The sequence below is a fragment of the Clupea harengus genome, chromosome 6, assembly GCF_900700415.2.
Source record: "Clupea harengus chromosome 6, Ch_v2.0.2, whole genome shotgun sequence".
Taxonomy (NCBI): Eukaryota; Metazoa; Chordata; class Actinopteri; order Clupeiformes; family Clupeidae; genus Clupea; species Clupea harengus.
This window is the reverse complement of record NC_045157.1, coordinates 24,801,228-24,873,316: the sequence shown is the minus strand read 5'-3', so window position 1 is coordinate 24,873,316 and position 72,089 is coordinate 24,801,228. Positions and strand designations below refer to the sequence as shown.

Sequence of the window (72,089 nt, the reverse complement as noted above, 5' to 3'; positions counted from 1 at the left end):
AGTTTTGTTCAGTTATCTGGCGCTGAAAAAAACCACGAATAAGTACTGTCAAATCAGAAAGCAAATCAGCTGTCACTCGGCTATTACCTGACCAATACCTATCAAACTCGGTGATACTATTCACAACTAATTTGTCCTTCATTCTATCAAATATGATGACATTTGGTATTGTGCCCGCGAGGCACGCGTGAGTTTAGTTTTGTTCAGTTATCTGGCGCTGAAAAAAACCACGAATAAGTACTGTCAAATCAGAAAGCAAATCAGCTGTCACTCGGCTATTACCTGACCAATACCTGTCAAACTCGGTGATACTATTCACAACTAATTTGTCCTTCATTCTATCAAATATGATGAAATTTGGTATTGTGCCCGCAAGGCACGCGTGAGTTTAGTTTTGTTCAGTTATCTGGCGCTGAAAAAAACCACGAATAAGTACTGTCAAATCAGAAGGCAAATCAGCTGTCACTCGGCTATTACCTGACCAATACCTGTCAAACTCGGTGATACTATTCACAACTAATTTGTCCTTCATTTTATCAAATATGATGAAATTTGGTACTGTGCCCGTGAGGCAAGCGTGAGTTGAGTTTTGTTCAGTTATCTGGCGCTGAATAAAACCACGAATAAGTACTGTCAAATCAGAAAGCAAATCAGCTGTCACTCGGCTATTACCTGACCAATTACCTGTCAAACTCGGTGATACTATTCACAACTAATTTGTCCTTCATTTTATCAAATATGATGAAATTTGGTACTGTGCCCGTGAGGCAAGCGTGAGTTGAGTTTTGTTCGGTTATTTGGCGCTGAATAAAACCACGAATAAGTACTGTCAAATCAGAAAGCAAATCAGCTGTCACTCGGCTATTACCTGACCAATACCTGTCAAACTCGGTGATACTATTCACAACTAATTTGTCCTTCATTTTATCAAATATGATGAAATTTGGTACTGTGCCCGTGAGGCAAGCGTGAGTTGAGTTTTGTTCAGTTATCTGGCGCTGAATAAAACCACGAATAAGTACTGTCAAATCAGAAAGCAAATCAGCTGTCACTCGGCTATTACCTGACCAATACCTGTCAAACTCGGTGATACTATTCACAACTAATTTGTCCTTCATTTTATCAAATATGATGAAATTTGGTACTGTGCCCGTGAGGCAAGCGTGAGTTGAGTTTTGTTCGGTTATTTGGCGCTGCCCTCTAAAGACAGAGACGTGACAGGTGGATCGAGATATTTTCCCGTAAATACCTTTACCTAAATACCTTTATAGACAACATCGATCATACACTCCCATTGCACTCAAACAACCACACTCAAACGAGGAGATATTGTATCAATTAGACTATTATGTATTGTATTAATTGCACAGAGTTCCAGTGGCGCATGCAGCCGTACGCACTGTGCGTACCTTCTGCTACGCGAGAAGAAAAAAAATATATCATGAACGCATATTTATTACAATGGGGAAACTATAAAATCGGAGTACAGACAACTAATGCCCAGCGTTGACGATGCAGATACAGAGCTGGAAACAGCTAAATGAGTTACGCAGTGAACTTTATCAAGCCCTGGAAAGTTCGGCAAATTTCTACCCAAACATTCATTGCGTCCTGAAGGTCTTGTATCTATCTACGAAAAGACTGACTGGACTTGCTCTCATGAATATTCACACAGATTTGGAAATCGACAGCGAAGAAGTACTAAAACAATTTGATGCAACTGGCAGAAGGGCAATGCGTTTAGGCTGTAACCCATTATTTGCGCGCGTGTGTGAATGTGCGTGCGTTTCTCTCGCCTTTTATCTTTCACCTTTGAATAATGTAACTTATAAACACATCGGCCCGGCAGAAACAAACAAACAAACAAACAAACATACCAAGAGGCAACACGCATTTCTGGACCGATGAACAGACGCGATTCATGCTCAATCAACTGTTGTTGTTATTGGTAGTGGTGAAGAGGTCAAGCGGAAAGGGCTGTATCACCACTAGTTGTAATGAAAACAGCGCCACCTATCGTATCGGATATGACATGCTTTCGGCCAATGATTCGATTTATTCACTGCCATGTATATTGGGATAATAGCACTTGCCCCAAAAGATAGCATAGTCCGACTAAGCAAAGATTCGAATTATACCATCATGTAAACACACTGAGTGGTCGATATGTTATCTAGATTAGATAGTGAGGTAATAATAACACATGAGTATACTGATATTGTTTTTTATTTCCATGTGACTATAATGCACTTGGGCCGGCAGAGTTAGTTTAGGTTCTGTTACTTAACTTATTGTTTTGTTATGCACCTTTAACACCCCTACAAACACACACAATCACACACCCAGAATGCAACACTACTGATAATACCACTGATGTTCACACCCCATCGTATGTTCTATTCTGTTCATTTCTACAATATAGTTCATACTAATTCTACCCTCTGATTCCAGTTTCTTTTGTGTGGACATTCATTCCTTAAGGTTCTGTAGTTATACGTATAACCATCTGATACTAGCCCAGAGTTCTCAAATTGGTGGATTCAAATGTTATAAAAAAAGCATACGGTATATGATGTAATTTCTTTGTAATCATCCAAAATAATGTTAAGTGTATGGGTATTTTTCCAAGTAGGACACTGACTGGTCGATACGTGCGTTGCATTGATTGGGCAGTGCCCCTTGTATTGAGTGGGCCGGTCTGACAGTAACTCCCGGGCCACTTTTTCCCATAGACATATATACATGTAGAATACCCGTTCAGAATCCATTGCTAAGAACTTTAGTTCTGTTAGGAGCATGTTGGAGACCCACCCACATTGCATGAATTCCTTTAACATAATGCCATGTGTGTTCAGTAATGTTTGTGGTAAACCATTGTGAAGTTCTTTCAATAAAAATGTTTTTACACCATGCAGGCTTTCTCAAAATGCTCATTTTTTCTCTCTTAATCTAGTATGATTCAATGTCATCATATAAATATAAGATAAAATGCATTATGTAATGTAATGCATTATGTAATTGAATGAGCCGAGAGACATAGCATAGTTAATCAAGCGTAGCACCCAAACCAAAACAAGAAAAAGACAGCCAAGGCATTTATTAAGGCAGTGAGCATTGAGTGGACAAGGGAGAACTGTGATGGAGTCAGTCTAATGGATGATGCTAGAGATGGCCAGAGTGAGCTCTTTCTTCAGGGCAGCAGCTAGCTGGGCACCAACGTGGGCAGCACAGAGTTCCAGCCTGGGAATGGACTGCTGCCTGACTGGGGCTACATTGTCCAAATATTTCCGGACCTAACTGCATCTCCTCAGTCTACCTCTTGGGTGGTTGCACAGCAGTTAACTGCCTTCCACAGTCTCTTAAAAAAGCCTCTGATGCCCTTTTTGGAGGTCTTGAGTTTCTCTGGAGATTGGAAAAGTCACAGAGATGGGTGGATCAGTTTGTATCCCTACAGATGTAAAATATTTAAGGGATACATACAAAATGAGTTCTCAGCTTACCTGGCGGGGTGCTCTCTTCCTCACATTCCTCAATGCTCAAGGTTATGTATGCAACACACTGAAACAAGGGCAGAGAGAGAAGACTTAGGCCTCCAAACGTAATTTAGAATTGAATAGAAATTATCAGGCAGGCCATCACGTTTACTATGTCACCAATTTGTCTGGACAATAATAGAAGATCCAAAAACTACTTTGCACATAAAAGGGAAATGAGTGATTACAAAAAAGTATAATTTTTTTTTTTAAGTTCTCACAACTAAATAAAAGAAAACACTAATATCATAATGCCTGATACATAATACATGTAACAGCAGTAATGGTGAAAGGAAGAGTGGGATGTCATTTTTCATTGGTGAAACTGGAACACAAATCTGTATTTCATTCAGTAATGATTAATATCTTAAGTACTCACTCCATTTTTTTTTTGGATGTGTTCATCCTTTTGTTTATCTTTGCTGGGAGTAGCTTCAGAATCTTTTATATTGTCTTGTTCTTTGTCACAGGGAATCAGAGGGGCTTTGAAATAATTAAAAAAGCTTGTTATAATGATGCCAGATGTTTGCATACAGTGCTCCTCATCTTTCAGAAATGAATCGACTGCCCAGTCATCTCTCGAAGGGAAGGGCTGCAAGTAGTCACTGTAACATTCAACCGCAATCTCTTGGATGACACTAGCACTTGATTCTTGCAGTTCCTCCAGTCCAGACCGGAAGGTTATATCTTTCTCTACTTCTACATCTCGCTGAACCAGAGCACACAGCTGCTCAGCCAGCTGAAGGTATTTAAGGAGTCTATCTTAGTCCGCGAAAGAGACAGAGAAAAGTTGGCAGACAAATCTGGTCACGAGGTCTCTGAACACATTTTTCAGATTGTGGCAAGGCAACTCCTTCCCTATTGCACTAACTACATCTACAAATGTAAAATATTTAAGGGATACATACAAAATGAGAAATGTTTTGTAATGAGTTGGGTTCTCAGCTTACCTGGTGGGGTGCTCTCTTCCTCACATTCCTCAATGCTCAAGGTTATGTATGCAACACACTGAAACAAGGGCAGAGAGAAAAGACTTAGGCCTCCAAACGTAATTTAGAATTGAATAGAAATGATCAGGCAGGCCAGTACTTTTACTATGTCACCAATATGTCTGGACAATAATAAAAGATCCAAAAACTACTTTACACATAAAAGGGAAATGAGTGATTACAAAAAAAGTAACTGAGTATATAAAAAAAAACAATTAAAGTTCTCACAACTAAATAAAAGAAAACACTAATATCATAATGCCTGATACATTACACATGTAACAGCAGTAATGGTGAAGGGGAGAGTGGGATGTAATTTTTCATTGGTGAAACTGGAACACAAATCTGTATTTCACTCAGTAATGATTAATATCTTCAGTACTCACTCCATTCTTTCTTTGGCTGTGTTCATCCTTTTGTTTCTCTTTGCTGGGTGTAGCTTCAGAATCTTTTATATTGTCTTGTTCTTTGTCACAGGGAATCAGAGGGGCTTTGAAATAATTAAAAAGGCTTGTTATAATGATGCCATATGTTTGCATACAGTTCTCTTCATCTTTCAGAAATGAATCGACTGCCCAGTCATCTCTGAAAGGGAAGGCTTGCAAGTAGCCACTGTAACATTCAACCGCAATCTCTTGGATGACACTTGATTCTTGCAGTTCCTCCAGTCCAGACGGGAAGGTTGCATCTTTCTCTTCTTCTACATCTCGCTGAACCAGAGCACACAGCTGCTCAGCCAGCTGAAGACATTTAAGGAGGCCATCTTCCGCGAAAGAGACCGGGAAAAGTTGGCAGACAAATCTGGCCACGAGGTCTCTGAACACATTTTTCAGATTGTGGCAAGGCAACTCCTTCCCTATTGCACTAACTACATTGTCAGGTCTTTCCTGGTGTGCCTTCAATATTGCCTCAGCCACAAAGCAAGCAAAATCTTTAGAAGCCATCCTAGCCCTGGCCGACATAGCATACTGTAAAATCAGCTTTGTTCCAGAACCATCAAGTAGCTGGGCATAAATGGAGTGAACCATTTCAATTATCTCCCTTAGCTCGATATGGAAGTTGTCTTTGTGCTGTGTTTTGGTCACTCTTGCACCAGACATGGCAAGTCTGTCCACCACTTCATCTGCAATTGGCCAGGTATGCAACGATTCAACATCATTGTTCTCCTCTGAAAATATCAAGTGCAGCACAAGAACTATGACACACGTCACAGTGTCAGAATGAATGACCAACTTCATGGAGTCTGCATGATGTCTGTTCTCAGAAGCCCTCAAAAGGACGATGATGATGTTCACACGCTCCAATTGGAAACAGCGTGGACGGAAAAGCTTCTCAATTTTAGCTATGATAATTGAAATGAATTTAGTTAATAATCTATCATTGTTGCTGCCTGGGTCCAAACTTGGAATCTCTGTGGACTTTAACAGTTTGCGCTGAACTGACTCGACTATTCTCTGAGCAGTCAGATGAGTGTAGTAGGCAATGTTCTGATCTTTTGGAAGTTTTTTCAGCACTTGTAGTGCAATAACACTGGCTTTGCCTCTCAGAAAGTCAGACAGGGCACGGTGGGCAGCATCTGCTGGGTTGGTCTCCATGAGATGGACCAGCCTGGAGACGACATCCACCACTACCTCTGACAGATAGTGCTCTGGGGCAAATGGCCGGTAGATGAAGCGGTAGCCCATCACCTTCACGGCCATCTGAACCGCTTTCAATGAGCTGTTGTCTGTTGATGGCTCGCTACTGAAAAGTAAAATGTTATTTTATAAGCACATAGAGAGTTTATTAACAACAATCAGAAATCTTAGAAATTAAGAGAAACAACCTCAAACTATAATTTTCAATGACAGAATGGCACATTAAACCATACTTCTCACTTTTGAAGGTGACTTACGGATCAAATAGGGCTGTGGGCAAAGACTCTTTAGCCTCCATCAGGTCTTGCTCAATTTCCCGTAGGATATCCAGTAGCTTAATAAGTGCCTTCACTTCCATCATCTAAATCAAGAAAACATTATAATATTACTTGATTTGAAGGTCATACTAATATTCTTTAATGTTCAAATTCTTAACAATTCATTGAAACAGTGTCAGCTGTTACAGATAGAAAGTATTATAATTATATTATTATAATTATCACTTTTACTTACCAGACAGGAACTGCCATCGACAGTGCCGTTCATTTGACAGGACCTAAGTGTAAAAGAGGTATACAAAATGATCTTCCTGGTCAATCTTTCTGGTACACCCTCATTCTAGCAGACTTTGACATTTTAAAGGATGTGGTTTTTCTATCTGACCTCTCCATGTAGGCTTCTCTCTCCTGACAGATCATATACTCGATCATGTCATGCACAGAGAAATGGGGCTTTATGGCTCCCTGCTGTAGAAGCTTCATGAAGATCATCAGCATTTCCTTCTGCAAGAGATTTGTCAGTCAGAGCCCATAGGTTAAACACAGAATATTCTCACTAATTGACACACAGTGAATGAATGAGCTTGATTTAAATCATGTTGTTTTTTGTAAACTCCTCGTGGGAACATCCTTTCCCAGATAAAATACACTATGGTGTAGATCACAGCAGGAAAGGAAAGTCTTTGAAAACATTCAGTGTACAGAAATAGTAATAAGAATTGAGTAATACTTAAAAAAACAGCCAAGATTAAAAGTAGCCTAAACAATATGGAATTTCGTTCAATTAGTTTAAGAGATTAGTTGACAACAAAAATGCAGAAAAAAATATTTCTGTAATCTCTGGCCTAAATTGCTTTCTATAAATTACCTCAGTGTGGCCTTCCATGTTTTAAATCAACTGAATATCTTTTGAAAGTCTCGGTAGGATTAAATGTTTGCGCTCTCTGAAAGGGATTTCGATAAGGTTTGATCAAGATTTCGTTTTCTTAAGTGTTCTAGTTTAAACGTTCTGGAACGTGTCATTATAGCATCATCGTCGCCAAAGCAACACCAGGCCGTGTAGACGAAAATCGGTGTCGTCACCTCAAGTACACTGTCAACCAATGGCATAAAGTAGACCACTTTATGTATAGAGCCACAATATGTTTTAATAGGTTAATTTATATTATCTACATGACCTTAGACCTAATTAGAGAATTGATTCCGCAGTTAAGCCTTTTCGATCGAAGTTGAGTCATTGAAGTTTCAACTTTGCTAACTGCCACAACTCAATTGCACACCAATGTCCAACGATTATTTTTACTCTCTTATCATATACCATTGTGAATGCAGAGATGTAGGCATATCTATTCGTGAATAAAAACACCCTAACCCTAGATTAATTAGGCTGGCCTGTAGCAGAATCTGAAGTGATGTGATGTGAAGTAGCCTATGTAGACCAATCGCAGTAATGTTTGCGATTTCTCAACGGAGGCATAGTTTTGGATTGAGTTTTAGAAGTTTTTCCGAACCACAAGATGGCGCCATTACTCCACAACTGTCACGAGTCATTATTCATGTCATTATTTTGGAGCATAATTCTAACCACATATTCAAATATCCCCACTTGCTCAGCTGCAGTTACTCTTACAAATGGAATTTGGATTGTCCATAGTTTAATTACATTTTATTTTCAGGGAGTTCATTCATTTTCTTATGTCCAATTTGTATGGACCATAATAAAGGTTCCAACAACTACTTCTAACAAATACAACAACTAGTACAAATTCTCAAAATGAAGTTTAAAAAAATACTAATGACATAATGCCTGATACATTATAAATGTAACAGCAGTAATGGTGAAGGTGAGAGTGGGATGTCATTTTTCATTGGTGAAACTGGAACACACATCTGTATTTCACTCAGTAATGATTAATATCTTAAGTACTCACTCCATTCTTTCTTTGGCTGTGTTCATCCTTTTGTTTCTCTTTGTTGGGTGTAGCTTCAGAATCTTTGATACTGTCTTGTTCCTTATTTTTCCTGTCACAGGCAATCAGAGGGGCACTGGTAAAGGCCCCGTCACACCATGACGTTCTGGTCAACGTTCTATGATGTTAGAGGAAACGTTGGTAATCGTCCATGGTCGCTGGAATTGCGCCAGAAGAGCTTTGTGTGAAAGCTGGTGAACGCTGTAATCGTCGGTAATCGTCGGTGATCGGAGGAGAACGCTGGTCCAAAAAAAAAAGTTTTGAACATGCACAAAAGTTCTCATGAAGATCAGTGTTCTTCAACGTTTCATTTAAACGCTGGAGAACTTTCGTGGAACGTTTTAATAACTTTGCAGCGTTTGGCTATCATAGTCAGTCGTTGGGTAGGGTAGACTGAGTACAGTTGATGCACCCGAAATAACTTATGTGCGCAGCAATCCTGAGACGTGATTTTTAGTTTGGACATGCCTACTAACGTCCTCTTTGATCCAGGGAAATTTGAGCACCTAACCCATCTCTCGTAGGAAGATATTGGCGAAAGTTTTTTCACCAAGGGAAGATCTTGATTTTATCATGTCCCTTCTACAATTAATATGTTATTAACCATACGTGATCAACAAACGCAACTTACACCATTGCAAACGTTATTCTGTGCACTATACATCTACATATTCAATGCTATCATGTCATGCAATGTCATTGCATAATCTAGCGAAAAGCGGAGTGGAGGGTATATGCTTGCTTGAGCCAGCATGAAGTAGATGTAGCCTACTGAACTTGAACATAGCTGAGCACTGTTATAGCTGGTGCTGTTCCATGGCAGATGGATATGATATGAAGACTCTTGTGACATGGACAATGTGTGTGGATGTGTTGATGTTTTCTAATAATAAACATTGAGAAACACAAATTCAGTGTCAAATTTAAATCATTTATTTTAATAACATAAAACCCCAGGAATAACGCCTGTTATTTCGTAAATCATAGTAATAATAACAGTAAATCTTCGTCCGAAGACATTGCTAGTGAAAGAGGCTTTGTATTCTTCTTACTTTCAGCAGCATTTATCATCTTCTTACTTGCAGCAGCGCTAGTAGCAGAAGCCCCCCTCACACCTTTTCGTGGTCTTGGCGGCATGATGTTCACTGTTCAGATCAACTGAATCCACTATGATTTTCCAGCGTTTTATACCCGTTTGACCATAAAACCCACACGCCAGCAAAACGCTTTTCTGTCATTATTCACACGTAAATTACACTCTTAACACGCTCTTCTAAGGTTGACTTATCGTTTGTCGCGCTGGAGTGACACGTCAGCACACGTCACTTGGTCGGTGTTACACACTCCTCATGCGTCAGTCGCACGCTAGTCATGTGTCAGTCCTACGCAATTATTTCGTTAGTAACACGCCAGATGTGTCCACATCGCCCTAGAACGCTCGAAATTGAACGATTAGAAAGTTCAGAGAACGTTGACCAGAACGTCATGGTGTGACGGGGCCTTAAGGCATTTCAGGAGGCTATCTTGACTGGGAAAAGTTGGTTGACAAATCTGGCCACAAGGTCCTTGAACACATGTTTTGTGATTGAGGCAGGGCAACTACCTCTCCAATGTACTAACTGGAGTGTGTGATGGCAACTTCTTCCCTATTGCACTAACTGCATTGTCAGATCTTTTCTAGTGTGCCTTCAATATTGCCTCAGCCACAAAACAGGCTAAATCACTGGAAGCCATCTTCGCCCTGGCCAACATGGCATACTGCAAATTCAGCTTTGTGAAGCTTTTGACTATATGGAAATTGTCTTTGTGGTGTCTTTTGTCCACTCCTGCACCACACATGGCGAGTCTGTCCACCACTTCATCTACAACTGCAGCCCAAGAACTATGACACACGTTACAGTGATTAACTTCATGGAGTCAGCATGATGTTTGTTCTCAGAAGCCTTTAGAAGGAGAGTCATGATGTTCACTGGTTCTAATGGGAGAGACTATGGATGGAAAAGCTTCCAAATTTGAGCTACGATAACTGAGGTGATATTTAGGGTTTTAAGTTTGTATAGGTTTGAAAGACATCTGCACGTGACATTGACACTGACTTGGTGGGGTGACCACAGATAGCGATCTCTTTTCAATAATTTGAAGTACATGAAACAACCACTTAGTGAAAACAAAGCCATATGCTGCAAACAGTAGCTGGTGCATGTCAGTCATGGAGCTGACTTCTTTTACGAATAATAATGCGCAACTTCGGGTAGAAGAAATATCTGTTTACCTTGCTTTCCCGAATAATGTATTCGGATTCCGGTGCATCCCTACTAGTTAGTGAAAACAAAAGTCACATGTTGCAAAGATTTGTATTTCTTTGGATCATCACTCGAGCCACATATTCAAATATCCCCACTTGTTCAGCTGTAGTTAGTCTACTGGTAAGGGGCCATCGTGCTTGTTTACACATTAAGGTGATAGGACAGATAAGACCACATGTGTGCCATAACCTATGCTTTGGAGTAATCAATACAGCAGAAGGACTGTCGATTTAGAGGGAAAACGGTAGCCTATTTGCAAAACGCAGTGAATCTAAAACTGTTTTCTTATTGGAATAACTCAACAACTTAAAGGTGAGAGTCCCATCCAAATGATTTGGTTCTATGCCTATGACCAGTAGGCCTACTGCATAGCCTATTTATAATACAAATAGCCCTCTTTCACAACTCTTCTCACATTCTGTTTGTTTAGTCTTTTGCCTTTATTCAGACATTGCATGCTAAGGTATCTCGCTCACAGAAGTGTTTTTTCCTCTGTGAAGTTAATGGACTATTTTTAGAACGTGTGATTGGATATTAAACATACTTCTCTTCACCTGATACTTCACTATTGAATTACATGGTATAGTGTAAAATGGAGCCCCGGGTAGGACAGAGCCTACAGTTTTGGATAAGGGAAATGTGTTGGATGAGACTAGCCTACACCTATGTGCACCCCTTGGTCATGTCAATTTACTTAGTTTACTGAGGATGTAGCCTATTTAATAATTTTTCTGGGAGAAGGTTTTCCAGCCGTGAAACTAATGCCCTAATTGTAATAACAGCTACTCATATGCTTATCTTAGTTTAACTGGTAATTAAAAGTAGGCGACACTTTGTGAGCAGTAGAAACAGTACTGATAATTTGCATACACGTGAGTATTTCAAGGGTTCTCAGCCTTGTTTTTTGGCCCCCTGCTCTACATAGCATACCTAAAATGAATCTGTAACTCATGATTAGCTAAAGATGACAGGGCTACATTTGCATTGACTTAAATTGGATTGGGTGTGCCTGGAGCAGGGATGGGTGGGGCATTTTCAGTGCAGGAGGTCCAGGAGCAGTGCAAGGGATGAAGAGAACGTCACTGATCTACAAAACCTCAGTTTTCTCCACTTAAAACACTGTTCAGTATTGATACAACCGTACAGGCTACTTATGCTGCTTGTAGGTTACCTTTAAGCTAACCAGCACACAGATCAGCTTCATTTGCGATGTATGAACATGTGCAATTATGTGGAAGTCAGGAAGTCCTCAGCCTCACTTACCAGCAGAAGGTGCTAGAACCCTATAAATGGTAGAAGTAGACCTGTTTCTGGAGATGGTTCTCACATAGGGTGATGTCTTGTCAAGAATGTGATTCATTGTCTTAATACCTGTCGTTATAATTCATAATTGTAACCTGGAATGGTCGGTCTGGACTGTGCTTTTCTTGAATGGAGAAATAATAATTGGAAATGCATTGATAGTCAAGTAGAAATAGTTCTCACTTGCTTTGACTTAAAAAGCCTTGCATATTGCATTATTATCTTAAGTGTTACACTATAGCAACAAGTGGGCCTATTTAATTTTTTAGCTTTTTCATTTATATTCATTTTGATTATATATAAGAATCCATTTTGCCAAAGGATGTAAACAACACTTTGGGTTCTGAAGGTTTACCTTGACCATTGGTCATCACCACGGAAACTGCACATGCTGTGTTCCCTGGGTAAATGTCATGAACAGGACATGTTAGTTGGTCTAGGGGAAGCAGAGGCTCTTCATTCCCATGACAAACATAATCTAAAAAAAAAAAACAGCTGCTTGCTATGAGGACTCCTGGAAATGTCAGGCATTATAAGCCTATGTGACTCACTCCTTTATAAATGTAAACATATGACGAAATTGTCTTTTACTTGGACAAATACGTTTTTATTTGCTGCAGCCTCTAATTGATGGCAGAGTCTTCAGAGAGTTGAGATATTTGTGGGTGTATTATGCAAACCTCATATTCACATTTACCCAGTGTTCACTATTTGTAGAGGATATTATAGCCAAGGTTTTTGTCCCCTCTGAATGCAGTTTTTGTGAAAAACTAAAAGTTGCCGTTGGCCTCGAGAAGACTGAAGAAGCAGATTTTATATCAGAAGCAGTGTACAAGCCATTTCTACAGGCTATGTATCCTCAACTCAGCATGCTCTTGTTTTTATAGTTTGTGAATACTCACAATCTTGGGTTCTTTTGGGATCAGATAGTCAAATTTTTTTAGACTATCTGATGATTTTTTTTTTAACGGGCAGCACCCAAATGCAGTGGGTCCTTGTTTGGGATCCATGGACGACACAGGTTAGGTGCACCTTACTGGCCCTACCTCTTTCTGCGGAAACCTTGTTTCTTCCCCATCAGGTACTAGTTTACATAAAGTACAGCTCTGATCAAATCTGTAACAGATCAAGTGTCACACCATGTTTTTTGGCATCACACAACTGATGCTGATGTGCCTTTCATAACCAGCAATTAAAAAAACGTGCATACGCAGAATGTAGCCTGATTTCATAGCCTCTTGAGAGTAGCATCTCAAAACACAACAAAATTACCTCATGGCTGTTTGAAATCCTAACTGACGTGAAAGCAAAAGTGCTGTATAATTTCACAATGCTTCAGATGAAATGACAGCAGGCTTTATGTCAGGGTTCAGCATACAAACAAAGGAGGTTTGGTGATGTTTGGTTTACTAATACAGTCCATCTGAGTTGGATACAAAAAAAAACAGAAAAAAGTGACTGCAAAGAGCTTCCCTTATGGCAGTGGGAGGAGCCAGGTGTGAGGATCGGAGCAGCACTGAAATTCAACTCCCTCTGTCAATGAGCTGTACAATCTATTGCTTAAGGTCAATGAGAAATAAGAGTGTTTCCCTCATGACATAGGCTAACACCAGTGATACTGGTGTTCAGTTATACCTCTGATCACCTATCAGTGACTGGAAGAGCTGGAACTATGACGTCGCCTGTGAAGCTCTATGGAGCAGCATGCATGGACATAGGGTGACTGTGAAGGGCAGTGAATCCTGAGCTGTGAATTCAGGAAACCACACTGAAATCCAACTCTGTCTAACAGAGGTAGCTGACATAGATTTCTGTGTTTGTAAATTTAGCAGAGGGACCATTACCACCGGAAGACAGTCTGGAATCAATGAGGCATTGGGATTGTTGCCCAAAAAGCCCACATATAAATCAATTTGGCCGAGATAGCTTGGCACATGGGACCAAGGTATGGAAAGAGTTACATATGAGATTATATAAATATCTAGTCTGCCCTATTTTGCCATTGTTCTCCTCCTCACTATTTATGAATGAGATTTGCCATGTTGGACAAGTAGAAATGCTAAATTGGCACCTGTATGACCAGTAGGGCACAACATTTATTAAACGGGATGGCACAGCTCAAAACTACAGGTTCAAATAAGCATTCCTTTCAAATCAGTGTTATTATATCTTGTTGTTTGCTAGTCTTGATTTCTGAAACCCCATTTGGAGACCTACAAAACTATCCAGTGTAATAGTGCTTTTAATACACAAGTAGGTCATGTGTGACTGGCACTATTCAGGGAGGACACCCACGTACCTGACTGTCCATGATGTAGATCTCCACAGTACTCCTCTCAACCACTTTGGAGGGCCCCTTTAATCTGTGGCCTTTGTGCTCTTTTTCTGTGCTTTCTGGGGATGAGAGGTGATGCATAAATGGATGCGTAGTCAAAGCTGCCGATCGGCATGTGTGTGTCTGTGTGTGTGTGTGTGTGTGTGTGTGTGTGTGTGTGTGTGTCAAGACCTGTGTCACCTCAGTAACTGTGCCAGATGGCTGTGGTTAAGGGTTGCTGTTTGAGGGAGCTCAGGTGGTCTGCCTCGAGTACTGAGGCCTTCCACTTTTGTCAAATTCCCATGTTGGAGTGATGAGCTGCGATTGCTTTTTTAAGTTTAAGTGCAGTGGATTGAACAATAATAAGGGGATGATTTTTGTCCCCATTTGTTATAACAAAAAACCACTGGGTGTTTATGCTCAAACAGTGTCATAGCAAGTTGCTCATGTCCCAGTATATGTACCGTTGTTTAATCATGCAATCTCTGCCTACTATGAACATTTTGTGAAACTATTTCATTTTTATTTATTTCCACCGGTAAAACATAAGTACAGGTTTGAGCCATTATACAGTAGTGACTCAACTGTTATTTAGTGATTTTACATTCTAGTGATTCCTGTGCTTCTGTTCTGTTTTCACAGGGCTTTATTCTCAACCAGCTGCTGTCTCTGATTGTTTGAGGTGCTAGTGTCAGTGATGTGCTTGCAGGCACTTACATCAACTGACAGCTGATGTAAGTGAGGACCCAAGAGGTTTATACATGCTTCTATGCAATGTCCTGGTCCTGAGCCTTAAGCAGCTTCCACACTGCCCCGACAAACGCCAACATTCTCCAACTAACACCAACTGCCGGCCCACACTGACCCGACTGTTGGAGAATGTTGGCGTTAGTTGGAGAATGTTGGCGTTTGTCGGGGCAGTGTGGAAGCTGCTTAAGCCCTCTCATTCTGTATGCTTTGGCATCTCAACCCAGTGGAACCTCATTTTCCTGGTTGTGGAAATGACTGTGTTTCAACAGCAGGCCTTGGAATTATCTCTACGATGGTGACCTTCACAACCACTTTTGATGGGTTTTTACTAAGTTTCTACTAAGACATGAGCTGTAAAAACAAGTGTCCAATGAAAGGCAAGTGTCCAGTGAGGAACAGGCCTGGCTGTGTGCGTGATTCCAGGGAAGCCCGAGAAGAAGCAGAAAACTAAACAAACACATGGAAGGAGGCTGAGATGTGTCCCTTTCGTGAGCGGAAAACGTGTTGCAAAGGCGAATAAACACAGTTCACTAAAGCAAATGATTAAACACTTCACACAGGAGCCAACATTTGAGAATGAGGGGCGGCTTAAATGAATAACCGAGTCTGACTGGTTTGCATTAGTGCTGCCTCTAGGTTCTATCAGCAGTGGGCTTTTGCTTTGCATTGAAGAGCCACTTGACCCATGTGGTAGAGAGAACCCCTTGAATGAGCAAAGCCTGCTTGAAATCAACAGCACTGCCCAGTGGCTGTAACAAATACTTTTTTTCTGTTCAGTGGAGGACAACAGAGGAATTCATTTTTTATTTGTCTAGAACTAGTGAGCTAATTAGTTGACAGGCAATAACCTCAGCTTGCATTGGCCAAACACAGCACAACTGGCACTGATAAAAGCTAATTTGCTTCTTAATTGATGAATAACAGGAATACTATTTGCGCCATCCTGCTCTTATTATATTTTCACAAATTATATGACCATATACCAGTGATCAAAATTAATTTGAGGATGTTATAAAAGCTTGTTAACTATACAGACATACCTTACAAAAAAATAGCAAGTATAGATAGTAGTATAGGTAGTATAGTAGATAGGGTAGTATGGATGGAAGCACATATACATTCTGAGTTGGGTCTGATAATGTGGCCTACACATGTTTCATACTCTATCTTTTTACTTTGAAGAAGGCCAAAATTTACAAGCAACCTATGGATAGACATTTTTCTGAGCCTGTGGCTCCAGGTCATATACTGTATGTATTGTGTGTTACGTCATGCACTGTCCATCCACACATGTAAACGTAGGAGAAAGGGAGAATACATTTGTGTTATGTAAACCTGGTCATGATCCCTGAAATTCTCAGTGGGTGGACTGAAAAAGGCTAAGCAGAAACATGCCTGGCGTTCAGCATGTGTGTGTGGGTGTTTCCAACTAGGTGCTTGAAACCAGCCAGAATGTAGTTTTGAACAGTGATACTGCTGTAATCAAAGACAATTGTTGATTTTATTTGCTTCCTTTCCAAACGAGTCAGTTTGCCAGAGGAAGAGATGTGCACTTGCATTCTGACTTACTTGTTGGAATAATGTGCGATTTGCCATGTTTCCATTGATCTGCATGCTGTTGAGAGGAGAGTAGAAATATATTAGAGTAAGGCAGAAATGACTAATCTCCATCTCCATCTTGTTTTCACATGGATCAAACTTCAGACACACACAGACGTTTGCGCGCGCGCACACACACACACACAAACACACACACACACAAACACACACTCACAGATACACACACCCACATACATACCGTTACACACACACACACACACACACACACACACACACACACACACACACAGGAGAAAAGCCTTGTCTCATCCCCTTCTGTTCCTCGAACGCTCTGCAGCAGGATCCCCAGCTGTCTTGACTGACACATTAAGGATTTCACACCGGGAACCTGTTGAACTATCACGCAAGGACGACCTGTCCGATTCCATCTTGACATGCAGTCGTGATGAAATATCTTACTCTATTCTTTCCCTCACTGCCACACTCTCTCAGCTGTAACATAACTTCAATCGGGTTGTTTTCTTGAGGAGCTTCTGTTCAGATCTTACCAACTCCTCTGACCAGAGCTAATGACTTCTCTCAGTGACCCACTAGAGCCATGCTCTATCCAGTCAAAATAAGCACTATGTAAAGCAGTGGGCTATGATATTTTGCTGCTGAAAGAGCATGACTACCGATCATTTTAGATTATTCAGACTAAGCTATGTTCATTTATATCAGATATATACATCTTAATCTTTTGGGTTATGATATTCATTCAAGGTTTGGCTCTGTTGGTCTGGCCGTATGTGCTATATGTGTTATTATTACAGTGCAAACATGCATTTTTTTAATTTTTTTAAAGAGAACACCATTTGTAAGAGTATTTGGTGTATTAATTAAATGCAAAGTGTAGAAAAGGGAGGATAGCATGAAATGTGGACACGGAACTATTCTCAACACAAAGATTACCTTCAGACACAGGCACTCATTCTTCAAAACCAACTAAATCTCTCTTGTGTACATTCCCATTGCTGAGGTCCATCGAGATGATTCATACATAGAACAATGTTGATGTTTCCTGTGGTTAATCTGAAACGCTTCCAAACTGTGGACAAAATTTCATAGGGTTGAACCTAACCCTCTCAACACAGGATGACCTTTAGGTAACCCCTTGGTTTAGCACCAGTAAGTGTCGGAATAATCTGGCGCGGTCTCACAGTTTTATTGGTCATTTCAGACTGTTGCACATGGAATCCCTGGGTGAAAACGTTTCCACATATATTTTGAACATTTTGTCCTTTGTTCAGAGTAAGGCGTAGCAGATATGGCATTGTCAACGCAATCTCAACGTTGCCCTCCAGCGGAGCATGACGACACAGGCATCATCACCACCGTAGATGCATCTCACTCCCTCGCTCCGCTTTGGTCACACACCCCTTTCTCTTTTTCCCCTCCTCTGCTCCTGAGTTTCTGGGAAATCACTGTTGGCTGTCGGAAAGCTCTTCAACAAGTACAAGTGCTGGAGACGGCAGCAGGTAAGCACTGTTTGGAAACTTCCATGTGGAGATGTTTTAGTCTTTAAGAGAAATGAGCGTGGGTGCTTTAACAGCACTGAATAACAGTTAAAAAATAAATGTTGACTATTCAGCGAACGGTAGATTGTGGCATTTAGAAGATTAACAGTCATTATGTTTGAATTACAATGCCACATATACTTAAGGCAGTGTTTGCTACTGGTGGTTGTTAATGCTATAATACAGTAGCGTGCATTTGAGAAGCATATTGTAGACACTTTTATACAATTTCACTGTAAACCACTTGTGCAGGAAGACTTTGAATAGGGTACATGAAGAAATGGTCAGCACCTTCCTCGACTAAAACAATCAGGAACTTGATTATATAGAATGTGATAATCGAAGGTGTTTTGCTGTTAAGACACTGTGTTTTCAGGTTATTTTCAAAAGATGCCTAAATCAGTAAATCATTTAGTTGACTTATCTCTACAATCACCTACCGTTGCTCAGGAACGCGAAATAAATGTGGTCATTTTTAGCTTTCCTGCAGAAGTACCCTAAGTTTTCTTTTCCCCGCCTTATGATAAGTTTTAATCGAGTTTAACCGACGTTTAGGCTTGGCATGGTTCAGGTTCATGCATGTGGCTCTGGCTATTTGTATTGATGTAGGCTACATATCATACCAAGACATATCGGCTACATTTAGAATACAGAGTGGCATTTCAATTTGATTTGAACCAGAGGAGTCTAAATGCCATGGTGAGCCGAAAGGAAATCATATTACATTAACCCATGGGCAGTGCTCAGATAAAGACTTTTTGCACTGAGGCAATGATGGTAGCTGTCTTCCCTCAAGGTGCTGAAATAGCGATAACGCCCTCTCTAATTCGCCTATAGGGTTTGAACCGCTTTGGCTACTACTATTAATTATTATGGACTGGTCATGTGTAGCCTACTCAACAATTTCACTGAGGCAGAGGGTGATTACGTCTGCTTTTGATTGATTTTCAGTATTTTACACTGAATATTCCCGTATAACGCATAGATCACATAGCCTACGGATGTAAATAATATTCATTAAATGTGCGATCGTAAATGTCAGAAAAATAAAACAAATGAAACAAAAGATATGAATGGTTCCATGTTTCCTGTAGAAAACAGGAATTGAATGTAAGTAACTCCATTACTACTATGTTCTTCATAACCATCCTAAACACATTTTTATTTTTGTACTTGAATGAATGTTTAGGACCCATCTGTGGATTCAATCCAAGGAGAATACCTGTCATTACATGAAACCTTTTCCTTTTGTTACGCCAATAACGGATATCTGAGTTCCTGGAACCTGCAGAAGGTCTCTGCTAATCCTGAGATTCTTGTGGTTGTGGTCTTCATTGCTTTGTATGTGCTGAACTCAAGCCCACTCTTTACTTTAAATGATTGACTGGCTTTTAAATTAAGCCACAACAGACATGACACCTGTTTGCCATCCTGGTGAATGACTTCAATGAAGACTAATACCTCTTTGGAAGATTCAAATTAACTGCATCCTCCTTTGCTTCCATTAAGCAATTGATTTTTGTGGACTTGGTGGACCTCTCTGCATGTAAGTCAGTGACGTTTCCTCAGCCTATCACTGAACTGACCCCCTTCAGATCCCCGTAGCCCCTGAGCTCTCCGTTACACAACACAAAGCCTCCCATCCCTCGCTGGACTGCTCCTCCACTCTTGCTGATCCAGGATGAGTAACTCACCGGATGCCATCTCCCCTGCCGCCGCGCTCAGTGGCGTCCCCGTGTCCAAAGTGGAACTGCGGGTCTCCTGCAAATTTCTGCTGGACCGGGACACCCTGAACAAGTCCGACCCCTGTGTCATCCTAATGGTGCAGACCCAAGGGCAGTGGACAGAGGTGAGTGTCCCCTTCCCCCCCTCCTCCCATACCCCATAATATCTCCATAGATTTGAACCAGCATAAGATACATCTCAATCTCATCATCAGTCAACTATGCATTATATCAATCGTTGGGCTTGTGACAGTAGAAATGAGGTTACTATGTTTGCAGAACTGTGTGATTAGTGAGTAACATGGATATTAACATAATGTGCATAAGTGGGTGAGTGGTGACCGTCTCGTTCCCCTCAATGGGTGCCAGTTTGCCATTGTCACTCGGCTTAGGTGGCAGTCTAAAATGCGCTGCAAATGGGTTGCCCATATTTAGTTGTGCCACGTCAGAGCAGTCGCACTACGATCTCGAGAGCTGCCTGCACTCCGTGCCATGGATAATAGACAGCGCTGAGATTTAGAGAGCGAGCCGTCTGTGTGGCACGTCAGACTGAAGGATGAAATCTTAATCCTTGGCCCATTATCTCAACAGCTGCACCATGTTCCACAGCAGAGGGAACATGGTGGAACCACAGAGAAGTGGCAGCTACCTGGGCTAGAAGGAATCACCAACTATCTCCACAAATTCATACTTCCCAAATGTGATGCACCTGACTCAGTCAGCAAAGTAGTTCCACAGTTTGCCTAGTGTCTGCAAGGTTTACAAAGCCTGTTAAATCTCCGGTTTAATGCGCCTCGCCTGTCTTGAGTTTGAGCCCAGTATCAATTACTGTGTCTTTGTTTTTCTCCCTCTTTCCCTCGCTGTCTGTCTTTCTTTTTCTGTGGCCACTCCATCCTCTCTCTCCGAATGCCTATTCTTTTCCCTCGCTCAAAAGCACTGAAAAAGCTCATTTTACGCACATCTCTAAAGGTAGTCATTTGCAAATCAAAGGACCCTTCAGAATACATTGAGGCCCTGCTTGGGTATCCTTCATATTTATGCAGATATACTTTTCCATTGACATTTAAAGCATTGGCATTTCAAGTAAGGATATTGTGAAATCATGAGAGCTAGGCAATGGTCATCCTTTATGCTCTCCAAACTGACATCTTGGGCAAAAGATAATTTCATCTCCCTGATGTCTTGCTGAAAATACATCATGGCCGCATCTAACTGAGCAACAGAACCCAGCCACCCCCCACCCCTGTCCCCATCACTCAACAAACCCTCATCACTTCTCTATGTGATGCTGTCAGGGGTATGAATATTAAATAGTTCCTAACAAGAAGTGGCTAAACAATAGTCTTACTTGAGTAACATAAATAACAAACAGATTGGTTGTACCTATACGTCTCCTATTTATAACACCATATCTATACTACTACTACTATACTATCCTTTAGCTCTAAGTCAGCACAGCAAACACATTCCATAATTTGTTAGTGCGCATTATTATACATGCGCATTTGCATTATAGCATGCAATTATTTCCCCTTGGGAATACAATAGGCTCTCCTTCTTCCTCTGCTCACACTAGGAATATCTGGCCCCATTGACTAACTTTGTTCCTTCCCAGTCTATCTAGAACTCAAACAAGATGAATTGCAGTATGTGTCTCAATATGCAGTTAATTGGGCTATGTTTCAGGTGCAGCATGTATGTAAATCTGCATGGTTTGGAGGGATAGATAATGAGCCACAGCAATTAGTAGGCTCCCGACAGTTAGGTTTCAAAAAGCAATGTCTTCTGAGGACTGTAGCCTGGGGATTAGCTCTGGCCAATAGCTGGAGTTTGTGAGAGTCTTTTTTTTAAAAACCAGAACTTGTTTTAATGAATCTAAATGAGGAAGGGCTGTGAGGGAGAATTTTGAATGGGAGAGCCTCAGTGTGGGATGAGTAATGTCTTCTCTCTTTATTCACTTGATGATAACGGGACGCACTGCATAATGCGATGGTGGAAGTGAACATATATGCAAACAAAATAGAGGGTGCTTTATGTTCCTAAATTAGTTCGTATTAGCATGGTAATCACGCATTCTAACTGTATGCTGACAGAATGTTTGCACTCAGAAAAATGACAGTCTTTGACAATGTAGCAATTTGGTGAAGCGACACTCGTCAGCAGAACAACCTGATCAGATTTCAACAAGCAGTGGAACCACCTGGCCAATTTTAAAGAACCTCCTACCATTGCCAAATCTGTACTTACTTGTGTACAATGCTTACCTTTCTATATAAACAGAGTTTTTATTCAAAGGCGCATATGTCTTCTAGAACATAATTCTGAACGAAGAATCCCGGGGGATTAAAAGGTCAACCTGTAGGGTCACCCTGCCACCAGGTTTTTGAGTGTGTGAACTTGGTCGCTAACTGATGTGATATTTCATGGCAGAACTGAATGTCAGGCAGTGCGGGGCACATGAGGCTGGTGTGCCTGTGGGCTTTCCTCTCCACTGAGCAGTAACGTACTTCATTACAACCAATTAATCATGTGAAGCCTATGATCAGCTGACTAATTTACTGGAGTCAGGTGTGCGTCTGCTCGCCTGGAAGAACAACCTCCTGTCACATCCACTGTTTTGAATGTTACATTGCACACTGATGAGATAAGTAGCATGCCCCTTCTATGGAATAAGCACTGCAGTTAACTACGAAAAATCAGTCAGTAAAAATCAGTGGTAATTTGAAAGGACGATGTGTAGATAATGATGTACAAAAGCACGTGGTTGAAACGGGTGTGTGTGCTGTGCTGCTGTAACAGGTGCATATTTACGGCTGTGGCGTTAGAGGGGAGGTTAGTGTAAGTGTAATGGCGGGTGTGTGATTATCGTTAAAGGAAGTGCTGCCCTGTGGTTTGGAGGGCTCAAAATCGGACAGCGTGAGAGTGCCGAGATCATCTTTCTCTGGCAGACAGAGCTCGCTCGTTCTACAGCATTTACACTCGCTACACTCTCCTCAGCATTGGCACTCTCAGAGCCTAGTGCAAGGCCTCTCAAGGGATTACTGAAAAAAGGGTTTCGTATTCTATAGCTCTACTACTGTACACAGTGTTATCGTGAGTTTGTGATCAGAATCCTGCTATCAACAGGCCTTCATTGGGGTTTTTAATGAAATGACTGTAGATGCTGCGTTAAAGAGGGGAAAGAAGGCTCTCCCTGTTCATATGTAACACTGACAAGAGAGAATCGGAGATAAATTAATTTCTAAAAAAAAGTCTGTGAAGGAGTTATGCCTGGGGCCTTGGCAGATTTCCAGCAGAGGGGAAGCGACTTCAATCAAAGTTTTGAACTTAATTTGAATGGTAGTTGATGGTTGTTATTGTAGCTGAGAAACATTAATATCTCTGGCTTGTTGACTGTCTGATGAACCAGGCTGTGGGTTGGACAGAGGGAATACGAATCCTTACAGAATGGGGTTGAATCATCTGTTAATGTTTTGGAGAGGAAAAGAGGTTAGGGAGTGAGGGAGTAAGAGAAACGGAGCGTGTTGCTAACTGGTGCCATTTATTCAGATGGAGATACGCAGAGCAGGCTTACTCAGTCAGTGTAAATGCAACCGCCCGAAGCTTGTAGTGTTGAATTGCTGCGTGAGGATATGGAACAACACTAATGTGTAAACACTACGAAAGGGTCCATTTATATCTGTGCTAAAGCAGATGGATGTTTTAAATGTCTGATGTCCCAAGGTAACAAATAAGAAAGAACAGCATGCTGAGATAAATGTGTGTGTGTGTGTGTGTGTGTGTGTGTGTGTGTGTGTGTATGTGTGTGTGTGTGTAAATCTGTTGTATGTGTGTTTCTGTTTGTGAATCTGAATATTTGTGTGGGCACAATCATTTGTGTTGTGTGTCTTTGTGGTTCCATAGGGATGGCGCACTGATGCCATCATGAAAACAACACGAGCTCTACAGTAGTCTGCTCTGTTTCACTGTTGTACTGGGAGACTGTTGTTGTGATGTAAGTGACTGAATTAAGTTTTAAAACAGAGAGATTGATCCATTGGCAGTATCCGCTGATTGATCGTTTTTTGTCTTTGTTGTCACTTTCGGCGGCGTAGCTTTGGTCTTCTGATGTGATTCTGGTGACAGTCTCTCTTCCTCATTAAACTCTCTCAGCTGACACCACTCAGCTCTGTAAACCTCCGCCAGACTTTCCCCCTTTGGAGCGCGCCCAGTCCCTGCAACGCTCCTCCCTGTTAAAAGCGGCCAAATTAGATTCCTCTCGGCCATGCGCCCTCCTTTTAATGACTTATCCAGAAAGACACACAAAGACGAGATGCCCACATTTGAAGTCACCAGTGGGACGGTGAATGTGTGCCTATTCACACAGTGCCCTGAGGTTCCAGCCCACATCAGACAGCACCACATGGATGTGCATGTACAAACACCCTCCCTTCCCTGCTGGAGTCACTGCCTGCGGGCGCCAGGCTTGCTCATGCCAGCTTGGACATCACACAGACATGTCTGTGGAGTTACAATGCTTTTGGTAATTGGCAGAGAGAGAGAGATAGAGATAGAGAGAGAGAGAGAGAGACCATTCATGTTTTTCTGATGTCAACACACCTTTTACACTATTTCCCTTCTTCTCTTAGTCTTAGTTTCCATCCATCCTTGGACCTTCTGCTATTTTTTCTACATTTGCTGGTAAAAAAAAAACCCACTAATGGCTGTAAGATGGCTAATGGTTCCCACTGGTGACCATTGACAAAAAAAGTCCTCTTATAAAATTTGGAGGTGTTCAAGCAGATGTGTTCAAGAATAACAATTGTTGGAAAACATAACAGATGTGGGCGGAAAAATTTGGTCTCCGATGCCAGTTCTCTAATTAAAATGCAGAATCAAAGTGATTTTTTTAATCACCGCCTACTTCCACTGCAGCATATCCAGTGCAAACATGTCCTGTTTGATAACAGGGCAAAGCACCCTCAAGGCTGCATTAAAGAAGTGTCTGTGCACCAAACAGAAGCTGCTCCGGCAACCTTCTCTTGTTCTATTCAGATGAGTTCAGTTACAAATTGTGCACCCCCCCCCCCCCCCCCACACACACACACACACACACACACACACACACAACCCACTACCACTTTTGCATCCTCACACAGTATTATACTAGTGCAGATCCAATCATGGACTGAAAAAATACCATACAAAAGAGTAGAGCATCCATTTAAGGGAGCCGTGTATGGTGCTTATGGCATAACCCCCAGTGACTTCTGTGACCGCTGACATGCGTGATGGAGGAGACTCGTTCCTCTTGATGCCTGTTAAACAGAGGCGGTGGGGATTTGATGTGGTAGCAGTCATGCTGTTAGTGAGATGGATTGACCAGTCAGCCCACTGAGTGTTATATAGTAGACACACTATAGAGAGGATGGCAAAAGACCTGTTAAAAACAAATTTGACAGCCCAAATGCTGTATCAATGCCAGAACTTTCTCTCCTAATCATTTTTCAAAACAGATTTTGTGTTGTTTACAAAGAAAACTTGAGTTTTTCATGAAAAGAGCATTAGTTTCTCAGCCTTTGGAGCTCTTCAGAATGATTGTTTTAATGCTAATGTTTAAAAAGAAGTAATGTCATCGAGGGAGAGAGAAGTTTAAATGTGTGTGTAATGTGCAATATGCATTCGCTGCACCCACCATTGTCCTTGGTCACTAGAATTTTCAGATTCCAATTTTGCAATCAGGAATGAATAATTGTATTGAAGTTCAGTTTGTTGTCAGTCATTTGCATTAAATTCTCCAACTATTTTTTATTTTGCCATGCTATGGAAACATGGGATTTAGGGACACTTGGTGACAGTCCACAGAGACCCAATCACATTTGGCAGTGAAATTGTCTGATTACCCTCTGGCCTTGTTGTGCCAGCAGCCCTCTGGCCTCTCTCTCTCTCTCTCTGTCGCTCCCTCTCCTTCTGTCTCTGTCTCTTTCTTCTCTCTCCATCCTAGGCAGGCTGTCTGGTTGGCAATAATACACAAAGGCAGGTCAATGAGTGAAGCATGACTGCAAACAGGTTTATGGAGGCCATGATTGTCTCATCCCTGCATGCTAAGCTCTCCAGAATCAGACTCTCAGAAGTCCTTTATCCCTCCTGCTGTCCCAACCCACACCCTCCTCCGAAAGAGGAATTCTCACAAGATTAAGGCGTCATTCAACAAATGTGGTTGACAAATTGTGTTGTGGTTTTAGTGTGAATGGATTCAGTGTTTTCTTCCTGGCAACTGAGTGAACTGATTCACAGAGGTACACGGAATAAGTACAGTGGTTTCTTTTTCTTTGTTACTTTCATTGAAAAGATTGAAAAGGTATTTCATTGAGATATCTTGATCAGGGAATAATTAAGAACTGTATTTACGGAATCTGACGTCTGATGTCTGTTTCAGTTTGACCGCTCAGAGGTGATCAAGAGCAACCTGCACCCGGTCTTCGCCAAGGTTTTGACGCTGGACTACTACTTTGAGGAGGTGCAGAAGCTGCGCTTCGAGGTGTATGACATCCACGGAACCCACAGCATCGGCACCCGTGACGACGACTTCCTCGGAGGAGTGGAATGCACTCTAGGCCAGGTGAGACTGAGATCATTGAGCCTAAGGCATTTTACAAATGCTGTTTTGTATCGTGAACACGTGTATGTAGCCATTTAATCATCAGTGTTATGTCTTTCTGAGAAGCATCATGAGGTGGGCTGGAGGGTGATTGGTGTGTTTTCCCATCCCAAAAAGTAATTCCATTGTGGTGCTACACCAAAAGGTCTCAAAAAGTTTGGATCAATCATTCAAAGTAAACACAGGACGTCATCCAAAAAAAATTACGGCTAAAAGCCATTGTATTAGCTAGGGTGACCAGGCGTCCTCTTTTCCCCGGACATGTCCTCTTTTCGAGGCCTAAAAAATGCGTCTGACAGGGATTCCAAAATCGTCCGGGATTTTGCCTCGTCGGATATTTGTGTTTCTCTGGGTCTTTCACAAACTAGTTATTATGTTCTTACAAGTTTTGGAAAGGGTATCTCCCTTACGTTCCACCTTCTTGTGCAAGCTCTGACTGTAGAGAGAACTGTCATATTGATCGCCTTCTCAGTGTTGCCAGATGTACGATAATTATCCTCGAAATACGATAATTTTGTAGCCTTTGGTACGATACTTCACCATTCCCAATCTGGCAACACTGAGCACCTTGCCGGCTCCACTAGTTACATTGTTTACAACAGCACATGACATCTGCATCTGAACTCCGTCGCGGGGGAGGGGGCGGGGGTCATCTGCATGTGAAAAAGATGTCAAAACTTTGTTGTGGGAGAGGAGCGGGGTCCGGCATGCTATACACTACCCCGCCCCCTCCCCCGCGACAAAGTGTCCTTTTCTTCACAAACTCAAATCTGGTCACCCTATATTAGCATCATGTAGCATCATGGTATTAGAATCCCCACAAATGCACATGTTTGCACAGGAAGAAAAGAGTGATTGATCGCCTCCACAAGTGAAAGACATTTAAACACATTTTTGAGGTTTTGATTGAAGGAAGATTTTTGCTTTGACCTACAGATCGTGGCTCAGAAGAAGATGGTGAAGCCTTTGCTGTTGAAGTATGGGAAGTATGCTGGAAAATCTACCATCACAGTAGGTTTGGTTTTCATTGACCTTGATGGATGCAGTGAGTAGCATAGAGTCTCTATTCAGTGACAGGAAAGATGGAGAGAGACGGAGGACACCATGCGCCATGCAGGGGCGGGGGGGAGCAGGACAGGTACACATGAAAACCTTATAACATTTAAGTCAACGCCATGCTCAGATGGCAACATCTCAGACTAAACTGTTAACCAAATGACGAAATAAAAATAAATGATAACAAAGCACTATTGATTCAATGTGAAAATAGCAAAGCATATCATTTACCGTTATCTACAGTTTTCCAGAGAGGTTGTTAAAAATATCACTGATATAATATAATGGAAAAAGACAACGAGTCACCATATATATACGGTGAGCTTTCCAACAATGAAGAGGTGATTAATATCGGGGGAAGATGTCAGAATGGAAAAGGTGACACTGAATCAACATGGGTTTCCCTAGGCGCACAGTGCGTTAGTAATAGCTAGGGGACTCCTTATCTCCTCAATTGTAAATTGTGCTCTTCCCCTTCCTCTCTGTCTCTGCCTGTATCCTTCCATAATTTTCCATCTCATATCTTCTCTCCCTTCATCTCCCACCCCATCCTGTGTCCCCACTGCAGAGCTGAGAGCAGATATCTGGCCTTTTCTGCTCTTGATGAAACACGTGGCAATATGTCGCCTGAGAGATGCAGATATTCTCAGTGAACACGCAGCTGCAGAGGTGTAAACACAGATTTGTTATCGGCCCCTCTTGTCGAGGTGGCTGGTTTTGGATGAGCTCGTGCAGTAAGAGAGGTTTATGGCAGGGCTAGCTGGAAGGCATCAAATCCGACTGGAACTGCACTGTGGGCCTGCGCAGTCAGGTTAATAAATTCAGGGGATTAGCATGAACCTGAGTTGTGGATTTTGTTCCCCTGTGTGCCTTTTCTTCGCGGTCTGAAAATGAGCCTGCGATTAAAGGAGCTGAGGTGATTCATCACAGTGGCTGAACTTGCGCCTCAATGTGCCATGCAGCTTATCGGCCGCATAATGAGCGTAATGGTTTTCCTGTCATTACATTTGAGTACACTCATAGTTGAAGACACGTTCTCACGTGCTGACAAGGTGCTATTATTGCGGATGTTAAACTGCCGCCACCATTTGGAAACAGCCCAATGGCACTCAGACGTAAGAGTGCATGGAGTCTGTGTCTCATCCATGCATCCACAGGGCGGATGAGCCCGCCGTGACATTGCTTGTGTCTTTCAGGCTAAAGATAAGCGTGTAAGATGCTGACGAATCTCATGAACAGCAGGTGTTGCAAGAAGTATCATCGCTGTTTTTTTGCGGCGGGTCCATTTATATTGCGAGGTGTTAGTTTGCCAAAAGCATCAGTAAGATTTTAGACCACTGTTGGCACTCTTCCAGTTGGACTCATTTTGTGTGATTTCTTAAATTATTTTTTTATGGTAACTCAGCAGATATGCATCATATATAATTCAGCACATCATCAATGTTTCTTGCTGTACTGCACATTTTAATATGGTATGTTGGGCTAACTGCAAATGAGATTCACTTTTTCCACCACTCTAGGTGCCCAATGGGCTCTGCTTCGTAGAGGTAGTGTTGATGAATGAGCAAAGAATGTCGAGAAGCAGACAGTGTTTGTGCTGTTAGCACGGGCAGTGATGATTAAAAAGCCCTACTTCTCCTTAGCCATACGGAACAGAGAGTTTATATACAAGACAAGGGCCATCAGATTATATCTCCTCTTTATATTTTTAAATCCCTCCCTCTGGTTGCTCCATTAACTGGCCACATAATGTCTCAGAGCTTTTCTCATCTTCGTTTGCCTCTGCAGCTTCATGTCCTCAGTTCAACTTTTAATAGCCTTTTATTCTCTCAGTAATATGGCTGAAGGAATAGGCTACACTATCTATACCGCGGTGTCCAACATCCCCTGCAGAACTTTGACTAAATTGTCTCTTTCACTAATAGGACACATTTCTCTGTCTCAGCCTCTCTTTGTCTTTTCTCTTCTCATCATTGTCTGTCTCTCAGATGATACCTTTGTTTCTCCCTGATTTCCCGATTTAGATTTGTATCCTTTATTTTTCCATTATTTTCTTATCTTTCTTCTCTTGTCACTCACTCTCCTGGTCTTACCTCTTTAATGGTTGTTATGTTTAACCTTTGGTCACCTTCTCTCAAAGTAATATGAGTTATCATGCAAGGTATCTAGATGTAACATGTCTGTGTTCTACTTTTTACTTTTGTCTGAGGTATTTTGTAAAAGAAAAAAGGGTGAATTGATTCTTTGATCATGCAAACAACTGCATTAGCATAGCAAAGCTTTCAGGTACTTCAGAAACAGTTCACTTTGCCTTTTTTCAGAAGTAATATTGCCGGTCTGCAACTTTAAATGAGCCCAAAGACATGCCGAAAATGAGAAACGACTCCAGGAATGATTATTTAGACTGAGGCTAAGAAAGGCTTTTATCCCACATTAAGAATTCATATTCAGTGCATCTGATTTTCATATGCCTAAAAAAAGGATTCCGCAGTGGTACGTTCAATCATGATGAGAAAGATGAATCAAATGAAAACATTGATGGACCCTAGAAACCTCTCACTCAGCTATGCTTTCACATCCAGGTTCACGCTGAGGAGATTTCTGGGAACAATGGCTACCTGGAGCTCTCGTTCTGCGCCAAGAAGCTGGATGATAAGGTAAGAGGAAGACCATTGCACAATCAGCAAGGTTATTTTTGTAGATAAGCACCTGCTTATTGCAGTTCCACCACCCACATGCCACTGAGTCAGGGTTGAGGATGGAATTGATTTCCCTTTTTTCTTCTGGTCATTGATAATTCATTACTTGACAATGTAGTGCAGAAGCATCTGAGTTCCATCCCAGGAGCTTGGTGCCAAGCGGCATCTGATAAATGGGCAGTTGCTAAACACTGAGTCACCCCTCGGTGGATGAGAGTTAGACTAGGGACTCTGCCCAGTACTGGAAATTCGATTGTGTTGTCAGCACTTGATGACAGAAGCCAAACTGGAATTGAGTCATGTTTTTTTAAAATCTCTCTTTTCCCTACAGTATATTTCCAGATGCAGTCCAGTATACTGTGAGAATCATCCACAAAGAGAGCTTTTCTATCTCTACCATTTCTTTGGATTTGGATAAAAGTTCATGGTTCTCATGGCTCCGCCTCCTGCTATTCTTCCCTTTCCTGCTGAATGTTTACCTCACAAGCTCACTATTATCATAGAACATCGGTTCCCAAAATGCGGTACGCGAAGTGGTTCAGAAAATTTGATTTGCGTTTTCAAAGTGAAAAAGCCCATTACATTTTCAAACTGAGCTATAAATAGATATGAAATCTTAAATAGTCTGAATAGCCAAGTCGCATTGCCAAAAATACTCATGTATACCCATATTCAGCAAAATAATTACACTGCCAAAAATAGCTACAGGTACAGCAGGTTAGTGACCTACCCTGACAATTTCACAGTTTCAAGTGTTATAGGCTGAATATGTGCGCAGGGGGCGTTGCGGCGGTTACAAACATGAAAAAAAAACAGAGATTGAATGTCTGAAGGGGTACGGGACTGTAAAAAGTTTGGGAACCACTGTCATAGAAGGTAGTGTGTTAGATCAGCTGGCTGGCCATATCCTTGTTTCAATGTGTCACTGAAAAGTCGGCACCTGAAAGCAGCAGAACAGGACCGTAAGTCGAGTCATTTAAAAGACAGGTGTAGGCTGGTGATTGATCAGGAGTAATACTTGAATGAATGATGTAGCATTAGAGTCTTCCTGGGAGAACTTGCGCTTAAGCTTCCATTTCTGTGTTCTGGGCCAAAACACACCGCGAAAATGAAAGACAAGCTTTCATAGCACGACATTGCCAACTATGTCACCTGGGCTGTTGGTGGTGTTTGCAAGGTTTTGCATGCACTTCATGTAGTTAACCCGCTAGTGTTAGAACAAAACCCCTTACTGCTGCTTTAACAGATGAACATGTGTGGTAGCTGGCTGGCCCTCCACTCTGTGTGCAAACAGTACCTCCCACACAAGGCCTCCCACAATGCACCGCTGGCCCTGAAGTTCTGCAGGTGTCTGATCATCCCCCAGCGCTCGCCTGTTGTACACAAATGCCTCTGCACTTCACCACCCACACACTCTCTCTTCACTCATCTCCTCTTGTCTGTGTCTCTCCATCTCTCTCTCTCTTTCTCCCTTTCTCTCCTTCTCTGTCTACATCTCTCTTTCTCCTCAGTTTGTTGTCACTCCAAGTCTCTTGTCTTGCCATCTCCCTCTCCAATATTCTGTTTCTGTACCAGTACAGTACAGTACAGTACCTGTACAGTCTTCTCCATCAACTTTTTATGTCGGTGTCTCTCTCAGTCGTTTCTGCCTGGGGCTATGACTTTCACTCTGTGATTATTGGGTAAAACACACAGCATTTTTGTCCTGTTCTCCCTGACATTCCAGAATGTATGGTTTAGAGTTAGGGTTTTAAGTGCCGCTCTGAAGAAAAGAGTCAGTACCAAGGGACACTCTGGACAGCTCAAGTCAACCCTTAGACCTTACAAGCTCATAGTAAAAAGAAAAATCAATCCTGTGCACTCTTACACTGCGCACTGGAAAGACACATGGAGATAGCTCTGTGGCTTGACTAAGATTGAAATGTTTTGGAGTGGAGTGTTGCAAATTTTGGGAGCTCAAACACAAACACCCTGATCTCCCACACATTACTTGAGGCAAGGATTTCATCATCCACAAGCCTGAGACAATATTTCTTGTCTTCATCGCAGCCACTTTTGCTCATATTTCTTCCTTTCACTCTCTGTCTTTATCTGTTTCATTCTACCCCTCTTTTTCCTTCCACCATTCTCCTTCTTCTGCGCTCCGTTCTCTTTCTCTCTATTCTCATTCACTCTTTTTGACACTTATTGCAGGCATGTTTTATGTTGCACAAGTGGCCTCTTTCATGCTTGCATGGATGACTGCATCATAATGTGAACCTCCATTGCTTTTATGATGGGCGAGATTGCGAATGCTTCATCTCTGGTGACAAATGCAGAATTGTGCCACAACACATTTGAACAGTCTCCCATGCCAGACCAATCTCAGCCCAAATGATGGAATATAAAAAAAAAATTGGATAGAGAGAGATGGGAAATTCACATTCTAAATGACAAAACAAATGAATTCTCCCTCACACATCCAGGCTTTGCCCTCAGAGTCATCCTGTTTTTTGTATTTGAACATCTTCATCTGCCACTAGTCTATTACCCCCCCTTCCAAATCACATTCATCTGTTGAAGGCTTTTGACTAATGGCCACTTAATCAAGAGCTTTGTGGTCCTCTGTATGGATAAGGTCCGCTCTCTCAACAGACATCCTTTTCTGTTGTTTTCCAAAAACGTTATGATTTTCTTTGACGTCACTGCTTATGTCAACGAGAGGAGGAGCAAGACTTTATCAATGATATTTTCTCTGGAGTACTGAGCTATATTTGAAGGCCCTTTGTTTTCACTCTCTGTTCTTGAAATGCCCAGAGCATCTGCTTTCAAATGACGCTCACAAACATTGGAGGAAAGACAAGCCAAACCTCTGTCAACAAAACAAAGGCATATTGGTCAAAATGAGGGAATGGAGGGAGCGTGAGAGAAGCAAAAAGTGAGTGATAGAAAGACATTACAGAGAGAAGGAGAGAGAGAGCGAGAGAGAAAAGATAGCTTTGATGAAACAGCTTGGAAGATTAATCACTGCGCCACAATCTTTGGAAAGGATCTGTCTGTTTAAATGACTTCTCATGATGATCTCATTATGGCGAGTGATATGACTTAAATAGACAGTGCATTATCGAAGCCCGCGCATCAAACATGCGTGCTACAAACATGCTCTTTCCCCATTTCATCGCAGACAGCACTCCCATTCAGTCCCAATGACATCAGTTAAGGGGTCAGAACCCCCAGCAGTGACACTGTAAATGGCAGGAGGGAGCTGATATGCCTCATCTGATGTGGCATTAACCACAGACCGCCCTGCGGCCCCACGTGGCTCCGTGTGCCCCGCTCTCGTTGCAAATGAAGGCGTAACCTCCACTCCCGCTCCGGCATTAAAATTCACAGCGGCTCATCGTCGTTTAGCGTGAATCCAGCCGAGCAGTCGGCAAACGGGTGCCCCTGATTCGGTCGAGGCTTAGGCTGGACCTTGCGTAGCCAACTGCTAGTGTTAACCATTTGGAGGTCTGATGTGGGATGCTGATGATGTACGAGGGCTCTGGATCCTGGTCGAGGCTTAAATATGGACAAATCACTTGACTAAATCAGTCTGCACTCAAGCCACTGGGAAGTTGTTACCTTGACAACGAAATAGGGGGGCTCCTCTTTTTTTTCCCCTGTCCCCGTGGAGATGTATCAGGCTAATGCGGCGAGAAATGGGAACATTAAATGGCTCATTCTGTGCTGCCCTCTCTCTCTATCTCTCACTCTCTCTGCATTTGTCTCTCCCTCCCTTTCTCCTCTCTTTCTGTTTGTCTCCCTCTCTCTCTCACACACAGGCAAGCTCTCAGACACAGTACACACACACATCGCCTCCACACAAACACTCACGTCTACACACACACACACACACACACACACACACACACAAACACACACACATATTCTGCAGAATCAATTGACCCATGTAGACAGTAGTTACAGCTCTCTGAGCCCTGACTTGAAGCCCTGTGTCAAATGATTGTTTCGCACCAGTTTCCTGATTTGATTTGTCACAGCTATGAGGGGAAAGCTGCGCCACGCCCGGGACCAAACCGTGTCAAATTAGCACAGAATTTATGTATCTCCCTTCACTGAAGATCACATGCGATAGCCTTGCTCAACACAATTCCCCTCATGTACCACTGCTAGGATAAGGACTATTTTCTGTTGGGTCAGATATCTCAGACATTATTATTACACAGAGCTGGCTGGTGGCTAATCTTTGCAACCATATTGCAGGACCTTTTTAGCAAGTCAGATCCGTTTTTGGAGATCTACCGGATCAACGATGACGGAACCGAACAGCTGGTCCACAGAACCGAGGTAAGGGTGCCATATGGGCATGTCGCCTGTCACTTAATTGACTCCAAAAAACATTCCTCCTCCTCTCCGGCTTTTACCATGCTGTACCGTGTGAGCTGCCCTCACATCATTTTTCCTTCTGTGTGCTCGCTCCCTCCCAGATGATCAAGAACAACCTTAACCCTGTGTGGGAGCCCTTCAAAGTGTCCCTAATCTCCCTGTGCAGCTGCGACGAGGACAAGAAACTGAAGGTATGAAGGAGGCCCGCCACACAGGGTGGGATGATTGGCCATTCTTAGTCACAGAGAAGCACCCCGGCAGGACACCCTCTCTCTCCAGCCGGCGCAATCAGGAATTGGGTGCAGAGACTGGAGGAACTGAAGGGGTGACTGAAACGACCACAGGGAACGAGGGAGGGAGTTAAGAGGGGGGTGGAAGGGAGGGAAGGGAGATTGATGAGTGACCCGATGAATGAATCGATAATTGGCCTATTTTCGCAAATGGTTCACTCTCTCCCTCTCTCTCTCTTTCTTTCTCTCTCTCTCTTTCTCTTTCTTTCTTTCTCTCTCTCTCTCTCTCTCTCCTGTGTTAAACAGTTCCTAGTGTGGGATTATGACTCCAGGGGTAAGCACGACTTCATCGGGGAGTTCTACACGTCCTTCAAAGAGATGCAGAAAATCGGTGGAGGAAACAAGGTCAGAAAGCACACACACCGTGTGTTCTGTGTGTGTCCGATGTGCATCACCCCCGGTGTGGCTCTGTGTGTATGTGTGGGACTGGGCTGGAATGAAAGAGATGTCAGTGTTTGCTGTTGTGTGTGTGTGTTTTATGTGTGTGTGTGTGTGTGTGTGTGTGTGTGTGTGTGTGTGTGTGTGTGTGTATGTGTGGTAAGGAGGAGCTGGAAGGCAGCATGGAAGCCTCAGCTGTCTGTCTGTTCACTCTCTCACTGGCCTCCCTCCCCCACCATCTGTTCTGAAGGTCACATGGGACTGCATCAATCCCAAGTACAAGCTGAAGAAGAAGAACTACAAGAACTCGGGTGTGGTCATCCTCAGTGACTTGAAGGTGAGACGAGAGTGTTGTCTGAGGAAAAAAAAGGAGAATGCTGTACAAATTGCACACAGGGACACTCTAATCAACAATCAGATTGCCATGAAATAACCTGAACCCCCCCCCCCCCCAAACACACACACACACACACACACACACACACACACATCATCATCTAGAATCACCACAGCTGTAGAAGATGGTGCCTTCCTCTACCAATCATGAGCTTTGCTTTCGGGAGAAAATCCTTTTTAAATGACAGATTGAGATATTTTCTCTTCTCTGACTGGCATTTCAGCAGCCGTGTAATCCTCTTCACATGGGCCAATTAGTAAAACTGGCCTTCTAAGCCCCTGTTCAATATTTTACCAAAATAGCTAATGATCAGTGAGGGGTTTGTGTGAGCGACTTCCTGCCTGATCTCCGCGGTATCATCTTGTGTATCATTGGAAACCACAGAGTGGCATTCTCAGGGCTGGTTACATACGGCTCATATGCTTTTACAGCTTTGATATCAATTCTCACAACATTAAGCAGGCTGTTTAATTCAAGGTCATTAAATTTTAAAACGTCTGCTTTGTTCATTGGAATGTGGGGGTTCTTTGATCCTAGTGTATCATATTAAAATGTACAACCCCCAGGAAGAGTGAAATTGTTTTAGAATAGCTCATGAACAGTAATGTTGGGGGTGACATTGAGTGCATCTATTTGATTTTTTTGGTGTTGTATTTTCTGTCCCTCACAGCTTCACAGAGTTTATACCTTCCTCGACTACATCATGGGAGGATGCCAAATTCATTTTACAGTGAGTCCAAAACTTCCACTTCTCACATCAGGGATCCATCTCTGTATACGGCTCTTTGGAGTTTTACAGTAAGGGAGACTGAGGCTTTGCCTTGTACACGCTGGTCGTGGCACAGCTCATTTGAGCTTGAATGTCTTTCCCATCCCCAGAAATGGCTCATTTATGCCCGTGTTCACTTTGCAAGCGTTCTTTTATCATCAGCACAGGCGGCAGTGGCAGCTGTTTGGTTTTCCGAAAACGCTTTCCAAATGTAACACATTGGGTCACAACAGCACACTTTTCATTCAGCGGGGGGGGGGGGGTATGTCTCCTGACAGGAAGCCCACTGGGTGGCTCACGCAGATATGAGTTTGATGCTGAGGCGAACAGAGGCTGGGTTCTCCCCGAGGCCTAGTTTCCGATTGAAGCCATATCTCAAAACTCCCTCCCGATGCACCGCTATCACCAAACACGTACTACACTGCTTACCTGCTCGTGAACGCGTCACACAGATACACGCACACATGGAGGCCTCTCAGACCGGAGGCAGTGTCAGCTGGCATTGATCTCAGTGGGAGGAGGAGGAAATTGGCACGCTCCGATCTGTAGATGTCCACAACCCAACATAATTGATCAAAAGCAGGATTTGGCGCATCAACTATCTCTGCCCTGTGTGTCAACCGGATGTGTGTGCATGTATGTGTAGTCTTGTTTACTGTCAATCACTCCTGTGTGCATGAATTTCACTCCACATATGTTGTTTGCCAAGTTGTGTGGCTCACAGTAGCAACATCTGCCTGATGAAGACATTTAAATGCAGTTGCCCTCAGCTGTGGCAATTTCCATATTGCCACTCTTTAAATGATTTATACAGATGGTGTTGGAGCGGCTGCAGACAGAGAATATCCCACTCTGTCTCCCTCATGCCTGCATCTCCCGTCTAATTGGTCATTATTATTTTGGTTACACCATAGCTCTCTCTCCAACATGATGTGTGATTGCAGTAACAGTTTGGTTAATGACGATATTGCTCACAAAAGGCTTTTTTTTGTTATGGTAGCAGTTATCTTTGCATGATCTCATGTTTTTTTTTTTTTGTCCCTTCTAACCATTGCTCTTCAGACCACTCTGTTGTTTTTGTTGTTATTTTTGTTGTTGTTAAGGTTGCCGTCGATTTCACGGCATCTAATGGTGACCCACGCAATAGCTGCTCCCTTCACTACATCAACCCTTACCAGCCAAACGAGTACCTGAAGGCTCTGATCGCCGTGGGGGAGATCTGCCAGGACTATGACAGGTGAGACGCGTCAAAGCTGGGGAGACGCTGCTGATCTCTATCAGCACTGACGTGCGCTTCTCTCATGTGGAAAATGAAAGTCTATGTGTTTACATCTCCTTTGTGGTGACACTCTGAATCTGACTGCATTGGATCTCGGGTGGGCTGAAGCTGAATGGAATGGAAGTGGATGGGGATGAAATACCAACATGGTGTTCAGTGCAGAGACAGCAGATGCATTAGAGAGAGAGAGAGAGAGAGAGAGAGAGAGAGAAAAAAAAAAATATCTCATTTCCTGATGCATCAAAGCACCTCAGTATATAGCTTTCCAACACAAGACTGGATATATCTGACATTCATATATTGATCCAGTGTGAGCAATGCCTGACCATTGCATTTTCTTTTTTTTTTGTTCAATGTATATTTATTGAGACAGTAGACACAATAACACTGGGACAAGCAAACAAACACAACACCACAAAATAAAACAAGGGAGAAAAAAAAAAGGTCCAGAGTGGTTAGTTACCTATGTAGTACATAACAACTTATTCAAGGTGCATTGTCATTTGTTCGACATTTACCATTTACAGTGTATCTCATTTTTTCTTTAAAAACATTACATCACAGATCCATCTGCCAAAGGAAGGGGGGTGGTCACTCTTCCAATTTAAAAGAATGACTCGCCGTGCTAAAAGGGAGGAATAGGCTAAACTATTTAATTGTGGCTTTTGCAGAGGAAGATCATCTGCCGGTACACCACAAAGGCCAATGAAAGGACAGGGATCTATAGTTAAACCTGAGATTGCTGAGTATACCTCAAATATTGAGGACCAGAATGCTGTTAAACTAGAACAGGACCAAAATGTGTGATAAAGAGTGGCAGGTGCTTGCTTACACCTGTCACCGATAGGGTTAACTCCTGGGAAGATTTTAGATAGTTTAACCTTGGACATATGAAGCCTATGTACAATCTTAAACTGAATAAGACTGTGCCTTGCACAAATAGAGGTGGAGTGAATTTTTTTAACTATGTTAGACCATTGATCTTCAGTTATATCTGCATCCATATCCTTCTCCCAGTTTTCTTTGATTATTGACATTGAGGAACCTTCCAATTCAAATATAATTGTGTACAGCCTTGATACAGTTCCCTTCACCTCAGGTGGGGTTTTAAGGATTGAATCAAGTGGTGACTTTGGTGGAGGTGAGGGAAATTGAGTGAAGCGATTCTGTATGAAATGTCTGACTTGTAAATATCTGAAAAAATGGTGTGCTGGTAAAGAAAATTCCTGTCTAACCTGATCAAATGACATGAAAATGGCATCCTTGTATAACATCTTTATATTCACCACTCCGTTTCTAAGCCAACAAGTAAATGTATTATCTTGGAGAGAGGGTGGGAATAGGTGGTTGGCTGTAATAGGGGAATAAACTGACATAGAGACTAGCCCATAATGTTTTCGAAACTGAGACCAAATTTTTAAAGAGTGGCGGACTACAGGATCCCGGCAGGTCTGTGGTGAATGTAAGGGAATAGATGAACACAAAAGAGCTGAAAGTGAAACAGGACTACAATGACTCGATTTAATTTGTAACCAGCCAGGAAGATCCCGGGAGGATGTATCCCATCGCCAATACAATAAGCTTTTGATATTGGCGGCCCAATAATACATTTGAAAATTAGGTAGAGCCATTCCGCCATGTATTTTAGGCCTCTGTAGAAACAATTTCCTGATCCTAGGTGCTTTATTATTCCAAATAAAAGATGAAATAAGACTATCAAGCTTTGTAAAAAATGCTTTTGTAAAGAAATATGGGATGCACTGAAACAAAAATAAGAATTTGGGAAGGATATTCATTTTAATTATACTGATTCGCCCGGCTAAGGACAAAGGCATAGTGGACCAAGATCCTGTTGGGTACGCTCCAAAAGTGGAGTAAAATTGGCCTTCAAATGTTGGGAATGGGACCTTGCAATACACACACCAAGATAATTAAACTTATTATTAGTCACTTAGGGTAGAGAGAGAAGTGAGGTCTGATTAACAATTGTAGTAATGGGTAAGAGCTCACTTTTGTCAAGGTTGAGTTTGTACCCTGAGAAACTGCCAAAAACTTTAAGGATGGTAAGAATATGCGCAATGTATGTAAGAGGGTCCGATATATACAGGAGGACATCGTCTGCGTATAGAGACATTTTGTGTTCCTGATTTGCTCTGAAGATCCCTTTGATATCTGCACACTGCCTAGTGGCTGCAAGGGGCTCCATTACCAAGGCAAAAAGCAGTGGAGACAGGGGACAGCCCTGTCTAGTCCCACGTTGAAGAGGGAAGTATGAGGACTACGCGTCATTAGTTCTGACTGAGGCCAAAGGAGATGTGTACAACAGTTTGACCCAAGAAATAAAAGTATTCCCAAACCCAAACCACTTAAGAACATAAAACAAGTAATTCCACTCTACAGAATCAAACGCTTTCTCAGCGTCTAAAGCTAAAAGTGCCTCCGGACGCTGAGAGGAGGGAGTGTAAAGGATATTAAATACACGCCTGGCATTAAAAAATAAATGTGAATTTTTTATAAATCCAGTTTGGTCAGATGAGACAATAGTGGGCAAAACAGATTCAAGGCGGAGAGCCAGCACCTTAGCCAATATCTTTACATCAACATTAAGAAGACTTATTGGACGGTAGGAGGAACAACTGTGGGGATCCTTGCCTTTTTTTAGAAGAAGGGATATTGATGCCTGGCGTAAAGTTGGTGGAAGGCACTGGGAGTTTAGACTATCATCAAACACAGCTTTGAGTAAGGGGCCAAGTTTAGCTGAGAACTTCTTACACAATTCTGTATTCCGTCCGGGCCTGAACATTTTCCACTTTGCATGCATGCAATAGCATTGTTAATTTCGACTAAAGAGATAGGGCTATCTAAAGAATTCACTAACTCCTACTCCATAGTGGGGATATTTAGGCCCTCAAAGAAATTGTCCATTAGTCTCAGATCAGTGGGGGGTTCAGATGTACAGTATATAAATTAGAGTAAAAATCACAAAACCATTTATTGATATCCCTAGGGTCCAATAACAATCCTGACTCGGATTCAATTTGATCAATGATATGAGTAGTAGAGGTAAGTCTCAGACTATAAGCAAGAGCTTTGCTTGGTTTCTCTCCATATTCATAGGACATATGTTTAGACTTCATCATAGCCCGTTCTGCCTGTCCAGTAGAAAGCATATTAAATTCAGCCTGGTACATCATTCGTTGTTCATAAAGCCCTGAGGTTGGGTTACCAGCATAGACTTTGTCTACATCCGAGATGAGCTCTGTAAGTTTTGTTTGTCTGGCCATTCGTGCTTTATGGGTAGATGCACTGTAGGAGATAATCTGCCCCCTCAAGTAGGCCTTAAGTCTCATCATTTACATTGGTCTCTAAAAATATGTCTATGTAAACGTTAATAAAAGTAATAAATGACTCATCTAACAAAAGAAGTGAATTGAGTCTCCATCTGAATCTATTAGGTCTATGATTGGGGAAGGTCAAAACCAGCATTACAGGGGCATGGTCAGATATGACCATGCTATTGTAATCACATGCCTCTACCAATGGCAGTAGGGTTTTATGAATAAAGAAGTAATCTATGCGTGAATAGGTGTGGTGAACAGGTGAAAAAAAAGAGTATTCTTTCTTTGTAGGGTAAAGGAATCTCCATGGGTCAGACATTGCACGAGATTGCAAGAAGCTTTCTATGCATTCTGCCGTTTTTGATTTAGTGGCAATGCTGGGAAGATCTATCCCACAGGGGGTTAATTACACAATTACAGTCACCAGCCAATATAAGCTGATGAGTGTCTAAGTATGGTATAGTTGACAGGAAGTTATTCATGAATTTAGAATCATCCCAGTTCGGGGCATAAACACAGGCTAATGTCACAGGTAGACCATAGAGTTTACCCACCACAACAACAAAACGTCCATTAGGGTCTGATATGGTTTCAGATGATATAAATCGTACTGATTTGCTAATCAAAATGCCAGCTCCCCTGGTCTTCCCCTGAAAAGTTGAATGGTATACCTGTCCCACCCATCCTCTCTTCGGGCCAACATATTCAGACCCACGCATATGTGTCTCAGGGCCTCATTTACTAACAGGATTGCGCCCATTTCAGGCGTAAAATAGCGGGTAAAGAGATAAAACCGTATTTCCAAAGGAGGCGCACCTGAGTAAAATCGCAGATTACCGCTGCTGGGAAGTGGGTGTTCGTCGCAAAGAGATGCGTAAAGTGCGCCTAATTATGTATTAGTAACGAAACAAGAGGTGTTTTAGCATGACATATCAGCTGCTAAATGAAAACTATGTGCCTGCGAGAAATTTGAAAAATACGAACATCAGAATTTTTTTTTTTTTTTAAATGTTTATATTTGATATATCATTTAATAGGCATACAAACAAATAAAATTACAAACTGTCCCACCAGCTAGCTGTTCGGGAAAAGTTCGGCCACGTCTTACCCAGAATCGCCGCTCATTGTATGGTTTAAACCGTATTTTTACTCATAGTTCAAGCACACCGAGTACAGTTCACACCTTCTGCTTAGGAGTAACGCGTATCTATTCAGGAAAAGTACTTGTACTCGAAGTACACTAACTAAACTACCTGTAAGTAAATTGTAAAGAGCAGCATATTAATTTCACCGTCCATGTTTATTTTGACGTTATAGCCTCTTAAGCGTCAGCGTGGAGCAGTTAACCTGGATATTAACTATCCTAGCTATCTCTAGCTTAGGGAACCATCTTAACAGTTTGCAGTTGCCTGTGTGTGATTAACTCATGTTAATATGTGTGAATATAAACTCGTGAACATAAACTCGTTAATATGAAGCTGCACAGGCACCCTGAGGGGTAATCATAGTAACCCAGAAACTCAATGTTCGCTGAAAAGTTTAATTTCCCAAAATCAGCTCACCAATAAATGACAGTCTTGAATTCAAAGTGATCACAACTTTTAGTGTGGACGGAAGGGCTAAATGGAGAAATATTTATGAGTTTCTATATTTACCCGGGTTAGTTTGCTGTAACCTCGTGAACCAAAAGCTCTAATTCTAATTTGAACTCATCATCCATGGGTGGAAGGAACACGCAGGCTCTTTCTTCCCTATTTTAGCTGCGCACTAAATAACACTAATGGGCGGGGTTAGGCGCTGATTACGCTGGTAAGGCGTCGACACATTCAGATGAGGTTCTTGTTTGATAAATACGATGCAAAATACCGTGCGCTATATGCGGGTTGGCAAAGGCGCAGATTGCGCTGCGGTCGCAATGTTAATAAATGAGGCCCTCAGTGAGGAAAGCTATGTCAGTTTTCAAGAGCTTAAGATGAGCGAGGAACTTGGTGTGTTTAACAGGATGGTTAAGTCCTTTCACATTCCAATTGGTAGACTTAGTTGACTGCCCACTCCCCCTACTGGGTGTACTTAAGTTTGCCATATTCAACAGTATAGATGATATTGAACAGGCATGACAATCTGTCTTGATGTAAATGGATTCTGTGACTCTGGCAGAAGTCATATTCAAAATTAAATGCAACCACAAATGGACAAGGTAAAAATAAAAATAACAAAGAAAAAACATTCAATGGGAAAAAAAACACTTACCCCCCACCCCCCAGCACTATCCCAAACAAAGTGCATATCCCCAAGAGCAAAATACCCAAACTCACTAACTTGGGTCTTAACTTAACCTAGTTGGACCCAAAGCACAGCAAGCAATCCAATAGTAATAAAAAAAAGAATAAGCAGTGCAAAATACCATAACTGCATATAAAAGGTAATACAAATAAATACACTATTTAAATACAATATTTAATTGAAATAAAGAGAGAGTTGTCACTTTGTACATTACATTCTGTAGCCTGAACCTAACAGATACTGCATGAGATCAGTATAAATTCAAATCAAACCGTTAGGAAAGAGTGTCACAGCAAAAAACAGACAACCTGTAATTTAACACAGTGTCGGCCCAGGCCAGGGTCTTCAAAATTAGGTCAATATTCTTACCATAGAAACATTTTGAAATGTGAATTGTACAAAAACGCTCTCAAAGAGAGTTTAACCTGAGCAATTCAAGTTGGAATAAGCTAAACCAACTGGTAGGGTATTCCTATTAATAACAATGTACCTGATCATGATGACGGCAGAATGTTCTCCTTTATGTAAGGTATGGCAAGTTCAGGATCAGTAAAGGATTTCTCCTCATCCCTGAAAGTGATACGGAATATAGCTGGAAAACGGATACCGTATTTGACATCCTTGACACCTGTAAGGAGCCGCCTCGACTCTGTAAACGCATGCTTGTTTCTTAGCTACTTCTGGTGCGAAGTCAGCGAAGATGTGCACGCGCTTCACCATGTAAAACAACTTCTTCTTCTGACTTGAAATGCGGAGGATGCGATCTTTCACGTCTTCGTGATGCACGCGAATTATGAACGGTCTGGGCCTCTCTCCTTTTCGGGGTTTTGGTGCCAGTGAACGATGACCACGGTCCAGACGTGGCGTGTCTTCCAAATCCAATACCTCTTTGAATATAGTCGCACAGAACTGCCGCAGTGTTAATTTTAGCAGCTATTTTAGATTTAGTCTTAGTCTTTAGACGAAAATGCATATTAGTTTTAGTCACTTTTAGTCATTTTTATCCTGCTTAGTTTTAGTCTAGTTTTCGTCGACGAAAACTCAGAACATTTTAGTCTAGTTTTAGTCGACGAAGTCTCATTACATTTTAGTCTAGTTTTAGTCACATTAAACTAAAAATTAAGTCCATCTTATAGTCACATTAAACTCCTTTCCATCCCTTCTCAGGCCCGGGGACCCCTTGTGTTGTGTCTACAACTGCATAATAGTCAAGCTTGCAGTACGTAAACTGTGGATGCAATTAGTCTCTAAGATACAGATCTCCTATGCCTACAGCTGAATTCCAATGAATTCAATGTAAATAATAATTTTAAGGCAATACTTAATTAACAGTATTATCATTAAAATATAAGAGAATATCAAGTCTAGATTTTGAAGATTCAAATGATCTGATAACACAATACAACTACTATGCCTACCTGGCCTTAGTTAAATCAACCACATATCCTCCATATGAATTGCTGTGCAATCTGATAACCAACATACAGTATTTAGCTAGACGGATAGTTTGAGAGTTGAAAGTAGTGCTAATAGCAATTGCATAAATAGACAAGGATATGTAAACCAATCACATATTCATTTATTTTTTCTTGATTAATGTCATGCGTGGCCTGTCCTATAGTCCATTCTGCAATGTGTTTACTAGCTAGTTATCGATAGCTAGTATAACTTAGCTATGCTACCTCATAGTTAGCCAACGTTAGCTAGCTAAAAGTTTTGGAACTCATTTGCCAAGCCAAACGGGAGGTTTCAATCGAAAATGACTAGCTAGTTATCCAAGCTGACACAACCTATACACTCGACTGCCCCTTTGAAGTTAACTTAACGTTGGCTAATATATTCGAATAACTAGTTAACATTAGCTAATTATCATTGACAGTTACTAGCTAATTTACCTTGGCATAAATGGCAGGGTTGTCTTGTGCGCTTTCAGGTGCCTCTTGTTGTGTTCTTCCCATCTATTTTGAAGCCACACGGTTTCTCTCCGGTTATTGCGGTGCATTGTGTTTTATTTTCTGTCAAGTTATAATTTAAGACTGTCCAGATATCTATTCTTATTTGTCTTCCAGTACCGAGTGCTTGAACTTCAGCCATCATAACGTTAAGCCATTGGGCGTCACTTGCATGTCTGGCCATCTCAGGGAGTGGAGGAGGGATAGATACAGGACCGGGCAACATTCAACCAATGATGTGCATACAAGTTTAGAAAAAAAAAAACAATTGTGACTTAGTCAACCACCAACATTTTCGTCTCGTCAACGAAAGTTAAAATAGATTTAGTCATAGTTTTTATTTATAAAGATCCGTTTTCGTCACGTCTTAGTCTCGTCTTAGTCACGGGAAAAAGGTCGTTAACGAATATTTTTCGTCATAGTTTTCGTCAACGAAATTAACACTGAACTGCCGTGGGTTTTTACCTTCTACACCCTCCTCTATTCCTATTAGACGGATATTCTGGCGACGGCTACGGCCTTCGAAATCCAAGCACTTCTCTGTCAAACTGCACACTTCTGAGTCATGACTGATGAACTCCACTCTGTGGTGGACTGCTCGAGGTCGTCAATGCGCTTGGTGTTCTGTGCATTAGCAGACTGTAGAGAGTTGACGGTGGAATGCAACTCCTGTCGAATGGAGACAATTTCTTGACGAAGGGCAGCCGTCTGTGTATCCATTTTTGTGCCCAACGATTCAATCGCCATCATAATTTTCTGAGTCAGGAGAAAGCTGTAGAGAATCAGCTTCAGCGGTTGAACTAGCACCTTTCCTGCTAGCAGTTGAATTAGCAGCCTTGTGCTGACGATTAGCCATTATCTTTAAATGAAAAAATAAATACTGTGTATACGCGATATCTCCCTACCTAAGTTACCTCACTGATGTTACTAGACTATACGATGACGTATTCATATAATTATCGGTATTCTGCACGCTTAAGAAACAATTGTATTATAAGTTGCATGCAAAGCTCTGGACTTCACAGCCTCACATGTCGAGCATCAGCCGGAAAGCGACCATTGCATTTTCTGTCAAAGAAATTAATCCATGACTTTTGGCATTATTACTGTGCAGCCTTTGTTATAGGGGGGCATTCTCTGAGAGAAGGTATATCAGTATTAGCCATTCCGGATCCCAATGCCTCCAAATTAAGGTCAGAGACTGAGACTGTTTACTGTCAGACATTTCAACTTCGGAAAACTGAACTGAACATTTGGCACTCCAAGGAAGGAGGATGTTCTGGAGATGAGGGATCAGTCCAGCAGAGACAATTACTACTTATGCGAGATTGGGAGATGTGGAGTGTCTGTATCACTATCTCAAAAAGTTTAATGGGATTGAATATACAGTATGTGGCATTCACGATATGTTGCACGAGAACAGACTTCAGTCTGGATTTAGTTGAGACATGGACTCACCCAGGACTATTGTGCTTCTTTGCCAACACCTACTGCGCTGTCTCACTTATTCATGTAACTGGGGGGAAACAGACGAGAGGCCCAAACACATATCACTCCACGAGGAACCACCAGGGAAATCTCTGATTAATTAACTTCATTCATTTAACAGCAGTGTTGTTATCTGAAACGGTATTTGTTCCTGCGTCTCTCCCACCCTCACCCTCTGCGCTGCTGTTGTCCGTGCTTCTGTTGTTGGTGTTGGGTCACTAATGGGCCCAGCACTTCCTCGTAGAGAGCAGCAGTGTGGGCAGATCAAATGGCAGCGCCAGCATGTTTCTTCTTCCCTCCTGGTTCTGTGATAGCCCCTTTCCCTGCTAAAGACGTGACACATCCTGCCAATGCTTGACAGGATGCCCAGCGCTGGGTGCCAGTGAGCAGGGGCTTATTACGTGTGTCAGCGAAGCAGACTGCCAGCCAAACAAGAGCCACATGGAGGCCAACACAAACAATGGGCAGGGAGGGAGGGAGGGAGGGGGGTATTGAGAGCAGTGGTTCACCTGAATAGAGAATCAACCAGTATCCCAACTGCATGCTCTCCAATCTTTGATAATGGATATACCTTGGTAGGTGTCTACCTGTATGATCCTGTTGTATGTTGACAGTGTTTCCTCTGTGGAATTGTATACATTTGTTTAATTTAACTTTCAGTTCTCTTCCTCCAACCAGTTGTCTTGTGTGTTGGTTTATGAAATCTGATGAATGCTTGTGATTAGAGTTTTTAATTAACTCCTGTCACTCTGGATTTCTCCCCCAGCTCCTCGACATTGACGCTCTTCTGTAATGCTAATGTTCTCATGAGCTAATGTGCACGTTCACGCTGTGGTGGGTGTTTTCAAGGAAGACGCCTTATAGAAACTCATTAATTACCAGCTAAACACAGCTAATTAGATTTGTTCCAAAGACGAGATCCTCTATACTAACGGCAGAATGCCAAAGGAGGATCCACTTAAGAAATGGATTTCCATGTTTAATGGGAGAGCTTCCAGTTTGATGGGAAATCATAACGGATGGTTTTATCGCATTACCTCTGCACCGAAACAGACGCTGGCGCATCGCTAATACAGACAATAAGTGTTTTGTTGTTTCCCGGGTCTATTGGCAAAGCGTAGGCAAGAAGCCCTCCAGGGATGAACACCTACTGTGTGGGGGATCATCGCTCTCTTTATCTTTGAGGAGGTGTGAGAGCATTTAAACCAGGTGATCTCTGGAACAGGTGTAGGGACTGGAGTAGGATGGAGTGGGTTTGTTTTTACCAGTGAGAACAGAGGTGCAGAGCTGTGAGCTGCCAACAGTGAAGGTGTGTTTTGCTGTGCTGTGCCTTGCTGTGTTGTGCTGTGTTGTGCTTTGCTGTGCTGGCTTGACTATGAAAACTGGCTAAATTTTTTTGGGGGGAGACATTTTTGGAAATAAATCTGCCAGCAAAATGAGTATAGCTGTGTAGATGTAGGCAGAGTAGGAGAACAAGCAGTAAGAGCACGTGTGCACCAAATTAAAACAAATTAATTGTAAACGTAACAGTGAGGATGTACTACATTCAATTTGACAAAAGAAGGGTCTGCTAGTCAAACAAAGAATGTACTAATGCACAACACAGGAATGAGAAAAAAAAACATTAGGTCCATCTAATAGCAGGTCCACCCAACAACCAGTGAAACCTGTCAAAGCATCTCTTGGTTCCAGGATGAACTTACTGCTCCACTCAGAGATAGAATCAGTGCATAACATTCTCACTGTAAGTGAGGAACACTACAGCAGAGCACTTGTTGCTTCTCGTGCTTCAGGAACCCTTATAATATACCAATATCAGCCTGACATGGAGACGGGCTCCTCATCTCCACCCATTCTCATCTCCATGGGCAGAAAGCACCAAGGGATCATCTAGGCCACTAGTGCAGCTGGGAGAGTGGCAAGCTCTGCTCTTTTGATATCTGGTCTAAGGAAAGCTAAAAGATAGACTTGATAAATGTCACACATTGAAGCCCATGCATGAATGCTGCCTTTGATGTAACAATCAACAGAAATAATGCATGAGCACCAGATGAAGCATAAATATATACAACCCACTCAAAACTAGCAGCAATGCAGAAAGTAAATGACAATGATAGAGAGGCAATGGTTCTTTTTTACAGAAAGCATAAATAAATACTGCAGACCATCCAAATCAAGTGGATCAAATAAGCTCCAACTGCATAAAACTAGGCCATGTGCCAAATTCGTCCAGAGAGCAATTCCTGGCATTAAGAACATCATGGTAACTGTGCTTCCAGTCTCTTAATCTGCTGTTTTTCTCAGTTTCTGAGAATGTTTCATTTAGGGTGGCCACATTTAGGAAGAAAATTGCCTCTCTGAATGCGCTCTTTGAGAGCACATTTGAATGAATGCACATGTCTGCTCACACACTAACCACACACTCTGGGCTTCACAGATGCTCTCACGTGTTTCTAGGAACACTACATCCAAATGATTCTGCTTGGACCCTACACCAAGCACTCTCTCAAAGCTATCAGCGCCCCACACTGAAATATTGAAATCATTCTCTCAGCGTTTTGTACCTGACTGTAGAACTGCTATGCTTGTGCAGGTCATTCAGATTGAATATGCAGTCGATGTTCAATTATTTTACTGCTGAAGTTATTATAATATCAGATTAGCATGTATTATTTATTTATTTATATCTTCAATCCACTAATGTTTTATTCAGCGCTGGAGCCAGAGTAGTTTTATGGTCCACCAGAGTCTCTGTGTGTGTGTGTGTGTGTGTGTGTGTGTGTGTGTGGTGTGTGTGTGTGTGTGTGTGTGTGTGTGTGTGTGTGTGTGTGTGTGTGTGTGTGGTGTGTGTGTGTGTGTGTGTGTGTGTGTGTGTGTGTGTGTGTGTGTGTGTGTGTGTGTGTGTGAAAGAAGGGAGAAAGGAAAGGGTCAGGTAATCCCACTCATAGTTAGAGATGTGTTGGAGCTAGCTGGAGGTGTTTAACACCCGGAATATTCCTCCAAGAGGCTGAGAGATTGATGACGCCCTGAATGAGAGATTCAGATCCCCACGGTAACATGACTCACCTTCCCGCAAATCACATGACCCTTAAACAATGAAGTACTTTCCACACCCTCCCTGAGTCCTGATGCAGTTTATTTGTGCATTTGTTATGATTAGTTGTCAGAGGTAATGGGTTTCAGGCAGCTGGATGCGTTCCCTATCCCACTCACTCATGTCCACTTCCACACGTCCCTGCTGACCACCTCGGCCCTCACCACCACAGTGTGTTTGTGTGCCTCTGTGTGTGTGTGTGTGTGTTTGTGCACACTTTTGGAAATGTGCATGTGTGTGTGTGATTGTGTGATTGTGTAGGTGTGTGCGTGCTTGCAAACATACGTGTGTGTGTGTGTGTGTGTGTGCCTCTCCTCCGTATCCATGTCCTGCGGGGTTTCATTAAAAGCTGGATTAGTGACATACAGCAGCTCAACAAATCCTCTCCACTGGGGCAGAGGGCCTTTTTTACCTCCCCTCCAGCAGACACTGGGGATGTGGTCATCTCCTAAGAGGCCATAAAGAGCTGCACTGAGAGGCTGGTTTGAAGTCAGTCTGGTGAAGATATTTCATCCTTATTGTGCTAAAATTGTGCTCCTTATTTGTTTAATGTGGAAAATACTTGCCTTCATGTTGAGTTCTGGTTCGATTTGGTATGATTTTGTATGTTTTGTGAGGAGTGTGTATATGTATTTTTGTGTGTATGTGTGTGTCTGTTTGTTTGCCTGGATTGTGCATACAGATGTCATTCCACTAACTGAATAAAATGTTTTACTTCATTCAACATGATCATTTGAAGAATACCTCATAATATTTTGAGGGAGTTTAATTCAGACTCCATAGTACTGGGATGTCTCAAGTCTTTATTACACATAATACTCTCCCATTTGGACCACGGTTCACACACTCTGCTTTCTTACTGAGTATATAAGCTGCTCTCATGACCCACTTTCTCTGCAATTATGAGTAAGCAGCCTTTCACAGCACAACACACGTTTCATTTTTTTGTATTGCTTTCATTTACAGCTACCATTTTATTTCACCCTGTGTAAGGCAAAATCAAGCAGACTTGGATTCTTTTCCTTACTTGGGTTCTGGGTTGATGTCTCATGTCCGCTGTGACTTTTTTTCTGATCCATTAATTTAAATAAATCCCATTACCGTCTGTTCGCCGTAATGCACCAAGAGGCCCACATTGCACCAGCAGGGTTTGGCGGTTATGTAAGTTTGGAGGCTTTTAAAGTTTTTCACTGGGGATGCTTGCTCCCTCCCCTGACTAATGCTCATTTGAAGCATCCTGTGGTCCTGCGGTTAGGCAGCTCTTCTGTATAATCCATCTCTGCCTCCCCTCTCCATAGTAAACCAATTAAATAGTAATTGCTCTTGTTAACATCTGAAACTGAAACGTCATTATGGAGATGTCATCTAAGATTGCAGGCTGCAGGATTTATTTATGACTCCCCATGGCTCCGCTCAAGAGAAATAAGAATCTAAACATCTCACACAGCACTCTCTCCTATGGCAGGGAAACACCATGATGTGATACAAATTAGATAATACATCAGCACTGCTGTGTGCTGTGTGGTGGTGGTGGTGGTGGTGGTGATGCTCTTCAAAATATGTAAGAGATAAAGAACATGGATCCTGTAGATCCACTGATGCCCCAAATCTATTTTCCCATTATATGAATTGGCAGACCTGAACATACCAGCACATGCCTTAAAATAAAAACAAAAGCCCAGAACTTTTCGAGCACTTTTTGAAATAACTAAAGCCTGCTGTTTTGCGGCTGTAATTTCCCATGGCCAGTGAGGGGCTCATTTCGTTGTGGTGCTATGGTGTGCATCTCTGTGGTGTGCAGGGCGGCCCCCGTGGTGCTGACCCTTGTCAGGGCTCTTTTTCCCTCTGTTCCCAGCTGATCTCAGAGCAGCAGCCTGCTGGCTGATTAGATATGTGTCGCTGAGATCCTCCCAACAGGCGCCGCAGTCCTACTGTGACTTATTTATTATCTCTCTTCATGTCTACCTCCGCCTTGTTCTCTTGTTCTGTCTCTTTTTCAGTCGCACCCACCATATCTTTCTTTTTCTTTCTCTCTCGTTTTCTAACCCCCCTTTTTTTTGGCTATTATTATTTTTCAACAGCATGATGATGTGTTTGGGTGGAGATTTCTGTATCTGTAATGAAGTGTTCAGAGTGGCTGAAAATACATGTTCAGTTGATTATGTGGTTTTTTTTCACAACAGTGACAAAAGATTTTCTGCCCTGGGATTTGGTGCTAGGATTCCACCCAATTATGAGGTAGGCTTTTACTTCCAGTCTTCATTATTTCCATTTATCAATGATTGGCCTGAAACATTTGTTTGTTTGTGTGTTTGTTTGTCTGTTTATTCCTCCTGTCTATGAACTTGGCTTTCTCCATCATTAATGGCTTTGGAGTTATAAATGGGTTCTTATCTGTTGGAGGGTTTTTGCCAGCTCTGACTCTCCACACAGTGGCAGTGGTTATACGATTACTATGCCACTCTCTGTGACACGGATTTGCGTTCTGTCAAAGCCTCACATTTTTAAACTCCTGAATGAGTTTATTTTTTACTCGCCATGATGCCTTCCCCAAATGGCAGCCTGTCCAGGGGAAGAACAGCCCTGACGGGCGGGGAAATGAAAGTGAAACTATAGCTCAGCACACAGGGTTTCTCTTGTGTTGACAGCCGGTTGTCAGAAGATTTGATTCCTTGGGAAGCGTGTTTGTTTAAGAAGATTGAAACAGAGCCGGTAGTCATATTAACTAGGGCCCCGGGGGAATGCAGTCTGAAAAACAATGAACAAGGCTGTGGGTGAGTCACGCTAGAGCCCTCGTGCAGTCGATGGCAGGTCAGGGGAGCGTAAGGAAACATTATCTGCAGCCAGGCTCATTTGTTCAGAGTCGCTCCTGAAATCTCAATTGACTCCACATATTAAATTAAAGCTACAGTAAATTGCTCGTCTCAGGCCGCAGACACTCGACCTGAATTTCAAATTTCTGTCTCTCTGCAAAGAAGCACTGTATGAGCTTTGCAATTAGGCCATGCAAAAAAGGAGAAGGGAAAAATGGATTGTAACCGTGTGGGTTTATGTATGAAGCAATCAAATGTAAACGAAGAGATGGTTTAAACTAAACCAAACTGTCATTCATTTCTGTTGCTGTTATTTTTGATACATTTGTGTTGCTGTCTAATGTATCTGTCCATCCCAATATCTCCAGCAGCAGTAAATAAACCAACTGAAAACTACTTTCATCTTTACTTCCTCTTATTTTTTGTTCTGTTTATTTCTGCACCAACAGGTATCACATGACTTTGCAATCAATTTCAACCCAGAGGACGATGAATGTGAAGGTAAACTAAATGATAATTCGGTTCTCCAGTGCAGGTCTGCAAAAGCTTCCTCAGCAGTCGAATTTTCACTAAATCTATCCTGAAACTATTCCCACTATGACACTTTACTCAGCAGGGAAAGTATTGAGACAGAAATCTTTGGCCCTCTTTCTCTTTCTCTTCCTCTCTCTCTCTCTCTCTCTCTCTCTCTCTCTCTCTCCCATCTCTTACATGCTTTGATCCCCAAATTGCCTACTCCAGCGCTGCTGGCCGGCCCCCACCCACTGTGGCATGAGGAACAGCAGTCTGAAGAGAGCAGAAATAATCTATGTGTATGCTCTCTCTCTGAACAGAGATCCAAGGTGTGGTGGAAGCCTACCAGAACTGCCTGCCCAAAATCCAGCTTTACGGTCCAACCAACGTGGCGCCCATCATCACCAGAATAGCCAAACTGGCAGCAGGGGATGAGACCAAAGACGCCTCAGTGAGTGTCCTTCACAGACAAGTACATACTAGTGCTCCAGCAGTAAAAGCAGAGCATAGTACTGATTGGATGCATAGAAGAGTGTAGAAATTCATCTTCAGAAATGTGAAGTAAGAGGATTGCGGCTAATCCAAAGGCAAATGTTTGTCCTTGGGTTAATCTAAGAAGGTGTTACGTCTCCAGGCTTTGTCATTCTCTGTCCGCCTCATCCTTGCGATGGACTTCATTAAATATTTAATCTTCATGATTGCCCCTTCCCCAGAAGTGATCGGGTTTCTGTAAATGAGATACGTAGGATCAATGCTGTGATTTCAGGACTGAATTCACTCAGTGTCGTTTTCCTCCAGAGGCATGGGGTCCAGCAATCTATGTTAGTATTTCTATTCTTAGCCTACCAGCTTTTCTGTCGTGTTTTCTCCACACACTGACATACGGAGTCTTCTGGGAGCCCACTGAAACATGCATATTTTCACTGCTGATTAAAACTCATTCAACCCCCATTATGTTTATAAGAGCCTGCACTGATGGTGGCTTCCTTATTGCAGCGATATCACATCTTGCTGATCCTTACCGACGGAGTGGTGACAGACATGGCCGACACACGGGAGGCTATTGTGCGCGGGTCTTATCAGCCTTTGTCCATTATCATCGTGGGCGTGGGCAACGCCGACTTCACTGATATGCAGATCCTGGACGGGGATGACGGGGTCCTGCGCTCTCCCAAGGGCGAGCCTGTCCTCAGGGACATTGTGCAATTTGTCCCCTTCAGAGACTTCAAAACGGTCAGTGTGCCCCTTTGCCTTACTCCCCATTAATCTCCTCTGATTTCCTCTCTCTCTGTATCTTTCTCTCGTTCTCTTTGACCAGGCTAGGCTGGGTAAATGGGTGGATGTGGGTGCGAAATCACTGCAGCAGTTGCAGTGATTTCAGTGCATTAGCTCTACCACGGAATCGTCCAGAGCTCCTCGGGAAGAGCATTACCCTCAAGTGAGGCCATGACGAATGGGGCCGGCAGCCAGTGATGGGGCTGGACAGATTGGCCTATCCAACCCGCCGGTGGTGCAGATGGCCCTACAGGCCAGAGGCTCTCTGCAATTTATTCCTAAGACTCGGCTGTAATTTTGTGAAATGCCAAAAATTACAACTTCTTAAATGCCTCACAACCGTAAATTGGTGTAATTCCCTTCCCTAATTCCCTCGGGCCACAAGTGCTCTCCTCCATCCCATTGGCTGTGACCCAAACATTCAGAAACGTACAGTAATAGCAGCTCATCTGTCTCATTTTTGCCAATTTTTTGATCCTCTCTCTGGGCCTCTTTCTGTGTGTACGCTTCACACTCCGTCCCTCACGTGCTGGTCTCTCCCAACAGGCCTCACCTGCTGCCCTGGCCAAGTGTGTCCTGGCGGAGGTGCCCAAGCAGGTGGTGGAGTACTACAGCAACAAGGGCATCTCCCCTATGTGTCCGGTCAGGAGTGCCCCCAACTCCATTGCCACCACCCCGGAATAGCACCTCCAAATACCACTAAAGCCTAGTGGCGTATTATGAGGAGGTGAGACAGAGGATGGATGCTCAAGAAGTAAAGAAAACTTCTCTTCTGTTACTTTTTTTGACCTTTTTTGAGCTTTTTTTTCATACAGCATTTACACACACACACACACACACACACACACACACACACACTCATATACACTCTAAACCTGGAAAGGAATCTGAACATGTGGATCATTGGTGTTTTGTTCTCTGGATCCGCTTTCACAGTATCAGTGCAGGAGCTTCTTTGTTTTGTTGGCTGTCGTGTTTAAAGGTCGTCCCATGGCTGCCCTCGCAGACTTTGCCCCTCCCCCTCCCCCTGTGTCCACTGGCTCAGCTGCTCCGTGACAGCTATTGTACAGCGGCTGTTTTTTGTTTTTTTCTATGACCTTTCTGGACTTTGTAGACTTTAAGCTGCCTGTCTGCTGTAGCTCAATCTTTTCCTGCCTCCTTCCTCTCTTCTGCTTTCACTCCTTAATGAGGCCCCAAGCTGCAGAGATTTTCACTTAATTCTCCTCAAGGAACGTTTAAATAATAGCAAAATGTATGATTAAACAGAAACAGTCTGAGGAACTATCTAAATAATGACTGCATGTTAATCCGCTCCTGCAAGATGCCACTTGTTGCTTTTTTTTTTTTTTTTACAGGAAAGCTCCATTAATATAGTGTGCTTTTTCAAAAGCTTATTTCACTTCTGATTCTTAATTTCATTTTTTTCCATTATAATTGCCAAACATTAATTCATATTTCATGGTATTACAACTGTGCCTGAGTGCAAACTTCTGTTGATCTTTACTTTTCTGAATTTCCAATACCTTGAGTTCTAAATGTAGTCTTTTCAAAGGATGAAAGCTCTTTGATTTCCACACAAAGGCAATTATGGTCCATTTGCACAGTAGAGTTGCTCTCTAAATGTCTGTCAACATTATAGGATAATGCAACGGTTGGACCATTAAAGCAGGAGCAGAGTGAGTCCAGTATATCCTGTACTGTATTGTGGATATACACTAAGATTTTGTCTCTGTAAGAAAATTCATGCCAATGTTATTGAGATGATAAAACTACAGCATATGATGTATGTCACTGCCAGTTCAGTTACAGTGTCAAACTACTTAAGGAAATGGGGAGCAAAAAACACAACCTGAGTCATATGATGTAATGAACTCAACAGACAGTGTTTACATATTTATACTCACACTGCCTGTAGAGTACAGTTGTGTACAGTTGTACTATTGTACAAGTTAGATTTAGAAGAATATTTATTATTATTTATTCATGTGACTTCTTGAAATCTTATTTTTATGTTTGTTGCATCAAATCCTACTCAGACATACATGCACCATTCCTTAGGTCCTAAAGCTTCAGTCTGAATGCTGGCTAACTTTTATAAAGGGTCTCTTTTCGTCTTTTGAAGATGACACCCCATACATTTATTAAAATCTGGTTGTCACTGCCATTAGAAATGTATTATTAACTTAAGCCCTCATGAGTCACACTTTATCGAGAACCAAGGGCCTCTTGTCGGCCAAGAACTGTATACTTTGCCCAGATGACCCAGTGTCTTCATGCTGACTTCAAACAATGAATGTTTCTGTACCTCTCTGAGTTGGTCCAAGTTCCTTTAAAATTATATTTTAGGGATGTGAGAACAGGATAAGGCACTGGCTTCAGTGAGAGGAGAAATGGACAGGATGTTAACTTGAACTTCTTTGTATAGAATAACACTGGAGTAGATGTGCTCTTGAAGAATAGTGAATCACGTTCTCCATGTTGACTGAAGTAAATGGGAAATTATCTATGAATGTTTGCTATGACTTATTCGTTAATTTCAGCTGCATGAAAAAAACCAATCATATATTTCCTCCAGAAATGATTAAGTCTAAGAACCATTCTTGTAACTGAAATGGTAAATGCAAGCAGTGTGCCTCCTCCTCTCTCTATCTCTCTCTCCTTCTCTCTCTCTCCACCTATTATCGGTGTGTTTCTCAATGTGTCCTTGAAAGGACTTTATAGCAGCATCTCTCTCTGAAGTCTCCCCCCTGCTGTTGCCTCCTGTTGGCCCTTACAGATGTGCGCTGCCTACAGGAAGAGAACACTGCACATTTAGATGAACAACGGTGTTTTTTTTTGGCGGTTTCTTAACAATTCACGTCCACATGACAACGTTTTGAGAAGAGTCACAGGCCTGTGCCTGACTCTAATACACAGCCGACCAGCCACAGAACCTACAGGACCTACTAACGAGACACCTGGAGGAAAACTCCAAATGGATGAGAGGACTTATCCCAACCCCTCCCTCCGCCCCCTTTATGAAAAATTTAAATGAAAAAAGATGAAAGGATTTATGTTTACCTTAACTGACATGAGTGTTGAGTACTATCTGAGGATCTTGTGATCAAACTTGTGACCTGGTTCAGGCATGGGGGGTTTTGAGATGAGCCAGTGAACTGTGCAAAATGTTTAATGGGGGTTTGGTATTTTTCCATCACGGAAGTTTACTGCATGTTTAATTCTGTGGTAACCATGTGTTTTCAGTCTTTTGGAGTATTACCTGCAACAGTTTCAGCCTGCCTCTTAACCAAACCCTGTCCTAGTGTGTGCTTTTTACCCTGCATTTGGATCAATAAATCTCTAACCTCTCGAACAAATCGACTGCATGATTGTGTCTGTGATGATGCATAACTGTGACCAAAAACAGAGAGAATGTGGTCATGGGCCAAAATAAGACTTCACATTTAGTATCACTCGGTATTTGTTCATGATCAGAATGTGCCTGTGCTTTATATATGTTGAGAGATTGTTCTCTGTATGATAGCATTGAAACAGAATGCATGGAGCACGCAATGCGCATGTGTGAAGAACCTAAGAAGATATTCAACAGCAAGATGAGCCACAGTAGTAATTCTAACATAACCTTGTGATCTAAATCAATGTGGTCCTCTCTTTTGTCTGTCACAGAGCCTTTGTGCTCGGACTACACTCAACACTTCACTGCTGGCGTCCCTCCCAAGGTACTCAAGCTCATTGCCATTGCTTTAAGATCTGTGCTCTTTGAGAGAGAGAAAGTATGTGTGTGTGTGTGTTTATGTGTGTGTGTGTGACGTGTGTGTGTGACGTGCTCAGGCTGCATTGAATTGGGTCTGCAGGAATCAGCAGTGCTGCCTTTTGGTTGATGAGAGGGTGAGGGCAAGTGCCAGGTGCCTTTCGGAGCAGCAGCCGGGCCAGCCGTGAGTTCCCCCCGGCGGCATTCCTTGTGTCTCTGAAGCCTCGCCAGATTCTGATCAATGTCAAGCCAGCCTGGGTAAAATCCTCAGCAGAGTAAAGAGAATTAATCAAAGGGTCGCGGCACTCCAGGCTTGTTTAAGGATTCACATTCATGACATTAGTGGATTCCCCAGTGTGGTGCGCCATACTGTGCTTTTATCGGCAACGCATTTTCACGAGGTACTCAAAATGTTCTCGTATTAGCAGGTGCTAATGCTGGTGGGTTCTTTAGTATGCACTCAGAACACATGGAGATAGGTGGTTTTCTCTGGTGTGATGGTGTACATGCAGCTCACAGTCCCCAATTCCCTCATGTTGTATAGAAAGTATGTGAAGCAGCTAACTAGCACAAGCCCTCACAGGAATGGATGCTGGACTGACACTAATGTATATTTAACCAATTGTAGATTTCAGGTCAGGTGATTGGCTGAATAAAACATTTTCCCTTCACACTCAACCCTGCAAGTGCAGCAGTTAGTCCTCGCTGAGGTCTCTGCTTGCATTACATTGCAAATTTGCAGCTGGAGAGGGTGGTGTGGAAGAGGTTCACACGGGTCCAGCACCTGCTCTCGCGCTCCTCTTGAGATTTCACTTAAAGTAATGGAGTTGAGCCACTGGCTCATGGATGTCTTCAGATGGCTCTTCTCATTTACCTGCTGATACAAAAAGAGTGGTGAATAATGTCAGTTGCCATGGTGACGGTGCATAATGCACCAACTTGCGCCGAAGAGCAGGCTGGGTTAGGGACGGGCTTCAATAGAGTGGATGTTGCTGAATGGGTCTCTCAGGATGATAGCGGGGTCAAATACTGAATATTGCTCCTGAGGCACCACCACAGACATTGATCTGATTTGAGCTGCTCTTGGAAGATATTTTGGTGATATCCAATGCTTACATACACACATAATCAAACACTACAAACTATTGTCTACACTACAAGTCTATTGCATTCACTGCTTGGTAATACCTTCAAGCAGAATAGGCACCTTCCGAGGTCTCTAACAGTGTAGCGCCGACCCTAAGCTCCTTCCCAGATAATCAAGGGCAAAGCTACTGGTGGTGGCATTGATGGAAGGATGATCAATGTCACTGGTGTCCATCAGCAGGAAACTCATTAAATGTTGGACCAGGTTGGTCAGAGCCTGCTGCTCAGTCAATGCCTGACGCTCAGCCAAGACGACAGAGGGAGCGGGGAGAAAGAGAAGGGGGGAAGGGGGGGCACACTCACAGTTAAATGCAGTGTGGCAAGCCTACTTATTTACTGCCGCAATAAAGCAAGAACTCCCAACGCTCACTATCAATAAGATGAACTGTCCTGGCTGGAGCCCTGTGATGCACAGTACCGGTACGGTGGGGGGTTGATGCAGGCCGTGGGCTGTGGGTCATGAGATCGACTCGGATGGTTATGCGGTGGCCAAGGTGGATTCCCCCTTGCAGGAGAAGAATGGCTGTGCGTTTCAGAGTTTGCGCGTGTTGGCAGCAGGTTCTATGAGGAGCTGAGTGATTCCAGGCAGCAGGTGGCAGCGCTGCCTGAGAGCAATTAGCCATCTCCTCTCCTCCACTCCTCTCCTCCTCTCCTCTCCTCCACTCCTCTCCTCTCCTCCTCTCTTCTCCTCCTCACTTCTCCTCTGGGAGGGAAGGTCCATTTCTGATTCTCTTCCAGCGCCACCCTCTGAAGTTCTTTGACAAACCTCATGCATCATTTTTCATTCAATCCCCTCTCCCCTTCCGTCCCCTCTACACCCTCCTTCTTCAACTTGCTCTTCTGCTATTTTCCATCACCTCATGGTAAATAGCTTCTCCTGGGTTTGATACTGTGAATGTTTTCTCCCTTGGTATAAATAAAATTCAAAATTCAAATATTGCATCGAAAACATTTGAGTTTATAACTTGAGGCTACAATGTCAACCTCTAGATAATAATTGTTTTGCGTTATTTTCCTGAAAATGGCTCAGGGCCAGATCAGATGGCAGATCAATAACTTTATCCTTGCATGATTCCTGTGAGTATGTAATGTGGCCTATATGTTCCATTATTTATTGTTGACTGATATCAACACAGAATTAGGCTGGTCTCACAACTCTGTACAATCCCTATTGTGTAATATTAATTACTGAAATTATCAGAAACGATTGAACATTCAGCATTCAGCAAAAAAACGTCCCCTAGGGCTGAGGATGGGTAAAATATACAACTACAACTCCTACTGCTGCTGTTGTGTCTGTTGTTACTACTACTACCAGTAATAATAATAATGGTTAGTATTAGTATTATTACCTTTATTCATTTAGCAGTACAGCACAGATATACATTTTCAGTGTGTGTTCTCCCTGAGAATCAAACCCATGATCTTGGTGTTAGCACCTTCCTCTACCTATTTTTATTATGCATTTTGAATACATCTAATGCATTTCCCTCTCATATTTGTTGAATTGTACTGAGCTTTCTAGGCCAATGAAAGTTATGGTACGCAAGAAAAGACATGGCAATCTTGCTCTTCTGTGATATCTGTTCTGGTTTCTGCCATTTATCCATGTGAGTTGTCTCATTCCATATATGTTCACATACACCACTACTGAAAAAAACACACAGGACAGTGTTAGGAATCTCATTTTCAAACAATTGCTCATTCTGCTGGGTGGAAACGGGGATCCCTCAATAACCCGGTAAATGAATACGCATCCAGATAGATGGTCCCATAAAATAACAAATATGACAATGTAATATATTTCAGCGAACCACTGCAATTTATATCATGGCTTATAAAAAGGGAACACTTCTCATGTGACAGTTAATTCTAATAACGTCTTATAAGTGTCCCCCATCTATCTTCAAAGGCAAGCAGAAATATTTCCTTCCATAGTGCTAAAAATGTGTGTGTGACCTAGATGGCAAATTTTAATTTACTAATAAAAGCTTGTGACGACGGATGCACTTTTATTGAACCCTGCAGCATAATTTTCTTGTGGTGAAGTGCTGGTCTTATCCACTGTGCAATTATCACAGAGTGTCACACATTTTGTTCCTTTAGCTTTGGCGGTGTCACTGTCACAGTATTGACAAAGTACAGAAATGACAGTAATTGGGTGTTATGTGATGTCGGCAATGCCCATGTGTGTCGTAAGCATCTTAACTAGGCCTAAGGGCCTTACAACAAAGGCTGCCATTCCTGTGGAAACCACAGAGGTGAAAGAAGATGTGCTTTGTGTCTAGCAAAAAGGATTTTACCTCATTTTAATAAGCATTGCAGAGCCATTATGTTTGAACAAAGCACTGATTCTAATAACTCATTATTTGTTTCGTCTACATGGGGAGAGGATTAGAAAAGATGGATTCCTGAGGACAGCCTTGTAAAGAGGGAAAGGATGTATACACATAGAGGTTGTACAAGATGCTGACAGGTCTGTAATACGCACTCATTTGTAGCATTTGAGCCTGTTATGCTTTGGTATGCTGCATTCAAGGGACATTGGGCCACTACACAGTCCGTTTAAACAGTTTTTTAAAGTAGATTTCAACTCCAGGTGCTTATTTTACTGACCATCACTGTAAGGTTGGAGTAAACTCTAGTGTGGGGCAATTTAGCCTTGGATTAGGTCTTCAGGGTCATTAAGCATTCAAGGTAATTCTGAGCATGTATAAAGCTGGTGAACAGGATTTTTTCTCAAATACCATCCAGGAATAAGAAACCTTTGATTCATTTTGAAGCCACGTCGGAGATTTGGGGGAAATATTTGCCCTTAAATCTCTGAGCTGATAAATAGCTGTGCTTTGCTCCAGCTACCGTGAGGGTCTTAATCCAGGCTGAGGTGGTGATTAAAACTCCAGCTATTCCAGGTTAGGGGCTTTGCAGCCAGCAATACCTGCCACTCAGCCGCGGTGGTGGAAATCATATCTTGGCTAACATTCAGGAATTTGGGAGCTAGTGGAATGCTTGTGCCTTGTGGCAGTGAAGCTGATATGGGTAAAGCAGGTGAAGTGTGTCACTTGCATGTGCTGTACTCTCTCTTAACATTACATAGTGTTACACATTTTACACACATTTTGATACAGATTCTACATTATTCATTGATTCATCATATTTTTTTTTTTACAAAAATAATCAAAGTAATGAATGTAAATAACGATGCTTCCATCAAAACTCTGTCAGGGCATCGCAAAACAAGCTTATCACTGCTTTGCCGCGTTCAAAAGGAAAACATTTCAAATGCCAGCTTGCAAATCAGTTTCAGAGGCAGACACATGCATTAGTGTGTTATTTAGATAAGCAGGCGGAAAGGTTAGTCTTATTTCATATCTTAAAAGCTCAAGGTATTCACTCCTAATCAAGGAGGAAAAGTTCCATGCAGTATAATTAGCTCTGCCTTTACCAAGTGGAAATCTGGCTTTAAAAGAACTCATTCAGCTGAGCTTGAAACAGGTTATCAAAGGGGTAGGCTGGGGTAAGATACTTCAAAAGAGCAGGCAATTAGTTATGGGCGATAGGTGTTTGTGTAACTGGAAGATGTGTTTTGGTTTTATCAGAATGTCAGAAAAAAAGAATAATGTCACATTTCTATTTATGTATTTATTTTTAAAAGGATGACTTTTCATCATACCTATTATTTGGTTCAGAAACTGCCACATTCAGTAAAGCTACAGTAGCCGACAAAAATATAGCAAAGCTTACAAATAAACTGTAAAATTTGTTTCATGCTCAAACTCCTTCTAAACCAAATCAATGAATAATGAATGAATACTCATGATTATGTTTGATTTGAATGTGGTTCTAGAGGATACGAATAAAGGATGTACCTTGACAATTTAAAAAAACCTTTAACTGAATGTCACCTTTGCAAGATTAAATAGATACCAACACCTCATATGTTTGAAAGCCCAATGCCTCTGTATCATCCTCCACCACTGATCAATTAGTCTCTCACAGGGTCAGCACTAACTCATCTCAGTCCTTCAACAGTTCACCAGTGATCAGCATGTTTTATTTAAGCGCTGTGAATAACCTCCCCAAGCCTCTCACCAAAGCAAAGAAAATCGCCTCATTCTCATCGCTTGTTAGTCTGTGCATCTTGCCTGCTTGCACACCTAAAGTGCATTTCTGTTTCTGTGACCTCTCAATGAGGTAACATTAGCTTGCTGAAGGTACGTATGCTTCTTAAAACGTGGGACAAGTTCCCATGAGAAATAAATGGAATATTGCATGAGAGGCTCTTAACATAACCTGGTGTCCCTCTGCAAATGTCCAATTATGTTGTAAGCTCCAAGGTTGTTATCTCCAAACTCCAATTATTGCGGCATCTTTAAGAGATTAATGTCCTTCATTTCGTCTTTCTTGAGTGTGGTTGGCTCTTCAATGTGACCACTGGGGTCTGTGTTCTCTGGCAGTAGTTTAATAATTCATCATATTTATATAATGATGTTTGTATTGTAGGACACATCAGTAAATTGCTGATGTTGCTGTTGAAGTTGTGGTGATGCTCCCAGTCCTTGTTCAGAGCAGCAGATACACCAAGCCTGACAAGCTGGCATACATCTGATTTATTATCTCACACATGCAGGGGCCAAAACTGGCCTTGCTCCACCTTGAAAGCAAATGGTGTTGACATGTTGGTAACGTTTGCCCAGCAGCACCCAGATACTGTTCATTGCTCACACACACCACACCACCTCGGGCCTTTTCATATTAAAATCAGGTGGTGACTTTCATGGACAGGTATAAACATATGAAATCATTATCCACACATGATCAGATCTCCAAAACATCTCCAGAGATTGATGATAAGTTATTTTCTGGCTTCAGTGATGCATGGGTAAGTGATAGAGGTATAGAGGGTTGGTGGAGTGAGCTTTTAGCTCATTAGTCCTGCTCCTTCAAAAGGCAGAAATACACTACGCTCATTTTGTGATCTTTTTACATAGTGTGTAGCAGTATTGCACAAGTGGTTGCATTTGTATCTCTATAATGATATCACTTTCATTGCTAAACACCTTACCCAGGGCTGCAATATTAGAACAGCTAAGAAACCAAGGAGAGGTATGACGCCTCGCTTATTAGATTACCTGCAAATAAAGCTATGCTAACCCAGTTCAAAGTAACAAATGCTTTTATTTCCCTCTCCCTAACTGTCTTCTCTCAAACGTTGTATTCAGTGGCCTGCTATTGCCTGCTATTGCAGTTCCTATTGACCTCATGCTGTGTTTTAACTACAAAGCTTCGAATTGAGCACCTACACTCTGTATTTAACCTGCACTTCACTGCCAGGTTAGTTTCACTCACAACATTTTGACTTTATCTCAGATCCAATCTGAGGCTATTTCTGACTACAATAATAACATAAATTTTGGATTGAAATTCAGAGATTATCTGATCTGAGACATTAACACACATCTCTCTGCTCACCCACTGCTTAATAGTAATCTACCATCTTTTGTGTTTCGTTCTCCTGGAATACCCTCTGCCTCCACCTCAGTGGTCTGATGCAAGGTAACGGCGACGTGAGACATTTGCTTATCTCTCTTGGTTGGCAGTCTTTCAACTGATGTTTTTGCCAAAAGTTGTATGTTTAACAGAGGTAAACTTCAACTAGAAAATCGCGTCTCTATTTTAGTCATGACCAGATGCAGGGTACCTTGAATCACAGCGGTTGATTTATGTACAATGTTCTAGGCACCCATGGAGCACCATAAATCGGACTTTAAAACATCCATACATTTCCTACTTCATATCGAGAGTGAAAGGTAAACTCAGACAATTATTCATTGTTGCCACCCATTTCCAAAGGCCAGACTTAAAATCAAACAGAAATATTAGAAATTCAACTGTTCATTAACATGCATCGTTCTCCTGTGTTTAATCAAAATGTATCCAACCCCAGAGACGTAGGCCTACATCATACATAATATCACATATGCTGGGCAAATCAGTGGCAGATTGTTTGCACATTTGCAAAACAGCCCTCACTCCTGAGTGTAGGGAGCTTACAGCCCCTTACTTCTGAGTGTAGGGAGCTTACAGCCCTTACTCCTGATTGTAGGGAGCTTACAGCCCCTTACTCCTGAGTGTAGGGAGTTTACAGCCCCTTACTCCTGAGTGTAGGGAGTTTACAGCCCCTTACTCCTGAGTGTAGGGAGTTTACAGCCCCTTACTCCTGAGTGTAGGGAGTTTACAGCCCCTTACTCCTGAGTGTAGGGAGTTTACAGCCCCTTTGAGGTTCCAGAGTTAGATGGAGGAGCTGTTGATCCCCAGTGGTGGCACTGATTGGAAGCCACATAAAGGTGGAGCAGGTGCTTCTGGTGGAGGAGTCATCTGCTGAGTTCAGGGCTCGGGGAGGGGGTGCCCAGGGGCCTGGGTCTCCACTGACAAGAATAGCACACAACAAGCTGATTTATTTTCCTTCGAGGGGCTATCAACTTAGTATCAGGAGCTGATCAGGGAAAACATGCCAAAAAAACTGAGTTCACACAGCACAATTTATTTAATTCACATTTTAAGTTTCATATACGTAGTGTTAAGGTAAGATAAAGGAGTGCTCTTTCTCCTCTGCATTTGACAACATGTCATAAGTGCTACAGGTTTGGAACTTCCGAAAGCCTGACATTGTCAGCATGGCTGTTTGACTACAAATTGAGTATATTAGCAGCTACATTCATAGCACTTACATGGGCAGCATGAAGAGAATTTGAGAATATTACCTTGAATAATTGTGGTGTTATTTACTTAGAGGACTTCACCATTTTGTACATTCATGAAGGAAATGATATACTACCACTTAACATACTGCAGTCTGCGACATGACTGCTTTTATGGTAGGCTCAGCCCTTCTCTAGCTTCTCTCTTTGTTGCACGGCTTTATTCATCTGTGTATGGCTGTATTTAGAGATTTGCTCAGATGGGATAAGTCCAACCCGTGAGATTCTGAAGCTTGTAAAAGCAATCCGATACGCAAACAATGATGATCCAGAGCACAAATGACTTCTGCAGTAATATCAATGGTGTATGGTGATGCTGCATAGTCAGCAGCTGTGGAATGATAAGGTATTTGCTCCTCTTAACTGCCATCAGCTAGAGAAGCTGCTATTAGTCTGCATCACACATTCACATTCATATGTAAGGAAGGAAAAGTGACTTGACATGATACTGGTTAATATGCTTACCTTTTTGGCCAGAGCATCATTTACATACAGTACACACCTTATAAGCATACAAGTATTTATGTCCCTCTGCAACAGGGCATGGAGAAACCTAATTAAAGTTGGTCAGGTGTTCAGTATGGATGGAGGTAGTCATTGTGTCTTTTCTAAGACCAACTAGGATGCTACCAACAGTCAGTGAAAATATAAGTTTGTTTGCTTTGCACATCGTTTACAGACACAGGATCCAGGCATTGATTATTTGTGCTTAATCAAAGTGATCAGTACTTTATACTGTAAATGGCATTAAAAAATGCTCTCTCTTTAGCACTCCTACACTTAAATATACACAGGCCTTATCATAACATTATTTTATCAGCAGCCTGTTCAGTGTTTAGTAGTCTCTTAGAAACTTTTCAAGGAGAGAGCGGCCCTGGTATTCATGAGAGGCTGGATGTGCTGTCTCTGCTCTGTGTCTGTACCCACTGGACCCTCATGAGCAGCCCTGAGCTCTGACCCCTGTATCACTGTCTGTCAGGAGCCAACATGCTCTCAACCTACCCAGGAGCAGCTGGTACACACACCAAATGAGCCCACCTGTCCAGGCGGAGGACGCACACCGCCCCTGTTCCTGGGCCCCGAGCACACAGAGGTCACAGAGGTCACAGAGGTCACAGAGGTCACAGCATACAGCCTGTTTTCCAGCCTGCCTCCACTTCTGAGTTTCCCTGCTTACAATGCTTGCTTGGGGGGGAGCGAAAATGTAACTGGTTGTAAAGTTACTCCAGTGACAGGCCAGGCCCAGTCTGCAGACATGCCAACTTGATCAGTGCAGCTATTGAGCTATGCAGTGGCCGTCGCAGCTGTTGTAAGCCAGTGTGTCTAATGACACCCTGTCATCAGTCTTGGCTATAGGCTTAAACACAGGACATGCTGCTCTTGCTGATAGCACCAACACAATGGCATGTGCACATGGAGTTGACAGCACCATTCCAGGTCTCATGGAATCATTGCGAATCAATAAGGCCCGTGTTCTCTGTCAAATCCCTTATTTCCCTACTATATTATTTATGTACAATTATTGTAGCTGTTGTCACACCCAAACTTAGTAACACACTTCCAGACCAGTACTGGGTGCATTTGACTTGTCATTGCTCAATTTGCTTCATGTACACTTTACTGTCGACTTGGAAAGTTGTGTGGACTCACCTAAATACTGTATACTCCCTCCAACAGTCAGTCTCACTCTCCTGCATGATGAGCTCCTCTCTGGCTCTCACTGGATCTCAGCCTGTTCCGCAGAGCGGAGCCAGCGGGCTTCTCAGCGTGGCCAATGGGCCGTCCTTCTGCTCGCTCCCCCCCCAGAGGTGGCCACGCTTGTGGTGGATTGAAAAGCAGCTTGCGGCTGGAGCAATCAGAGCTCACTATCTCCTGGCCACAAATGGGAGGAATATGTGCTGGCTTCCTGGGGCTTGTTAACAGTGCATCAGTCTTACACTCACGCTGTGTCTCTCACTGGTTACTCATACTATTCTTTGCACTCCCTCACACACTCACTTTTCCCCATCAGCCCACTGGACTGTCATTTCTGTGTTTTAGTTGTGTGTTTTAGGGGGAGTAAAAAACACCTTGGAACTAGTTTATTTAGTTTAATGTTTGACCAGACATCCGGTGGAAAAGCCACTGACAAAATCAGACCGGAAATATGCATTGAGTCAGCACAGTATCTGATCCAGTCCTGTCTAGGCAGTAGACCTTCCTGCAAATCAATACCATTGATCAGCCCAAGGAGAGTTTACACTTAACACGGCGAGGCAGGGGCGAATGAAGATCCATAAATGGATATGTAAAAATCTCTCTGTGAAAACAATGGAATTGGGAAAGAACCCAATTATCCAATCCAAACCAACTAACCAATCCATCCAGAATGCATGTAATCATCCAAACGTCCTTATCCTGACACTTAAACAGTGACACACTTAAAGATGTTATTATAACAGATAACAGCCAGTCGCTTTCATGATCACTCATTTGAACCTACTTTACTTGACTGGTGAACATCACTACCAATCAGCCCTACTTCATGAAGGTCAGGATTTTGAAAGAAATGTTTCCGTCCAATATATACACAAAATAATCTGCCTTTTGATTTCTGACTTCATGACCTGATTTTTTTTTTTACTTTGGTTGAAGTTTAACTGAGAGCTAGTTTGAAAGGCTTTTGCTGCCTGCTGACGCATTAATCAATATTTCAAACACAAAGTTTTCTGTCTCTAAACACATCCATGTTAATGGTCAAAGCAAGGTGAAGTTCATAAAACACATTTACTTATGCATTTGTATCTCATGTTTCTGTTGCAGTTTTGGGCAACATGACCTTTCTAAAGTCAAAACGGTGTTTAAACTCTGATGGCCTGGCAACTGATCAATATTCTTGCCTGGATCGCCAATGTAATTACTCTTTGGTCATAGCCCTCTGACTTTAAAGTGCTATTTTACAATGTAGTAAAGACCAAACTGCTTTTTCCTGCCACAGCCAGGTGCTAACTGAAGGTCTATATAATGCATGAGGATCGTGATTAGCCTGTATAATGCCTCTCCCTCACTGCGCTGGAAAAGGAAATTATTGTGGTTATTTGTTTGATTCTGCCTTCGCAGGCCCTGACTAAAACACTAATCACAGCCCATCAGCAGGGAGCCTCCATAATGCCATGGCCCACCTCCATGAGCCATAAAAGGGAGTCCAACAGAAACACTGCAGGAGTAAAAAAAAAGAAAAAGAAACGTATTTTGTCCACACCATGCTATCAGTCCAGAATTCAGAGGGATTGGCCTATTGTTAATTGGCCCTCCATGGACATTGTTTTTCCCGTTCTAGCACACAGAAACAATTTCCAAGCAGAGCCATTTTAACCCGTCACACACATATGCATTGTTCGATATTTTAGTCATCAGGCTAATTGAATGTGTGGGGAAATTATGGACTTAATTGAAGGCAACCAGTGGGGACATTAGCCGAGGAGCCAGAGAGGACTGCCTGCCCCCTCTTTTGTTCACAGGCTCTTAATTGGAAGACGTGCTGCATCGGCCTTGTGAATGTTTGCCTTTGCCAGGTGCTGGGAACGAAATTTTGATAAAAAACAGAGAACCTTTCCAAAGGTCTATTCCCTGGGGCGGGGGAAGAAAAAGATTCTGGTCAAGTACCAATCAGACTGATTAAATACAATATTTGCTCTCTTTCTCGCTCTCTCTCTCTCTCTCTCTCTCTCTCTCTATCTCCCTCTCTTTCTCTCTCTGTCATTCTGTTGCTATGTATGTATGTGTGTGGGAGGGAGGTAGAGGGTCTGTGGAAATCCCCTATGAATTCAGCTATATGTGCTTGTGTTTTTTAATGTTTTTCTCTAATTTTATAGCATTCTGTTTTGACTTAACATGTCTGAAAATACCCTGACCATCCCTGAAAATGTGTTTTTAACCGTGTAGTTTAACCGACCTTGAGGAACTAATTATTGAGTGTGTGTGCCTTGGACCTGAAGTGTGAGTGCATATTAAAATAACATGTTGGTTGGAGTAGACATGTGTAAAGAGAGAGTTCATAGACAGTGACTGCTTCAGTTATCACTATTCTTATTTATTGTTGTGATGCTCATATGCCAATTTCTTAGAAAAATAATCATTTGATGGAGGTTTTGCAGCATCCATTTAGCATAGACTCAAAAAACAGCCGAAAAGACACAGAAGGACCCTTTGAGATTCTTTTCCTTTCATTTGAGGATAGTCCTCTCAAGATCATTGGGGGATTTAGAACAGCTTGCTGGGCTCATATGGGCTCCATGAAAGAGCTGAATTACAGGAAGGTGTCCCTAGGGGATCTCACAGGGATGGAATATGTTATGAATCACCATGCTGATTGTGTTCCTGGGGATCTGAACCCTTCCTCAGTGCATCATTCAGATTGATGCTACTAAAAAGACTCTCAGGGACATCACACTACCATGGGGAGGACAACAATATATAAACTACTGGGTTTAGTGCAGTGTGTGCCAGTTAGACAATAGAAGAGGGAGATGAGAGTTCACAGGCAAAACTACTTTAATGAAGTTTGTTGAAGTAAGTAACTTTGAGGAAGTTCAGCATGTTAAAAACAAAACACATTTTAGAATTTAAAGTCATATCTTTTACCAGTCTGTGGTTGAATGTGCAACAGTATTTGCAGCCATCTGTTGGGGCATCAGCATCAGTGCCAGTGACACTAAGAAACTGAGCGAGCTGATAAAGCTGTGCTGGGGACTACCCAGGAGCCCCTAGAGCTGGTTGTTGAGAGAAGGATGTTGCACAAACTGGTCAACATAACACTTCACATCCCCTGCACAACATACTGGCCGGACAGCAGAGTGTTTTTATTTGGTGGCTCCTTTAACTCCGCTGTAATAAGGACCACTACGTGATGACATTCCTGCACACCGCAACAGCAATATATAATGACTCCTCTGTGCCGGGAGAGGAGGCTTATCCTCTGAGTGGCAATGCACGATACACATTCTATATTTAATTTGCACAGTAAGCTTTATCTCAAATTCAATTTTGTATTCTATTTATTTGATCTAGTAGTACAGTAGTTTGTATATATGTATGCATTTGTTAATACTGTTTTTTTTTTTACCTACCTCAGTGTCTGTTTTGTGTAAGTTATTTGTGTTTTATGATTTTGTGTAGGTTATGTGAGTTTTGTGATTTATGTGAATTGCTGCTGCAACACTGCAAATTCCCTTTGGGGATCAATGAAGTAATCTATCTATCTATCTATTTATTTATCTAATCTTGATCTGTCGTGCTCTCACCTAATGGATTTCTACCTTGCTTGTGCATGTCCATGCAGCTCCAGACCCAGAAAGAGAGAGAGAGAGAGAGAGAGAGAGAGAGAGAGCAGTGGGTCAGTAAATAGTGACCTGTTGAGGGAACGTTCCTGCGCTGTGCCCATATGAAACATCTCAAGGGAACAGGCAGAAATAAAATGCTGCCTACCCCCTCCTCCTCCTCCTTCTCTCCTCCTCCTCCTTCCCCTCACTCACTCTCTCTCACACACAGACACACACACACACACGGACGCACACACAGAGGCCATTAACTGCCACTGCTTCAGTGTAAGTATGACACACTGCAGTGGATTCCTCTCATAATGGCTCATACATTAGTGAAGAAGATGACAGGGCTGATTTTTAGCTGGTGTTTTCAGAGCTCTGCCGGGGGCTTGCTGTGTGCTGAGCCTGTGGATATTACAGACACCACTCACGGCTCAAAGGCAGCCTCTGTAGGGTGCACCCTGGCTGTCCAGTACTGTTCTGGGGGACATTCATGCTCCTGTCGCTGTTTATTGCACCCTTGGAACCTGTTGTTCTGCATGTAATGTACACTGAAGAGAGAGAGAGAGAGATAGAG

General features: G+C 42.3%; 1 protein-coding gene across 1 annotated transcript; it reads left to right on the top strand.

Annotated features, from left to right (window-relative positions):
* The first annotated feature begins 17,828 nt into the window (after positions 1 to 17,828).
* On the top strand, positions 17,829 to 57,903 carry cpne7 (copine VII). Its single transcript, XM_012814736.3, has 16 exons — positions 17,829 to 18,156; positions 19,385 to 20,044; positions 26,338 to 26,520; positions 27,496 to 27,570; positions 30,198 to 30,272; positions 34,560 to 34,643; positions 34,784 to 34,873; positions 35,219 to 35,317; positions 35,601 to 35,687; positions 36,418 to 36,477; positions 37,620 to 37,753; positions 52,134 to 52,188; positions 53,213 to 53,264; positions 53,597 to 53,727; positions 54,273 to 54,509; positions 55,098 to 57,903. The coding sequence occupies exons 2-16, from the start codon at positions 19,877 to 19,879 to the stop codon at positions 55,233 to 55,235; spliced, it is 1,668 nt and encodes a 555-aa protein (XP_012670190.1). The 5' UTR covers positions 17,829 to 18,156; positions 19,385 to 19,876; the 3' UTR covers positions 55,236 to 57,903.
* The last annotated feature ends 14,186 nt before the right edge of the window (positions 57,904 to 72,089 follow it).

Bases quoted from the DNA above. Each gene is read 5' to 3' on its own strand.
- cpne7 (XM_012814736.3), top strand. From the start codon at position 19,877: ATGAGTAACTCACCGGATGCCATCTCCCCTGCCGCCGCGCTCAGTGGC. The intron at 52,189-53,212 runs GTAGGCTTTTAC...CTGCACCAACAG, and splicing joins GGATTCCACCCAATTATGAG to GTATCACATGACTTTGCAAT. The intron at 53,728-54,272 runs GTGAGTGTCCTT...TCCTTATTGCAG, and splicing joins ATGAGACCAAAGACGCCTCA to CGATATCACATCTTGCTGAT.